Source organism: Channa argus, chromosome 17, assembly GCF_033026475.1.
Source record: "Channa argus isolate prfri chromosome 17, Channa argus male v1.0, whole genome shotgun sequence".
NCBI lineage: Eukaryota > Metazoa > Chordata > Actinopteri > Anabantiformes > Channidae > Channa > Channa argus.
Genome location: NC_090213.1, coordinates 15,880,030 through 15,949,753, shown reverse-complemented (window position 1 = coordinate 15,949,753; position 69,724 = coordinate 15,880,030). Strand labels below are relative to the sequence as shown.

General features: G+C 40.9%; 2 protein-coding genes and 1 long non-coding RNA gene across 3 annotated transcripts in view; 2 read left to right on the top strand and 1 right to left on the bottom strand.

Annotated features, from left to right (window-relative positions):
- Positions 1-9,494, bottom strand: part of LOC137102876 (hormonally up-regulated neu tumor-associated kinase homolog) — a 10,238-nt gene extending 744 nt beyond the window's left edge. Inside the window, exons 1-12 of the mRNA XM_067482810.1 lie at positions 9,252-9,494; positions 8,857-9,148; positions 7,645-7,767; positions 7,264-7,433; positions 5,143-5,198; positions 4,881-5,019; positions 4,650-4,777; positions 2,184-2,319; positions 1,518-1,695; positions 1,286-1,366; positions 603-894; positions 1-515 (exon numbers count right to left, since the gene is read on the bottom strand). The exon at positions 1-515 is cut by the window's left edge and continues 744 nt beyond it. Coding sequence (XP_067338911.1) covers positions 1-515; positions 603-894; positions 1,286-1,366; positions 1,518-1,695; positions 2,184-2,319; positions 4,650-4,777; positions 4,881-5,019; positions 5,143-5,198; positions 7,264-7,433; positions 7,645-7,767; positions 8,857-9,117 — 2,079 coding nt within the window. The 5' untranslated portion in view covers positions 9,118-9,148; positions 9,252-9,494. The remainder of the gene's footprint in view (positions 516-602; positions 895-1,285; positions 1,367-1,517; positions 1,696-2,183; positions 2,320-4,649; positions 4,778-4,880; positions 5,020-5,142; positions 5,199-7,263; positions 7,434-7,644; positions 7,768-8,856; positions 9,149-9,251) is intronic.
- LOC137102877 (uncharacterized) lies at positions 9,157-21,634 on the top strand. Its single transcript, XR_010911296.1, has 3 exons — positions 9,157-9,292; positions 9,527-9,594; positions 20,871-21,634. It is a non-coding gene; the product is annotated as an uncharacterized lncRNA (long non-coding RNA).
- Positions 21,635-36,823: 15,189 nt separating this feature from the next.
- On the top strand, positions 36,824-45,512 carry tbx18 (T-box transcription factor 18). Its single transcript, XM_067482772.1, has 8 exons — positions 36,824-37,322; positions 38,531-38,693; positions 39,004-39,105; positions 40,135-40,306; positions 40,680-40,847; positions 41,762-41,826; positions 43,133-43,227; positions 43,892-45,512. Exons 1-8 carry the CDS (start codon positions 37,088-37,090, stop codon positions 44,431-44,433), a joined length of 1,542 nt encoding a protein of 513 aa, XP_067338873.1. The 5' UTR covers positions 36,824-37,087; the 3' UTR covers positions 44,434-45,512.
- Positions 45,513-69,724: the final 24,212 nt, after the last annotated feature.

The window sequence follows — 69,724 nt, the reverse complement described above, 5'->3', positions numbered from 1 at the left end:
AGGTTTAGCCCCGTTCACCAGGAGTCCTGGGGGCCCAGGTCGGGTCAACCCTACCCATGTCATTTTCCTGCCTCGTGCATCTTTTAGCCCCACGTTGTGCAGGCGTGGTAGTAATGGAGAGGGTGATGTCTTTGTTGTCTCCACGGTGCCCACGTGGTCTCTGTCTGACAAGTGTTTATTGTGTGAGTCAGCCTCCAGGAGCATCCCAGGAGAGATGCTGTTCTTCTCAGAGGAGTAAAACATCTGCAGCTTCTCCAGTCGCTCATTGATGCTCAGACAATCAGAATGCTCATCTTGGTGGCGGTTGTTATGGAAGCAGTCTGACCCAGTGTCTGCCACCCCATCTGATTGTGTTGTCCTGAGTAGGTGTGTGTATCTTTTTGGTCTCAATGTGCTACTGTCTCGGACTGGCTCAATGGGTACAATGACTTGGCAGGGGGCGGAGTCACAGAGTTGAGACGCAGAGCTTTTAGGGGGAGAAAGATGGACGAGTTCCCTGTCCCCAAATACTGACACTGGAACACACAAACACACAAATCGATAAGTCACACTGTCCAGTAGGTGTGCACAGCTTTGTTTAAACTGGCGTAATAAATTCTTACCGTCAGGAAAGAGCGCCTCTCTCTCGAAGGTTATGGCAATCTTCTCATCAGTGCCTCCATCCTCGGGTGACGGAGGGGCAGGGGAGGGTGAAGGAAGGTGAGGTAGAGAAGGGGAGGCAGAGTGTAGAAGCTGGGGTAGTGATGGAGAGAGTGGTCGGTTTTCATCGTCCTGTTTGTGTCCCTTTCTGTACACGTACCCAGACCTCTTCCTACTGCCCTGACATTCAGGTGTCTGTGGAGTCCTCAAAGATGCACCGGTCTGCTTGGAGCTCTTTGCACTGGTCTGTTCGTTCTAAAAAAATGAGCAGTGATCAGTTGCTAGAAAGCCCCAACTGATTTTGTTATAGGCGTAACAAAAACTGTTTGCATCATATCACCTTAATCAATAGGCTGTAACATATAATTTCACTCAAAACCAAAAGGGTCAACCTCATGATGTGGCACTAGAGGATCACAAGTCACTATGATCTATCCTTTGGGGACCATGAATGTCAGTACCAAATTTCATGTTGACGCATTAAATACAATGCTGAGATATTTTCATCTGGGTTACAATAGTGGATCAACCACTCTCATGCTGCTACTGTAGCACGGCTATGGAAGCACCCAAACCTTTACTGTTATTATTGTATTTATTATATTTGTTATGATATTTGTGATGCTGCTGAAAGTGTCACCATTACCTGTTGCTGAGTCTTTGACTCCGTGTTATTGCTCTCTTTAGTATTTCTCCCAGGAAGACTCCAGTCAGTACTCTCCAGCTTCTGCCAAATTAAGTTTGAAAATTAAATGACTTTTAACATTCCAAAGAAGAAGCATACACACCTATTCTATACTGACCCACTAATATTTCAGTACATGTATGTATGTGTATGTATGTGTGTGAGTGTGTGCGCGCGTGAATGAGATGTGAACCTTGCTGGCCTTGGCTCCTTTCTGGCTTCTGTTAAGCTTGTTGTGCAGCAGGTGATAGTGGGCCATGATGGCAGAGGGTCGGTTAGTGGTGAGCGTGTGCAGGATTTCAGAAAGGGAGTAGTCCAGTGTGTCTGTGATGTGTGCCAGCACAGAAGAGTTCAGATCTTCTGGACCCAACCTGTAAAATAAACAACAAAAGAGAAGGGATGGAAAAACATTTACAAATGCAAAGTGGAGAAACTGAGGCTGAGAAAATCAAGTGCGCTTTTAAAGATCTCTCTCTAATAAGAAATGAATAGCAGCTGAAACATTTTGGTTGTGAGCAGACCGAGCTGGAATAGGATTTACCCAAGAGGAGCCATGCATAATTCATTTCCAAACCTCATTAAGTGATAAAATATACAAAACTGTTACTCTACTGACCATAAAACATCTCATTTTGTTTGAAAACTTGCAGTTATTTCCTTTTTGGTTGTTTTGTCTGCATTGTAATGTTTTCTGCAGAACTTTCCCTGAGAACAGTCTTTGTGTCTGTAAACTCTAAAGAATGCATTATTAAAAATGTGTCAATTTATTGCCTGTGCATAGAAAGAAACTGTATTTCTGTTGCTATTAGGTGTGTTTTCAGGCACCGTGGTAAAGTGGAGCAACCCAGTGGATCTGTACCTGTTTTTATGAGAGAGTGTGTGTAGTGGTTTCTTGGCATATCCCTCATTGATCCATCTCTCCTCCATTGCCGCTCTGACACTGGGCCTTTTAGCTGGGTCCGGCTCCAGGAGAGACAACACAAAAGACACTGCACCTACAACAGTAACGCAGACAAAGCAATGCAACATGTGTTTTATTAACTTTCAGAGTTTCTCGTCCCTCGGTTTTAATAAAAGTTGCACATGTTAACAAGCAGAAAATGTATTAGTGTGTTTCTGAGTAGTAAACTTGATTCATTCTCCGTGTACAACTGAGCATGATGCATGCTCCTCTAGCGTTCAGACTGTTGTCAGTCATTGTGCCTTGACTGATGGCAACACTGAAAGAGACAGGATTTCTCATTAGGAGGAACAAGTTAGTCTGTCAGCCTGTGACTGCCAAGTGGGGTTTAGAGTTTGACCCCAGATTGGGATTCCTGATAAGCTCCACAGAGTGGAGCAGCAGATAACCCTCAAACGGGAGGACATATAAGTCAGGACTGTCCCATTGCATTTGCTGCTAGCAGTTGCACTGCTTTCAGTGGCAAATCCAAACCAAATTGTCAATTTGCACATGAATGTCACGAATGCATGCAATACGAGATGCAGAGACAGACAGAGTAAAAGAGCTTAAACTGGTAAGATAGAGGAAACAGACTGTTGTGTCAGGTTGGTTAAATTCATGGGTCCCGATCTATTCTCACATCAAATCCAAGAAAAAATGAGTAATTCTAGATATATTACGCATGTGCCCCATGTTCTTAAATGTCACTTGAGAATTGTATTTCAAAAGATGGATTTTATTTGCATGCCCTCAAGGTCATTAATTAGACTACTACTCTCCTTTCGGCTTATCCCGTGAGTTCGGGGTCGCCACAGCGGATCATTGTCCGCATGTTGATTTGGCACAGTTTTTACGCCGGATGCCCTTCCTGACGCAACCCTCCCCAATTTCTACCGGGCTTGGACCAGCACTGCATCGCTGGGGAGGGGGAATGGGCTGTTAGGGGTTCAGGGTCTTGCCCAGGGACACTTCGACATATAGCCAGGGCCAGGGATTGAACCACTCACCCTGTGGTAAGGTCATTAATTAGACTATACTGTATATATTAACAAGCAAAGCTATTGTCAGTGGGTTTCACATTAACTGCCAATTTGCCTCAAGAAAAAAGTTGAAAAACTGCAGAAAGATGGAGGCATCATTTTTATAATTCTTTTACTATATTCAAAAAAGTAGACTACAAGCACTGAGGGCAAGTAAAAATTGAGAATACTCCTAAGTCTGGTGGCTGTCTATTACTTTAAGCCCTACTGCTATTCATATTAAAGGGAGATTAATCTTCCTGTTTGCTTTAAAGGTAAAGTGAAACACAAGGAAATCAGGGACGACCAGCAAGGGCAGACTTGATACTAAACTGGCACAGAAAGTTCATCCTCTGAGCATGAGGTGATGCTGCAGATTTTATTGCAAGTTAATAAATATCAAGTGTGAATTGTGTCTTCCCGTGTTTCTCTCTCTCTCTCATACACACACACACACACACACACACACACACACACACACACACACACACACATATACAATACATCCACACTTCAGTGCATAATTTCACACATACACTGTAATTACATATATTTTGTGGGGAATATTTGCTAGCGATGTTATCAGACTGCTGCTGCCGACAGAGGGACTGCTTCAGTTATTAAGGCCTAGGTATGTGTTGCATGATGCAATAAGCTGCTCTCTCACTCATATCTTACTATCATCACCTCAGTTTCAATAGATTGGTTGTGAAAGAGCAGTACGTTGATAGCTGGATGAATCTCCTGTTCTGACCTTGTATAAATAATATAAACAAATGTTATCTTGTTTATTTTGACTAAGAATACTTGATTGATTTTAATAATATTCCCAGGATAACTAACATAACTTTGTAACATAAGATTTTTAAAACTGGTGAAAAACATGTCAGTGTAAAAGCAGAATACAGTCTGAAAGTAAACGTGGATGAGCCCCGATGCCCGTCCTTGGCACAGATACAGCTTCTAATCTGATCTTGTCACAGTTTCAGTCCCGTATTAGTTTTTCTCACAGTAACAAGAGCTATGTTTGTTTGTGGTGACATGGTGCCATGACAGAGTGTGGTGGAGTGACATTTTGTGACAGGAAGACCAAAAATCAAGCAACGACAAACGAAGGCCACTGTGCACTGGGTGTTTTGTTGGTTAAGAACAAGAGAAAAAGAAGAGTAATTAAAACAAATTCAGCCGTCAGTCTGAGAATACTGTAGATCTATGGTCTTTACAAAAATTGACTTGATCACAGCTTGCAATGAGGTATTTCTAAAAATGTTTTCATTGTATTTCAAAGCCTTTTGTTCACTCTGAACTTTTCCTTAAAACCAACCAAGATTCCAACACTCAGTGAGGTGAAATGTGGAGCTACCTTTGCTGACATCACCGGGGATAGTATTGATTTCTCCGTTGACCATCTTCTGGTGAAGCTGTTTGATGTTAAAAGGCTCAACAGTGAAGGGCAAAGTCCCTGTCAGCATGGCAAACATGCTCACTCCTCTGCACACAAACACACACAAGGACAAATAGCAGCACAGAAAGTACTAAATAATGACAGAAGAGGCCAAACAGCTCAACAGATTTGATCAACTTTATCACTTACACAGACCAGACATCCACTTTGGGTCCGTACTTCCTGTGAGCGAGCAGCTCAGGGGCTGCGTAGGCAGGACTTCCACACTGGGTGTTGAGAAGCTCTAAGGACAAGGAGTCTGGCTTCAGGGTGTTACTCAGGCCAAAGTCTGTGTGAAACATTACAAGCATTATCTTTTTTTTTTTTTTTCAGTGTTTTACTGCACAACGCTAGATGCAATAATCTGATGTCCCTCAATACAACATCACTGGAGCTGGGAATGGCAACATACCCACAATCTTTATGTTGTTATGCTCGTCCAGGAGGAAATTTTCAATCTTTAAATCTCTACAAAAGAAAAGGGAAGGAGTTGTTAGGTCAGACAGGAAGAGTGTGGCTTACTACAGTGTGTTTATGAGCTTTGTCCTTAATCTTTCAGGGATTTCAAAATTTAGTTTCGCTACAAATGAGTGACTTGGAGCTATTTATTTGCTCAGTTTAAAAAGTTTTGCATTTGTAACTGACGACACAATGATTTTTTCTGATTACACGATGGCATCACTTCAATTCAGTTCAATTCAATTTGTGCTTATATAGCGCTTTAAATACAACCAGGAGTTGACCAAATTGCTTTACAACAGATAAACAGAATATCTAAGCAAGCAATTATAAAAACATAAATGCATGAAAGTAAAATAAAACCATTGATCAAATGATAAAAACAATATGATTAAAGGACAAAATATGTCGTCACTACTAAGAATCGAAAGCCAGCTTGAACAAATGCATCTTCAGCTTGGATTTAAAACACCCCAAATCTGTAATGCAGCGGATGTCAAGTGGTGAGGAGGTCCACAGTTTTGGTGCAACAGCAAGCGCACGATCTCCCCAACTTTTACACCTGGATCTGGGAGCTTCTAAAAGAAGTACTCTCCCATGTTTGCGAAGAACTATTCATTCACTTAAGTAAAACGGGGTTAGACCATTAAGAGCTTTAAAAACAATCAACAACAGTTTCAAATCAATTCTATAATGTACTGGAAGCCAGTGAAGTGAGTAAAGAACCGGAGTTATGTGTTCATGGGCTTGTTGGTTAAAAGTTGAGCATCAGCATTTTGAACCCGTTGGAGGCGAGATAGTGAGACTGGATCATCAGAGGTTTGGGTAGTACTCAAGTTTTAAAAGGATTATTTGGTAAAAATTTTGAGAATTTATTAACTTTGAATTTCTATAGATCAGCACCTAGTCAGATATTCAAGTCAATACAGTCACGCGGAAAAGCTGCTTCATTCAGCTGAAAGTACGCCAGCCTCACCACCAACCATATACCGCCTGCTCTAAAACTACCAAGCTAAATGAAAATCTGCGGTTAGGAAAGTGAGATCCCCTTTAAACCAGAGCCTGGGAATCAGCCATGTTGCTTTCATCTGCCTTCATCGAAACAACAGACACTCCAGGTTCCAAAAATCCAGAGAACAGTGCTCACATAAACCAAGAGAAGTTCAAAGACAGACAGAGGGAAAAAGTGCGAGACAAAGTGAGAGCAGACAATGTCATAAAGGAGAAAATGCATGTGGTGAACCTACTGAATGCGGGTGGCAGGAGCTGTGTTTAAAGTGTAAATTTTCCATTTATTTCCAGCTTAATCATCTCTGTGTGGGACTGTGGTGGAGAGTGTGTGAGTGTGTGCGAGTGTGTGAGCCTGTATCCGTGTGTGTCTGTATGATAGAAAGAGGTGCTGTTGAAGGCTTGAGAGTGACATCGTTGAGGGACTTCATTAGAGAGGAAGTCCATGATGTTGTGATGATGTGTGAATCATGGCACCGGCGTAGGATGATGAGGTCATTGCCTGGTAATCACATTCCCACCTTAATAGGAGCCAAGGTCTTAAAGCAAATCCCAGAGTTGTGTATGTTGTGCGTGCTTGCACCATAAGTGTGTGTGTTTGTGTATAAGTGAGTATTGGCTCTCTAACACCTCTAAAGAAACACTCACGCTGCACTGTGTCGTACAGTACATTGGCTTTTTTGCAGCGTTTCCTTCTCTGTAGGCTGTTAATGCCCTGCAAACTACCTTGTGTTGGTGTGTGTGCTCACAAGTGATTTTGTGTGTATTTAACATTCAACGAGCAACTAATACCTGCTGCTTGTGTGTAGGTACACATCTGAAGGCCTCAGGAAATTTTACAAAAGACTGGTACAGTATTTTTTTCAGACATAAAACAGGTATGAAAATGTATATATTGCTGTAGAGTATGTAGTTATTAATAAATACTCTCGATTGTATGTTTTGTGTTGCATTTTAACAAAAACAAACAAAACAACATGTAGCTTTTCATGTAATGTAAGTACTGCACATAACATTGCAATTACGCTTTTCTAGTGTGTGTGTGTGTGTTTGTGTGTAATCTCACCTGTGCACAATCCCGTGTTTGTGCAGGTGCTCCACTGCAGAGAGGATCTGTCGGGTATAGCGCCTCACCTCCCTCTCCTCCAGCCGGTTCCTCTCACAGATCCTGTCCATTAAGTCTCCTCCAGCACAGAGCTCCATGGCCATGTAGTAGCTGTTTTCTGTCTCCAGAGTCTGAAACACCCGATTATACGTTAACTGTACAAGCTTATTCAACAGCAGAGTGTCCTGACGTTTTAATTTCAGTCTAACATGAACGTACATCATTGGTAATGAGCTCAAATCTGGGCAGAGGTAATACTTCATCATTATGCTATTTCAACTGTACATTATGCGTATTTCTGACTGTTCCTATATGAGTGTGTGCTTTAATTTAATTTCTTACCTCCAACAGGACAACAATGTGAGGATGTCGAACCATCTGATGAATCCGAGGTTCTCTTTTCATGTTTTTCAGCACATATGAGTCCTGCCGTGCTTTCTTCTTGTCGATCACCTTAATGGCTACCTAAACACACATACACACATTTGTCATCATCGGTTGTGAGGACTTTACACTGACATTTCTTGCATTTATTGCACTGACTCTTATGATAACTTATATTATAAAAAGTGAGTTGAAGGAAGCCTGGTTGTTTTCACAGGTATTAGTCTACTTGAATGTGGTCCAGATCCAGACATTGACTTGTGTTTACTAAAGACCTATAAGTGTGGCTTTAGTGTCTTGATCAAAAGTACTAATACCCCCCATAAACAATGATTTCTTAATCACTTCCTTCACCAACATTTTCTCTACTCATTTGAAGATTTTAACCTTTGTCCTTCACTTACTATCAGTGCATACTAAACCCTAAATGTTCATTTAAAAAAAATAAGGAACTAAAACTGCAGCTAGAAAAGAGCAAAGAGCAAAATAAACCCATCCCATGGTTAATGAAAAAGAAAAAAGCATTTTCTCAGAAACTAAAGTCAACTTCTGTTACATATTGCTTTCAGTGCTGGAAGTTTTAAGTCAATGACAGATCACTTTGGCAACTACCCCATTTGGCCAACACAGGAAATATAATTGCTAAAGACTTTATTTATTGAAAATGATTTATCTTATTCAGAAGACTTTTTGTCACAGATCACTAATCAGGTAAACAGTTGGATGTGATGACAGCAAATATTTGGCAGACTGTAGTTTATTTCTATTTCGGTGTGTACTAGCACTGTTATTTCAATCGTATCCGAGAAATATGTAGTGTTCTGTCATTTAATTAAAAATGTTAAAGCAATATTTATAAGATACAAATATACAGTGTGTGTGTGTTTGATATACATTTTCCTTTTTTACAAGCCCAAACATACCTGCCTAAGGCTTCATTAAGGCTACTAAACATTGAAGGCCCTTTAAGAGTCTTGGCTAGAAACAGGGGAATTTGTAGATGACTAAGTGTTTGTATGCATAACAACAGTAATGACAGGCCACCGTCTTCGTCAAATTCAACTACGTGTTATTATCAGGTATAAGGAACAAGTTGTAACCATGTAATCATAATCTCTGTGTAATACTGTCTTCAAATTCTAATTTTCAGATGGTGGAGTAAGCACTGACCTTTTCCCCTGTGCCAATATGCAGCCCCTCCATCACTTTGGCAAATGAGCCCTTGTTGATCATTTTTCCCACCAGGTACGATCCCACACGTTTGGAGTGGGGGAAGCTCCGTAGCAGCTCCCGGGGGACCTTCAGAAAGGGAGGAGGCAGCCGCTCATGTCCCGGCACCGAGGCTTCCCACTGGGACACCCTGCATTCTCCTTCGCCCCCTCCCTCTGCCACCATGTCCTCTGGGGCAGCTTTCACTGCTGCGACTGGCATCCCTGACAGGGTTCAGACTCCATGTGTCCACCTTTCACACGTGGAATCAAGTCCAAGAACCGGTCAGTACACATAGAACACACAAAGTGTACTAACACACACACAGGTGTATAAACACACACACACACACACACCACGCAAACGAAGCAGGATCCAAATCCTTCTTCAGGAACAGGTGCGTTTTCTCAGCCTCAGATTTCTGTTAAGTGTATCCTTGTAAGTATATTCTTCAGTCCAGATGTTTGTTAGGTGACCCTGTCTCTTCTTTGATTTATCGTTTACCGTTTATGTACTTCAGAAGTTCCTCTCTTACAAAGTAACTGTGCTTCACTTAAAACTAGCTTCTCTCTCCTTCTCTCCCTCTGTCTCTCTCTGCTGGTTAGTGGATGATTAACTGTTGTGTTGTTAGGTCAGCTCCAGTGATGACGAGGACATTCTACACCGTAATTACCCCCCTGCTTCTTCTCACACACTAAGGTGCACACAGACACTCACAGTAACACAGTAACCTTTCAAAGTCTCTTTAGCTCCTTTGCTTCTCTTTGAAATTCTTTTTCATATTTCTTTCTTATTTTAATTGGTAACTGATCGAATCATGCAACTTTCTTTAGTTACAATATAATGTGTGTTCGCTAAATATGAAGCTACAGTCAAAAGGTGGTTAGTTTAAGGATTAAAAACAGGGAAAAGCTTAATCTGACTCTCATTAGCACCTCTGTTAGTGCATTCACTTATTAAAAGATAATGTATCTTGTTTGCCTCACAGCTAAAAGGTGTCCAGTCCAAAAACATGTCTGTTAGGTAAAATTGTGTCTCTAAATTGCCCATAGGTGTGATGTGTGTGAATTTAACCTTTGTCCTTCACTTACTATCACCCCTACTAAACCCTAAATGTTCATTTAAAAAAAAAAATAAGGAACTAAAACTGCAGCTAGAAAAGAGCAAAGAGCAAAATAAACCCATCCCATGGTTAATGAAAAAAAAAAGCATTTTCTCAGGAACTAAAGTCAACTTCTGTTACATATTGCTTTCAGTGCTGGAAGTTTTAAGTCAATGACAGATAAGTTTGGCAACTGCCCCATTTGGCCAACACAGGAAGTATAATTGCTAAAGACTTTATTTATTGAAAATGATTTATCTTATTCAGAAGACCTTTTGTCACAGATCACTAATCAGGTAAATATGAAGCCACAGTCAAAAGGTGTTTAGTTTAAGGATTAAAAACAGGGAAAAGCTTAATCTGACTCTCATTAGCACCTCCATTAGTGCATTCACTTATTAAAAGATAATGCATCTTGTTTTGCCTCACAGCTAAAAGGTGTCCAGTCCAAAAACATGTCCGTTCGGTTAAATTGTGTCTCTAAATTGCCCATAGGTGTGTTGTGTGTGAATGGTTGTGTGTCTGTGTTCGTGCTGAGATAGTCTGGTAACCTGTCGAGGGTGTACCCCATCTCTCGCCTAATGACAGCTGGGATAGGCTCCAGGCCCCTGCAAATCAGAATGAAATAACGGATGGATGAATAAATCTTGTATTTTTTAATTGTACGAAAGCCAAATCCTGTCTGCCAGCTAAACTGGTTCCTGGCTGGAGGCAGCGGATTTCCTCTTGAAACTAAAATTGTTATTTCTACATTCGGAATTTTTTAGGGAAAAAGTAAACCAGTTAATTTGTGAGGTTTAAAGGGGCTTATAGCTGTATTTTGTTAAACTTCGACAGAGCAATGCTTGCTGTTTCTCATGTCCAAACTTTATGATAATCCTAAATTGACCCTCTGGTAACTTCTTACCTTTGTGATATCTCAATATTATAACTCTCACAGTACAATGAATACATTTATTGTCCAAACCATTAATTCATTTAAATCTATTATTGCACAAGTGCTTTAAGAATTAAGCATAAATTTCCTGAAAAACGCCATCTTTCCCTCTTTGATGCACAAATGTTTGGTTGGTCTTTAAAGGTCAGAGTCAGCAGCATAGCAGCACTTCTACTGCTGGCTACATGAGTGGAATCTGTTTCGAAGCTGGTTATGGTTTTTATGTTTTTAGTTGAATGGCGAACTTACATGTAAACACTCATCATTTCAAGTAAAAACTAAACTTGAGTTTGAGATTTTCAAGTGATACTGACTGTGTGATACAATACTGGCAAGCAGCATCATAGCCACAGAGGCATGTGTTATGACAGTGGTGATCCATGAAAAGCTGCAGTGAGGTTTTGCGCTGATGAGTGATGGCCAGCAAGTATGTCTGCTTTTCTGCCACTGGGTGTATTAAAGTGCACATGTGTGTTTGTGTACACGCCAGGGTCAGATTGCAGTGTGCTGCTGCTGCTCGATTCTTCCTCACTCAGCTGATGAAAGGAGGGATGGAGGCTTATATCCGCCATGTAACCTAATGCACTCTCAAACACACACGCACACACACAAATTCTTACACAACCTTAACTGAGACACTGCCATTGCCAAGTGAAGCGTCTAGGGTTACTTTAATTTTTTATTAAACGTGTTGATACTGTATAATCTGATTTGGCCTTTGCAGCAAACACTCAAATGCAGCAGCCACGATGGTCTGCTTTCCTTTCCTACTCACTCAGGCGCCGTTAAACTTGGTGTAATCACAATGAAAACATCATCACTTTTCTCCTTTTGGGTCCAACATTTAAAAACTCTCAGAGACAAAATCAGTAAAACTGACCAACCCAGGTCCAAAAAGTCTTAGCCCCAAAGAAAAAAGCATATAAATATTAAACACACCCATTCTGTACAATTGTGTGAACAGGTTTTTCCAGAATATTCCTAAATAGGCTGCAGAACACAGGGGCAGTCTACCATTAGTGGTTTCACATCAGTCTAACTCTCTGTGTAAGCATCAAGCAAGTTTTTGTAAAATAAAAATAATGTATTCAAGTAAAATTTCACATCTTAAAAGTGTGTGTGTGCTCAAACACCAGGAGCGCTGCACTTCATTAACGGGTCTAATTGTGTGTGGGAGGAGGTGTTAACACACCTTCCCTAATGGTGAGGAAGGGTGTCAAACTGTATCTGGTTCTGTGTTGGACCGACGCTGAGAATGAAAGAAAGAGAGAGTGCCATGCCCATGGCCAAAAAACTTGATGGATGAGGGGACAGGAAGTGAGCGAAAAACTGACAAATACAGAGAGGAAGAGGATGAGTGGGGCGGAGAGAAACCATGCTTCACAACTGCAAAACAAATGTGAATTAATAAGACCTCAAGAGGCTTTTTATATAACCTCGGCACTGCCATGCTTAAATGTTTTGCAGAGGTTTTTTGGTGTGTGTGTGTGTGTGTGTGTTAATGTGTATGTTTCCATGGTTCAGGAAAGGTCATTCTCACTGCCAGAGACCGCAGTCTATTTGTGTATGTGTGTGTGTGTGCTTTTATGCACATATTTAAGCACTGTGATATGTACATGTTTTTAAGATTGTGTCTTTGCAGCTACACACGTGTGTACCTTTACTTATGAGACGTACAGTGTAATTATGCTTGTATACAAAGTCTTGTGTAAGTGTGTGTGTGTGTGTGTGTGTGTGTGTGTTGCATTGGTAAAGAGGAATGCTAGCTTGCCTGTAGGACTTGGCAAACTTCTCGGCGGTCACATTAAATGAGAAGAGAAACCCCCTTCTGCTTCCTGCCTGTAATAAATGGATCCCCAGCAACCATTAAGGCATATTTTAACACCAAATAACTCCCCCAAACCGCACTAGCACAGTCAAAGACGACCCCCACCCTCTCACCATCTCTCACTCTCCCTGTCTCCTGCTGTTTTTCTTTTATTTCCCCATCTTTTTGGTTGCTTTTAGACAAAAAAAGAGCGAGCAGCTAAATGTTAAACTGAGATGTGGTGCCACAGCATGATATGCTTTATAGTCATCATTTGTAGCCTGTTAGAGTGTTTAAAGAGAGTTATAACTCTCAACAGTCTCAGTGAAAGAGCAGCACTAATTATGTAAAAAAAAGTTCTTTCCCTTTTGTAACATTTTCAACACATGCATTCAAACAAACTGTGGTTCCATCTTTAGGTAACTGTGGGCCATTTCTGTACTGACAATTTTGTTGTAGAATCGGTTCCTTCTCTGCTTAATTGTCATGTAAAATGATTAATGTTCTGCATTTCTCCATTTCTAAATGATGCAGTTTCTTTAAGTGCATATCCTCTATGGTTCAATATCACTCCACGGCACAGGGAGGACGGGACCACTGCTCCAGTGAGACAGACTTAATATAGCACCTTTTAACATGTTGATCTCATCTCTGAATAAGTACTCAGCTCATTCTCCATAAAAGTCACAATGGTGGTTTTACTTGTCTGTGCCAACACAGCAGGGTGTGAGGACAACTCCTGTCTGTCCTCACTGTTTAAAAGAAGTCAGCTGAAAGCAGGGACTTTTTTTCCTGTCCTGCCCCTTTCTCTGGAATACTTCCCTTCTGACATCAGACAAACATCTGTCCATCCAGATGCTTTTAAGGCCAAACTTAAAACTCATACTCCTTCACTTTCAATTAGTGGCTTCACAACACATTATAACTGGGCTTGTACCTGTTACTAATTTATGGCCAGTGGGTCGTTTTCAGTCTCAATTTATTTATAATCTTGAAAGTCCAGTCCAGTCTAGGTAGTTGTATAATTGTAATTTATTTGAAAACCAATGCATCTTTCAGTCCATCTCTGTTTTCCAGCCTTTGTGCCTTTCTCTCTCTCTCTCTCTCTCTCTCTCTCTTTTCTGGTTGCTGATACTTTATTCCAGTTGTGTTGATCAGGATCTTTGTCCCCAGGAGTCTCAGCCTGTCCTTCTATCTCTATCTGTCTTTCTCGTCTATCTTGTTGCCCTGTGTTGCCCCATCTGTGTGCTTCTTCTCCCCCCAGATGGGTTTCTCTCCCTGTGTGTTTGTGTACTCTGTCCATTTTCCGTGTCAGAGAGGAGCTCATGTGGCAGCTGCCTGAAGTTGCCTGACATCCCCTCTGATCATATTCTTCTGTTTAGAATTTTCGTTAATGCTTTACATTACAGCCCACGACTGTACAGCCCAAAATACAGCGTACTTTCTGTGTACTTATTAGTAACAACGATGTTTCTCCATAGTACCTATGGATACATATGTGTGATTACTTGATAACAATAAGCAAACTTTGGGGAATAACAGAGTAACAAGAGGAAAATAAGAAAAAATACTTACAGTGTACGTATTTTGTAGTTAGGGCTAATTATTAAATAATTACCTAATAGGTGTGAACACTTACTTAACACAGAAGAGGGTAAGAGGCTCCACTTTAAATTCCAGCCCCCCTTTGTTTTACCTACTGTACAACAGGCAGCAAAGGGGTTTAGATATATTTTTTTTATTTTTGAGAAACAAAGCGATAGCACTAACCCACACCTTTCATGTGATATTTAATTATTTTATCAATAAGTTGTTTAGAATACTAAAGTTCAGCTGATTTAAATTGGTTTGCTCTGCTTTGAAGCAAAAATAAAAGCATGATTCCTATTTATTTTTCTGTTCTTTGAAGTGCATTGGTTTGTAAAATTCAAAGAAATTCTCCTTAGTATGTAATTCTGATTTCTTCACTGAATCTTTAGAATCTTTCACATCTTTCTCAAATCTCAGACATTTTTACCTCCTAAAAATGTATCACAGTTCTTACGGCTATTGTCCGATAAGGTTTAAATGTTTAAAACCTCAGACTGACATAAGCTATTTTTCAATCCACAACCTATGTGCATCCTAGAGTTATCAGGTGCCTATTACTGAAACATGCAGCTGCTTGTTGGCTATAATACACTATAACATTGGCCAACACAGACATTGAGTGTGCCCCTCTGGTGTTCACTGTAGTTAGGGTTTCCAGAGCCACTGTCCCTGTCTGCCCTCCAGTGGATGCAGCAGACTGATGCAAGGACAATGCTCTTCCATAACAGCTTAACTACAGGAAGGAATTTATCAGCAGATGGTTAGAAAAGACATCAGTGGCTGCAGATATCTCTTGTTGGGTCTAACACATAAACTGCTCTCTTTGAGAATTACACACCTTTAAAAAAATCACAAAAAAATCAACTCGTGCATCTACACTTGTCTTAACATTACAAAGCTTTGCCAATCTCGAGTCTTCCCGCCTTGCTTTACAAGGCATCACCTTCCCCGCCTGCATACACAACCCACACCTGTGTGGAACAAGTGTGTAACACGTTAACACTCATTTTGTAAAGGTTGTTGTTCTCAGAAGGAATCTGAGGAAACATCGGAAATAATTAACTGGAGTCAACAATGCAGCTTGAGGGAAATTGACTCACTCCATCGCAAAACTCCTGCAATGCAGTAAATAGCAGAGATAGATTACAACGTGAAGAAACTGATAATGACAAAACCGTCAAAACAGCTCATATGCTTTCAATTAACAGATTGGAGAAAAAAAGTGAGTGGTGCTTTTTTCAGAAGACATGCGATGATATAACTATCTGCTACTAAACTATCACTCTCCAAGTTTTGTCATTAGCAAGAGGGGCAGACTGGCTGTAAAATTATGATGACTTCATCTGTAGCTGCAGCCTCGTTGATTCATCATCATCTGTTAGTGACACCCGCCATCACTTCTGCATGCCATAATAGTCAGTATAGCATTCTTAGCGTGTCATCTGTCAGTTTCTGCATGTTGCTGTGGTTTAAACTTCTCATGTTTGTGGTCTCTGCATCAATAATGCTGATTAAAGATGGTTCTCGGTGGTTTCTAAACAGACAAACAAACGTGCTGCACTATAAGACTTCCACAACATATACTGTGAAAGCCGACTACACACCAAACCACTGCTGACCACAAACACATTTCAATGAGATCAGGTTGCTTAAGGGCTGAATGTAACCAGAAATGGTGCTGTATTACCTCTCTAACCAGTTAGGGGAAGTGTGTTTTGTGAAGGCTCGATGTGCCAAGAAAAACTGAAATGAAGAAAGGGCAAAAAAATTTAATAACACTAGCAGTGTGCTTTGATTTAGGTCCTGAATATTTAACTCAAGTGTACACAAAACAGTGTGTGGATATTTAAGTACAAAAGAATAGGCTAAAAGTGTCCACAGCATCACTTTTCTAACATTTCAAATATAAAAGAGTTGTGGTTGAAACCCAAAAGACATATATTTTCATATTTCTGTGTGCATATCTCTTAAATGTAAAGTTTAATTTGCATCAAGTTGCAGTTAAACTGAAAGCTGTAATGATAAATTGTCCTTCTTTTTTGACTACCAGTGTTGAGTTCTTTATAAGTATGCAATTTTTGCTCTGCCGACTGTAAAGTCCTGTTGCACGGTCTTAAAGACTCTCTACAGAATATTGTAGATCAAACACACACATGACACTTGATAAATATCGATAAAAGAAAAAAAAAAAAGTCCATCACATTCTGCTAATTCCACAGAATTCTGACCAACCTGAAATGGGAGTTTGTCTCACGGGTGGCTTAGAGGTTTTCTACTGTCAACAAAACAGTACCAGGAGAGAGAGAAGTAGAGAATGTAAGAGAGAGCAAGAGGTCTGAAAAAATACAGAAAAAAAGGGACGAAGGGAGCCCACCCCTTTGAGCTGAGAAGCTGAAAATGGAGCGTTGTAACAGCAAAAAGTGCACTCCCACTGTCGCTAACGTGGACCGTGTGTGTTTGTGCATGAGCGCAAATGTGCAGATGTGTGCCTTTGTGTGGTTGTGCATGCACGTGGATGTTTGTGCATGTGCATGCAGATGTGCCTGTGTGCTTGTGTGTGTGCTGAAGCTGCCTGCTGCGCCGCTCCCAAATTGAAATGTGAAAGAAACGTGTTGGAAGGTGATGACAAGAGTGAAGTGAACCAGTCGTTTCCTGAAGGCCCAGGCCAGATGTGTCGCACACAGAGCCTCAGAAATCTGCTGCACATTTCTGTTTAATAACCAGGATATTTAACCGGGGGAGGAGGGAAGACAGGGGGCAGGAACTGAGGGCGTGTGTACGGGTGCTTGCTTCTCCTGTGTGTGTGTGTGTGTGTATACCCGTGTGCACAGTTATGTGTGTGATATGTTTGTGTTTTATGAGGAAATGTGTTTGAGTGTGTATCTTGGGGCTAGAAGAGATGTATGGTTCATTACAGTATTGGAGGTTTTCAGACTACAAAACAAGGAGACCAAAAAGAGCAAGAAGCCTGACAGACTGACGACCACACCTCCGATCACCACTCGGGACACACAAACACACACACATTGGGCCTATTCCATACTGTACTCAGCTACTGACCACAATGCCCACCACTTCCTCCAGGAGCAAGCCCTGGCGCCTAGAATAACAAAGAAAATATTCAGCTCCATGCTGTCTGATGTCTTAATATTTCTAACCCTTCTGATCCCATATATTCCCATAAATGCATGATTCATGGATTATAACTTAAAATATAATCAGATCTATTTCCACCGATCCTTATGCCAAACAAATAAAGCTTTTTGAGAACTGACTGCAAGTAGTAATAATGCAGGGACTTCAGGGGCAAAGTAAATACACTGTAGGCCCAAGGACATGGAAAACATACAGCCACATCATTATTTGCTGATGATATGTTGTGATGTTGTTGTCAAGATCAAGGATTAATCAAGGAAAATATGTTGGACCAGCTTTGGCAGCAGATGTGTGAATAAGTACAGTATAAATGTTTTATTTCTTTCAAAATAACCTATTAAACAGCTGCCACTTATACGTGTATCTAACAGTTGTTTGGGATATGATATTAGTTAGGTGAGCTGTACAGAAGATGTAGATACAAGATGTACTGCTGCTGAACAGTGAAGCAGTTTGGCTATAATTTGGCTGTAAAAGAGTGAATACACAAGCCCAAGAATCAACATATAAAAGCATATCAAAATCTTGTTATTCTAAGATTTTGATATGCTGGGCCCAATGATGTTTGTCAATTCTAGAAGAGCCATAGGATTATGTTATTAAATTCCCATTCATGTTTGCAGGAGAGGAGGGGAGGAGGTAGCTAATGTGCATTGGCCCCAAAACAAAGTTATTAGCACATGGATCATCTGGTTAATTTTTGTGGCTGAAATAACAATGTTTTGTGTGTGTGTGTGTGTGTCCCATTGAGCAACTGGGGCACCATGTTTTAATCCATGATCCAACTCTCATAATAGATACATGGCAAGGTACAGATCAAAAAACACTAACTAATAGTAATTAGTGCTGTGTTGTTTGAAATTAATGGTAAGATAATGAACTTTGTACCCGGTCCAGTTTGAGTAATAGACATAATGTTTAAAGGCTTATCTGTTGGCAAAAATCTATTTTACCAATAGACAACATTTTACAAGCAACAATTTTGTCTTTTTTCAGGATGATTGTGGGCTTAACCATATAAATGTTGATGTTTAAAAAGTAATCGAAAATGAATGTAGACTTATATATTTAACCTCAACAGTGCCTTTAAACTCCTACTGCACTGTTTAACTTTCGTGTAAATCAAATGTGCTATTGAATTCCCAGGTTAACCTAGATCAGTAGTTAAGAGATAAAAGCTAACATTGTGATCTTTGACGTGTAAGTACACATTTAAGTCTAGTTCTTGTCGGTGACACTGAACCAAAGCTGGTCTGATTTCTGCTTGCTGAAGCCAATTCTCGATCCACAGCCCCCAAACACCTTTGAATCTGGCTGCCATTTTTGGTCTTTCATTCCCAGAGCACAGCCACGTGTACTAACCAGCACAACATGAGTTGGCTAGTATTATCAGCTGCTGACTGGGAATGTAATATTTTCTAACCTAAGAAATCAGTTCCACAATCAACTCCACTAGAAGAGTGTGAATGGCCTCATTGTGTGTGCTGGAGAAGAAGAGGTGCCGTTTATTTGGGCAGGAGGAAGCTGCTATTTACACAAAAGGTGTTGGACCAGCACACATGTAATTACTTTGGCTTATGCGTGTCTCTGTTAGGGTGTAATGAGAGCGCGTTTAGCTGTGTAAGCTTGTGTGTGTGAACATAATCGCCCATGATATACAACATTATGGCTGTTTCTTAATAGCTGTGTTTTAAGAACAGCCATTAATGCAGCTTGTAAAATATTCCCAAACACCACGCCAAACACCCACTTTCATTTCACCTCCTTTCTTTCTCTCTCACTCACTAGCTCTCTCCACTTCACTCGTCCCCCTCTTTCTTTCCCCTCACCTCATTTGTGGGAGAATTTATTTAACTCGTTAAAAACTATTCTCTGAATATTCCCAGCTGAGTGACACAGCTTCTGATTTTTTTTTCTCCATTTCTTCTAACTGGCTTTGTTTTTTTTCCCCTCTTCTCTTAAACTAACCTGTGTGATGTTGTCAGAACTGCTTGAGAATTAAGTGCTAAGTGTTGCTTTTTATAGCGAGAAAACAGACTAGGACAGCGGGTATGTATTTTCTGATGCCTCATACACACACACACACACAAACACACACTCACTGAAAACCTCAGAGTGATTATGTTATGAATTACAACCTGTTCATTGATGAGATAGCCCTGCAGCCAAGGCTTAGTAGATCATTAGGGTTTGTGAGTATGTTGTATTTTGCTGTGTGTGAGTAAGTGTTTGTGTGTGTTTTTAGGGTTGACAGTTTCATTAAGGCACCTCGGTGAAAATCTGTTCCCAATTGTTGTGGTGATTTCTGCTGTTTTAATTTGGACAGTAAAGGAGCTGCCAGCCCTACCCGCCGCGATGCCGTGACCACTTAGCAATGTTAACTCAATTCCCATGAACACACAAACCCGACGGCATACACGATACTGATACATCAATGATGCACATACTCACGGTTTTTGTTTTATAAACTGTGTCCATAAAAGCTCGGCTCATTATTTGTCTTTCAAAAATGTGAGCCTTTGTTTAAAGGGTGTGAATAATGTGCAGAAAATTACTGAAATGGGCTTTCAAAGCATTGTAAAGCAAAAGCTGATGGCCTGTGTGCTCACTGTTACTGCAGCCAGCCCCCTTTTTTTTTGCACTTAAACTAGAACCAACTAAACATAAAGAGACAACAGAAAGTAGAACTGTCCAAGAAATTGTGTAGCTGTCTAAAGAAAAACGTTTTAAACTATCTAATAATCTTAGTATTGTATCGAAAATAAAACCTTTAATTGTACAAATAATAGAAAATTATCATTATTGAAAAACTAGTTATAAGAGACAGGACACAGAAAGACAATTTATTGCTAAAATGCAACTGCAGAAAAATCCGTTTTTAGGTCAAATATAAATTAGAGATATAAATATTCAAAATTAATTTCAGCAGGAAAGCTGTTTAAAGTTTAGACCAGGCAACTGCTAGCAAGGATTTGTTGCAGGACCTGAAGTTGAGAGTCAGTATTTATGGATGTCTCACATAAGCCAGAGTCATACCAGTGACAGCTTTATATGTGGAGCAAAAACCTAAACTCAATTATAAACTCAACTGAAAGCTAAGAAAAATAGGCAAAAAGAAAACATATACATTTTAGTTTATTAACCTGTGCCCGGTTTTTAAATGTATTATTTATAATGTATCATTTTGATGTTTGTCCAATCTGTACATAAGTCAGGTGCGTTTATTTATTTATTTTTTTTCAAATGTAAATGCATGTAATTTTTTTGCACCCTTCTAGTTTGGCCATTTATTTCATGTTCAAATAAACTCTAAGGGGTGAGGGCTTACATTGAGTCAGTGCCGTTCTTGGATTCACTCTTCTTCCCTGCCTCCTTCCTTCCAGGTCCTCTGCTGTCCCACCTGACAGCTGGCTTTAAGCACCTCTGACTCTGCCTGAGGATGAGATCAGCTAAAATGGGATTGGATGGAACTAAAACAATTCCTGAAGGGAAACTGTGCGGTTGCATGAGAAAAAGAAATGCAATACCACAAAGCAAATATCTGAAAGTTTAGAATACAAGAAATGGCCGTTTCACTTCTGAAACGTATTTAAGCAAATGAAAATGTATTGTCATCAATAAACTGCAAACAGTGCAGTTGTGGTTCCAGCCAAGGATTAAGATGCAGGATGTTTCTTTTCCTTTTGCTTTACTTTTAATTTGATTTCCATGGTCTAAAAAGCTGCTCATACATCATGTTGGAACATTAGTGGAGTGTAACGGTAGTAATTGTAGTGCTGCTCATACTGGGGGAGTGGTGAGGGTTGGGGGATTGAAACGGAAACCAGATGGATGCCTGGATGGCACTGAGTTCTTTCACCTCAACCAACAGGAAATGGAATTATGGCTGATTACTTACACTGCTCCCAGCTTCAAATCTCTTCTTATATGTGTATAATATCTTTTTTTGGCTTGTGTATGTGTGTGTCTGTGTGAACATGATTAGGAATGTGAGCGTTAAAGGAAGCTAATATAATCTGTCCTCTTTCATTGGTGTCTGTTAAAATGACCTGGTATTTTGTTTGTGTGGTGTAGTTGAGTTTGACTGTGACTGTTTTACATAGGTAATATTTTGTGTGTTGAGACAACATAAACTCGATTACCTGTGTGTGTTTGTGTTTGTGTGCACGCATTCATTAAGCATGTGTTACGTTGTTAATAGCACACTTCATTGGTTTGGTAAAATTAGGTTGTTAAAGTGGTGCACAACTGTGCTTGTGTACTGTGAATTAACAAAGAAAGGCTTATATTTCTGAGCATTAGAGTTTAGTATTTATTGGTGTGTGAGCATTGCTTCACCTCCTCACAGCTGTGTTAGCATGTGAAGTAGCTAGAATGACTCTTTGCAAAACCAGGCAAGTAACGCTGGTTAGGATCCACATGTCAAGTTAACAAATCTATTTGATATGAATACTGATTCAGGCAAACGTGTCTCTGCAAAGAATTACACTTGGTGGCAGCACACAGGACAAACACTGACATACTCTCTCGGTACATGGTCACAAACAATCACCAGTTTACCAGTACTCTGTTATTAGTTCTGTTGTGGTTTCCACCAACTCCTGAGGCAAATATCTGACTCCTTAATGTCTGAATGCTGCCCTATGTTAACAAGTTAGTTGCTTATTTTTTCTTAACGTCTCTAACTATTTGCTGTAAAGTGGGTTAATAGAACTTTTCTTGGTGGGAACGTCTGGAAACGATGAGGGCGATGAACCAAAACATTAAAGTTGTGGTTTGTAAAATCAAAACAATTAGCTGGAAGACACTAAACCACAGGGGAGCATCATAGTTTGGTTATTATTCTTTGTAGGTTTGTCACTATCACCGTGCACTTTCACATTACAAATAGTTATCTTATCCATTAATGGCATGAATCAGTAGTAGCGTGTAGTAGCAGGTATTTGAAGGGTGGGACTAGTTTCTGTATCCTGCCTATCACCAGAAGCACAGATGATGATGTGTTCACACAGCTGCAATCTCAGATGTGGCTGTTTTAGCAGCTCTTAACTCCACACCTCGCAACGGGATGCAGTTTATTACAACATGCACACATGCCTGTGCACACACAGTTCCCCTCCCAGTCATGTCTGGCAACTTTGTAGTTTCTCACAGCTCAGTTCTGGAATCATAAAAACAGAGGCCAGAAAAAAAAAAATCTAACCTGGATACCTATCACACGCTTCAATCGTTGCTCTAAACAGAGGGGAGGTGTAAAAATGTCTAGATTACTTTGAGTTAACTAACTCTAATCTGTGTGCTCTTTAACACCTCATTACGTAGGACAATTAACAGACAGAAATAAAGTTAAAGAGAAGGAAAAAAAGCACATCTTAAAGTGTTTAATTAAAAGCTTTATTTAAAAAGAACCGTTTCAATGAGGTTGATGTAAACATTGTGAACATCCAAACACTCGCAGCGTGGGAGATGAAGAAATTGACATCATGAATAGAGACATGGACACACAGAAAGTATTAATTGGACCTTATTTGTTTTTTCAGTTATTTTTAAATAATGTGTGTTCACTGACCTGCCCGGTAGAGAACATTGGAGATTGAACGTATGACCTGGAAAATTCTCATACTCCTTAAAACACCATTGAGGGTCCCAACCAGCCAAGTGCAGGTTCAGAAAAAGTAGTTGACCATTCAGACTGGAGTTCACCATTGGGAAGTGGCCTCTCTACTCCTTTTCAACAAACACCATTTGTTGAAAAGCAAACACCACTGTGGGAAAGTTTTCTAGATGGTACAGATGGGACTGTCAAATGATAAAGAGATAATCTGTACAATATTGCCAGTATTGCCCAATCATACTTATTGAAAATCACTGCAGTGGCGAATGGGTAGCAGGCCACTGTTCACCTTGTTCTCCAGATTAAATGGGTGCAGAATTTGAAATACCTTGGGTCTGCGGTCAAGGAGAAGACAGCAGCATCCCCAGTGGAGATTCTCAGCAATATTAGGCAGATCTTTCTCCTTCAGAAAAAACAACCCAACCCGTGGAGAATACAAAAGACTGTGACCAAAAAAACACAGCCACAAAAAGAACTTGATGAACCTGTAACTTGATCAAAACTAGATTTCCTATTACCACAAGCCTTCCCTAAGCTTTACTGTGTTGTCCCTGTATTGCACAGAAACATGTTTTAATGTGTACCACAAACTCCATTACATCTTGACTGATAATAGTTGCTTTTTTTAAAGGATGTATGTCGAAATGTCACCAGAGGAGAATACATCTGGCTTATTTTGTTTTACAAAACAAAGACAATCTTTTATAGAGGTGGGCTGCATTAAGATATCTTGTGTTCCAAAAAAACCTACAATCACAAGTCTTACCGTCTGTTAACCACTACAGACACATTTTGCCATTAATTTAGTGCAACGTTTACGTCTGCCTTTAATGAGTCAGACACCATGTGCACCAGTGTCATAGTTTCTGCTTTTCCCGTGGTGCCTGCCTATCCCCTTCCAGTGCTAATGTGCTAATCTGCTGTTTAGTCCAACCAGATGGGTTCCTCACACTGCACTGGGGGATGATGGGGTAGAGGGGACATGGGGGAAGAAAGGAAGTTACCTGCAGAGATCTCCCCTCATTAAAACCGCCTTCGCCTAAATTACACAGCCCATACTCAGCCCCTCCCTTCCTTGTTTCTCTTTCCTCCAGCCCCCCCTTTCAAGGATGTCCGAGCCAACCTTTATTGCAAAGACAAGCTCAAAATCTCATGCAGCCTATCTTCCTTCCACACTCTATCTGCGTTTTTTTTTGTTGTTTTTTTTTTACTTCTTTTTAATTATTCATTTAAATCTGTCCAGGACTAGCGACTGACAATAGAGTCGTCATACTTTGGCATCCACATCACAGGGCTGTTGGCATGTGTGCTGATTTCACATAAAACTAACACATTCCTTTCCATAGATGAGAATAATATGAGACCTAGAGATGAAAGAAGGCGAGATCTAAGAGCTAGACTGATATATACTGTCTGTGTAGAAACGCAATATGTAAAAGAATCAGTTGAAAAGCACATGAGACCACACATAGTCATGTCCATCGCGTACATACACGGGCACATACTAATAGGTTTTTAGCCAATGCCCTCTGAACTTCTATCAAGTTCAGACCATCATGCATGAGCGCATTCAACAAGAAAAGGGAGGTGTGGGGCCAAGGGCAAGAAGAAAGAAGGATGGAGGAGAGGAGGTGGAAATATAGAGGGGGGAATAAAAACCTTCCTTGGAGGTCAAATAAGAAAGGGCTGTTTAAAAGCCTGATTGAAATTCTTGCTTGCAGGCTTTATGACTGTCCTGTTTAAGTGGGCTGTTGACAAAAAAGAGAGGAGGAAGGCAAGAAAAGTGCAATGTTGCAGGGCTGATACGGAAAATAGTATTTAACAACGGAAACTCTGCTTAAAGCAAACTTCACCAAGAAATCCACTGCTGAAAACCTTCATATCAAATTTGAACTCACACCATGACCAGGGTTAACAGTGGGAATCACACACACACACACACACACACACACACAAAGGCCTCATCTTTCATCACAATGATTTCTTTTCCTGGACTGTCTACACACTCAAAACCAAAACCGCGGGACTAAAAATGGGTCCTTGTCATAGTCTATTAGGAGTAAATTTGCTGTGTCCACAGAGTTGTTCTTTCTCTTTCCCTTTTTCAGCCCCCTTCACTGTGTTAAGATTGCTCACTGAATTTGTCCTTCTCACAGCCCAAAAAGTTTTTAGCCACATGGCAGACTGATCAACAGGTAACATTAGACAAGGACCTTCAGCTTCTACAAACCAGTATTCTCTTGTCTGTCAGCATATGTAAACTATATTTGTCACGTGGCTTTTTCTTCTTTGCATCCTGGTACCTCCCCTAAAAAAACTATGTTGCATGCATGAAAATAGGTCCAGACGCGATATACGATGTTTACATAAAGGTTCCAAAAAAGCTAAAAATGTAAATTAAATGCAGGTTATATAAAGAGGTTACACTCCTCTTTTGTTATCATTTTGGTTTATAACCAATTCCTGTTTTAGAGCAGGGAAGAAAGTCGCCAGACTGCACATCAGAATTGTGCAAACCTTGAAGACGTTGGACGTTGAACACAAGGTCCACCACTTTAAAGAAATAAATGCATATTATGGAAAATAAGTAAAAATGCATTACCTGTCTCCTCCCTCATCAACACCACTGTGGTTCACCCCAGCCGCTTTAGTGGAGCTGCTCCGTGCTCATGGATCAGACTGTGGTTGTACAGATCGGCTTCCAGAGTGTGTGTAACTGTGTGAATGTTATCAGAGTGACCCTGAAAAAAAAAGGGAAGGCCTCTTTATGTATCAGACACTGATGCATGGCACAATTTATATCCACTGATGTGACCATGCAGTGGATATAAATCGAGCACTGCTGAATAGTCCAACGGTCTGATATAAATTTTATTCCTATAACAAAGGTGGTAGAAGTTTTCCTTTGCCTGCATATCAACTTAATTAAAAATCTACATGGTCAAGCTCTTACATAACAGATTTCTTTCAACACATATGTGACTACAGTTACCTTAAATTCTCACGACATTTTATTCAATATGAGCTACTAATATCCCAACTAAATAAAAACCTCTTTCTTGCTCACTGCTTCATACTTTATGATGGCAGTTGTGTTACAGAGTGACCAACACATGAAAACACTCTTATTTGTACACAAGTAAAAAATATGATTCATTGTGCTTAATCAAGACTGATGAAAGCTTATTAAAACTCAACAGAAGAAAAGCACGACCCAATTCAGTTTGTAAAGCACAGTTAAGAACCTCAGCTGTGAAGTTTATTATCTATCTGTGCACTGGACAGCCACAGAAAACATGACGCCCTTGATTTATGAAATAATTACAGTATCTCTTTCCACACTCCCATTCTGTCCACACAGTTTACAATACAAGCAGCAAGTTGTTAAGAGGCAAAAGATAAATGAATAAAGCTGACGCTAGAGAAAAAGAAAGAGAGAGATGGAGGAAAGGACACAGATGGTGGAAGAAGTGGACATAAATGAAAAGAGAGAATAAAGATGAAGGAACATTTCACCAGCGGGGGGATAAGGATCATGTTTGTCACTAATAGCCCAGATAGTCTGAGGGTCTAACCGTCAAACTGTACTTTTTTCCAGGCTGTGAAACACACATACATCCCTGTGCAGGCCAGGAGCCTGCCTGTTGCAATTACCTGCTCTGCACAAAGCCCATTATGAACGAGAAACAAACTGTCACATACACCATTAACTGTTCCTGGGATCCTCAGTTATACAGAGGTGTTTTTAATAAAGCTACAAATGTTGTTTTCATAACCACAGAGTCAAGAGGCACGGACACATATACTCCCTGACAGTAATGCCAGCTGCTAATCTGTGTGTGTCTAACCAAAGGACTGTTTCTTGGCTCACTGGTGCTAGCAGTGTCTGTAAATGGGCTTTCATAGCACCCACAGTCAAGACAGATTTAGACAAAGAATATGTGATTCTCACTAAGCATTGATGCTGTGGCTTCATATGATGATTTCTTTGTAAAATGTGCCGTGTCTGCATTTGTGTGTGTGTGTGTGTGTGTGTGTCTGATACTCATGGACATGTTGCATAAAATAAATGTAATAACTATTTTAGTTTTTGACCTTTAACATCGACTATCGCATTAAATGATCAATGCACAGATGATGTTGTTTGGTTTGGCCTTTTATACAGGCAGCTCAAAAGTCAGTTTCAATTACAGACCAGTGCTCCTGGAGCTGAAAGGGAATAAGGATGCTGTCCTTTCAACTAGACACTATGTGGTAAAGATAATCTATCTCGGCTAAACTAGACAAAGAAACTAACGGACTTGGTGTGGTGGTGGGGTGATGTAAGCAGGTGTGGTCAATGCCGTCCAGCTGCAACCTCCTCTGTGGGGTGTGACAAACATCCTCACAGTCCTTGTTAAGGAATCATAAAATTCTCACATGGACACAGTTGTGTGTTTGTGTGTGAGTGAAACAATGCTCAGATGGTCAGTTCATGTGAAAGATAAAAGACTTGGCCAGCTGATAGTCAGTACAGTACACTCACACACACACACACACACACACACTAACAATTCAGCTGAGTCAAAACATGCCATTTTTGTGCAGTAATTAAAGGGTTTGAGTGAAGGACTGCCAGTGTCTCAGCTGGGGTGCGGTTAGAATAAAGTCAACGACTTTCACGTTTCTATAATATATATTAATAATGAATAGATGAATGATGGATGCACAGATGTGCTAATAAATAGTCGAATGGTGAAGGGGTGGACTGACAAATGAAGGGGAAGCTTAATCTCTGAGTTTATTCTATAAGGCTAGGATAGCATAGAATAGAGGAGGAATTTAATATTCAAGTCTATAAACATCAGTCCAAACCATATTCCTAGTAAATTCTTCAGCTTCAATATTATTTTTCTGTCTGGATATATGTGAGCCATTTATTTGCCGCCTTCTCCATTCACAATCTGTTAGAAGTATATAAGTCGAACTCTTTGGACTTTATTTGGAGCCTCAATGACACGTGGCAGTTTCTTAGAGATGAAAAATATCCCCCAACCCTTAATATATGGTGAAACCCTATCATTGCAAGTTCAGAAAGTGTATAAAACGCATATGCACACATTTACATGTGCGTGCGTGATGAGGCTATAATGTGTTTGGAGAGAACAGGATGCCGGGCAGTGCCCGTTAAAGGCTCTAATGTGGCAGTGGTTTCATGGTGGTTGGCACAGATCAGCAGGAAGAGGGTAAAGAGAGGGATATAAAAAAGGGAGTGATGGGGGAACAAGGAGACAGAGTGGAGTGAGGATGGAGGGAAACGCTAGCCAAAGACAGAGGGCTATAGTTACAGAAGCACACCACAGGCATCGAACATTGAAGGAGAATTTGAATTTTCTTTTTCTCTCTTCACGTCATCTCTCTCATTCTCCAACCCTCTGTCTAGGTGAACAGCCCATTCACAGTGTGGTCCTGGGGTGATCAGAACGGACCCTGCCCTCTCTCGCTCCACTTTTATTCTCTCCCTGCCTCTCTTCCCGTCTTTTCTTTTTGCCATTGAGTGAAGGAGGGGAATCCAAACAGTCAAACTTCCCCTAAACTCATCTTTTATTAATCAGACCTCAGCAGTGTGTCGGGGGAAGAGTGACGCACATGGGGTTGTGAATTTAAACTGTGCCGAGTGAATACACATATGCACACACACACACACACACACACACACACAAAGGGTAAGAACATGCAACTGACCGCTGACAAATGCCTTAGGGTGTTTCATATTTCCTCTGCTGCAAAACAGGCCATCGCAAACTACACCAAAGTGCTCGCTTTGTGTCTGAGTATGTGTCAAAGAGGGAGACAGAGAGAGAAAGAGAAAAAGAAATTAGTGAGACAGATGACTTGACTGCACCACATGACCTCTTTCTCTCTGTCATTCATAAAGCCTATCTTACTTTCCACTTTTTCCTATGTCCTTAACACACACACACACACACACACAAAGATACACACACATGCACCAGCTCACAGGCGGAGTGGAGCGGATATTCTGGGTGGTGTTATTCCAGGTGTGGAGTCGTTGAGGTCTCCATGCTGTGACCTTGTTATCCTGGGAAGAGGGAGCATATTAGAGGCATGCCGGGAGAGGAAGAGACTCTATATCAAAAACACATTTTGCCCCGAGGCTGTATCACTGCAGTTAAATGGCTGCAAACACACAAATGTGTGCACACTGTGTGTGCGTGTGTGCACGCGCAAAGCCTTCACTATCAACCTGCACTAAAATCAATAATTAAGAGGAATGATCTCCCAGTACATGAAGCAGTTTAGGGCCAAACTTGTACAATCTAATTCTTTTTGCTAAATCAGTGATGGAACTGCTATTCGAGGAATTCTATGTGAAATCTGTATATGCTATAAAATTCTTCTTTTTAATTTTTTTTATGACAGTCAGTAACCTATCATTTCATCCCTAAGTATTATTTAATTCATGTTGTACACAGATTACTGTTTGCTGGTCATTTCGAATGTTAACTGTTAGTGGAATGAGAAAAAAATCAACACCTAAAAAAAATGAGAAGAAGAATGCGATGCAAGATTAGGTTCCACTTAAAAGGTTACATCTACAGTTTAGTGGAAGTATGTCTAATTCTTGACACTTTCACTTTTACATTTTTGCTGACATGCTGGTCTGTTGTGCATTAAGAGTATTTCTTAGAAGTGTGATAAATATCAGCCGTGGTCAAATCCTGAAAACTTCATATGGTGTGGTGGTGTGGTGTGGTGGCTTCATGTGGTGGTGGGTGTGTTTGCATATGTGCACTGATGTGGACTTAATGTTTGTAACAGTGGTAAATGTACCTGTTTGACAAAAACAAAGAAAACAAAAATAGGCAGTTACTAACATGTCATTGACCATTATGGTGTATTATATTGTGCACACAGAGATGTCAGATATGTTTTTTTTTAACATATGCATGTGTTAAGCTAATTTAATGTCCTGAGCCTTATCCAGAGTTGCTCATTTTGTCAGCAGTTTAAAAAGCCTTAAAAATAGCAACTGGCACTGTTAAGTAATGCCTGCCTTCTATTATTACCTTTTTGTACGAAGGTAATAACATTTTCTATATGCATTCGCATGTTTTGTGCACACTAACGTAGACATTCCTTAAATACAGTAATAAAACAGCATTCCTGAAATCTGCGCTAGATGTTCGTTAGAGGCGGGCCTACCGGACGCCTTCACCGCCAACTCTCAAATTTAATGACTTAGTTCTTTGATTAAAAACGCCTAAATGGTTCCAGTGGAGCCCGAGAAAGAGAAAAGAAATAAAACTTCAACATCTAAGAGATGAAAATAACCGTTGTTCTCCAGTTTTAAGAGGCACGTGTGCTGGGGTAGGCCTAGGACGTCAGTTACGAGCTGCAGATGTTTGCATGGCTTTTTTTATGATTGTTGTTATTTTCAAATTGTGGCGTTTCTGTGATGAGCTTTGCACTCGTTAGGAAAGAGTGTGTGTTTGTGTGCATTAACATCCAAAGAAAAAGTGTGGAGTACTTTGAGCTTAATTAACCATAGTTCTAATCTGTGTGCTTTTTAGCAGCTCATTATGCAGTCTAATCACAGGAAACTGTAGAGGTTATTACACACAATGATAGATCCCTCGTACATGCTTAATCAGACACACACACACACACAAACACACGCATGAAGTCAAGAATTCCATAGCAGTGAACAACGGGAGGTAATCAAAACCTCTGCATATACAATTCTGCCTTCTAATGACCTCAAGTACGTACACACACACACACAAAACACACAAACTAACAAGATCCTTCATGCCTTCATGTGGTTTCACAGGTTATGAGAGGGGAAAATGTTTTCACCTATTCTCCACGACATGGAGAAAGCCATAAAAACAGCACCTGCTCGCTTGCTGAAGACAGAAAACAAACAGTGAGGTAATGAAATGTGTTGTTTTGTTGCTGTGTAACAATGGTCAAAAAAATATATTACACTTTCATTTTAGACAATACTCATCCAAAGCATCTTAAAGCGATTAAACAGATATGAGTTTGGCACCCTGCTCAAGGGCACATGTCAAAGTTAAACCTGCCAAGTTCGAGCAGCTTCAAGCAGTAGGCCACCTTTCCACCAATTACCCCTCGTGTGTAAATCATCCAGGTGCCTGACGATAAGATGATGAAATAAACAGGTTATTTTGGCACCATAGACCGAGAACACAATGTCTTCTGGACACCTCGGACCTGTTTTACAGTCTGTTCAATGCCAGCAAATGCACAGTTTACGTGCTCAAATTATGACTCAGCTTTATAATTAATAGAGCTTAGAGCAGCCGAGAAAATACGTAAAGATGTCTCCTGCTTGCTCGAGTAAATATAGGTGGAGCAGGTCCTGCAGAGCCTTTGACCTCTGTTGACCTAATTTGAGTTCAAAGGCAGTTAGTTACAGAACAGCTAAAATTATTTTACAACATCAATAAGGATTTCTTAAATTGAGTGCCCTTGTTCTCTTTCCTTTCAGAACAATGGCACCACAATTACTGAAACCATGGCATTCCATTCACAATTCTTGCACACAACTCTCTGCAATTCTTTCAGCAATCCTGCGAGACATTAGTTTGCCCAGAATCCAAAAATGTTGTTATTTGGCAAATCACCTGTGGTAGTTATTATTCAGACTTGTATTTTTCACATTTTGTTTTATTAATTCTACGGCAAATTTTACACAACAGATGGTTTTTTGAGGACCAAAAAATGTAAACTATAAAACTGAATGTACACAGAGTATAGGATGTATGAGTATTGAAATAAGCTTGCCTGTTGATTAGCCAGCACTCAGACACTCCACTACTGTAACCATTTTCTTCCAGCTGCACACAACTGCCTGTGAAAAGTAGCCTATAGAACTTCCAAGGATGTTCAGTGTTTTTCAGACATCTAGTCGGGATGTTTTGGCTAATAATATCAATGCTCAACATAATCTGGAAACACACTCTTGAGCTCCAGACCATGCCAGTGCAGCAGGCTGTTAAAAAGACAATCAGGACCTGCTTAGGTCTTTTTCTGAGGAGCAAAACATATTTGTCCCTCAACAATACTTAATTATTACACACTTTCTCCGTTTTTATTTAAGTCTTCTAATCACTCTCTACTATTTAGGAAACCTTTCACACACACACTCCACCACCAGCTGCTCCTTGTCTCACCTTTATTAACACCCAACTTACATCTCACTTGTAAAGATTTACCAGTTGGTAAGTGCTAATAATGATCATTATGTTTCCAAACAGTTAAGAGAAAATGAAAAGAGTGGAAATTTTCCTTTACACTTTACTGCTCAACAAATGGGTAAACAATGTTTAAAAACCCACATCCTTGATATTGATAAAACTTATGGACACTTAACTTATGGACAAAGTTTGATGTCATAAAAATAATGATGTGATAAGTTGTGTAGAGACAGACAACCTGGCCTTGTTCAACAATGCATTCTTGATCTGGGAATAAAAGAATGACTCTAATAGCAGCCAACTATTTCAAGGTCGAACTCAGTGTTGCAGAGAGCTTCAGTTAGCTGTGTCTCTTTTTCTGTGTGTGTGTGTGTGTGTGTGTGTGTGTCCCATTGTGCTTGAGTCTTGCAGCCAGAGCAGAAGTTCAACATGAAAAACATCCGAGGTGCACAGAGGCCTGAATAAACTGCGTCAAGACCAGAACCAGCTCGTAAAAAATTCAATAAATGTCATAGATCCATCAATTTCTATCAAGCAGATCAGTAAATAGCACGTTTTCAATGGAAGGCTAACTTTATGAAAGAGAGCAGGGGTCACTTCACTTGAATGAGGAGCGACTCTCGGCCAGCATAAGCAGGATATGCTCGCAGGGGCCCTGGCCATTTGCTCTGCAGTGTTGGCACAACTGGACCATGGAGTTCAAGTTATGACTTTCCCAGTGGAGCCATATAGGGGACCTGGCAGTTTTTGTCTGGGATACGGCCGCCCAGGACGGGCCACAGGGTTGACAAGGGATCCCTGAACCTGGAAGGTGGCAGATGGCCGGAGCTCAGTGCTACATTTCCCTCTGTACATGTCACTATATCTGTCTGCTGTTTGACCCCACTCGTACCCCGTGTCAGCTGCAGGCTGCTAACCCACCCTCTCCTCCAGGATCAAAATGGCACCTTACAAATAGCAGTAGGGAGGTATTTCACCCCTGAAACCCTTAAAAAAAGCTGCACATTACCAATGTATTGCATATTGAGCTTTTTCCCTTTTTTACTCTCTCGTTTAGCTCTCTCTCTCTCCCTCTCTCTCTCTTTCACACACACGCGCGTGCAAAGAGAAACGCACACATTCCCCCATGGCTCATGCCACTTCCGCCATAAAAGGCCTGGCAGTGGTCCACGTGCCCATTAGCACGCGCTAAATAACTGTTAACAATGTATTACCCAGACTCCCCTGCTCCTCTACCCGGCATCCCTTCAAAGCTCACAGGTAATTATGTCAAAGGTTTTTAATAAACAGTCTATTCAGCGCGCAGTGGGTTACGCCTTCAGAGTGGCAAAACGTATTATTTTAAAAGGGCTGAACTCTGATTGGACGCATCATGTCTCAACCCGTTAAAACCACCAGGTAAACGTGCACCTGCAAGTGACGAAATAATTAACGCCGATAACTCGAAGCCAACTGAATCTTAGTCGCCCTTTAAAATTGCGTTGTCACATGGCAACCTGTCGCTTGGCAAATAAATCAAAAATGTTGTCTTTAATTAGTACTGGCCTCGGTATTATTTATTTAAAAGGAAATCTATTATTTTAAATTTCAATTCGTTAAGGTCCCAACATGCTTACTATGGTTTAAAATATAGCAGGTTAATAAATCAAAAAATAAATAAATAAATAAAAATAAAATCAGCCCGAGCCCATTACAGTGCTGGACCAAAACACACTCAGGCTTATGAAAGGAAAAGGAGCCTAACGTGGGCAAGCTATGATTTAGTGTTGTTGAGGAAAAACTGCCTCCCTTAAATTATCCATATATAAATGCTGCAGGCTGATGCTTGGTTCCATTTCTTTTTCAGTGTTGTTCAAATAGTATGTCCGATCTAGATGCTGACAAATTGAGACACTCAACTGAATCGAGCAGCTCGCTCATAGTGTGAAAAAACTGCATACTCTATAAAAACGTAATAAATAAAACATATCCAAGGCCAAGGATGTTCATGTTTAGCGAAATGTAGCTGCAGAGCTGCTACTGTGACTGGACAGAGTTTCTCACTGTGTTAGAGCCATCCACAGAGGAAGACCAACCAAAGCCTGGGATCTAGCCGGGATAAAACTTATTTCACTGCAATCCAGCTTATAGTCTACAAGTGCATTGGTTTCTGAGTGTTTGCGGAGGCGAATACTGCAGGTCTAACGTGCCAAACAATAAATATGAGTTTTAACGAGTACACTTAATATTTTAGCACTAAATGACCGTGCACATGCTGTAGTGCTATGTTCTACACTTGAATTGTTGGAACTAAATCCAAAATGCGCTGATGGTAAATCATCGTGCACCAACGGCAGATGGCATAGTGATCCTTGAGATGCACGGGCCAGCGCACCTGTTACCGGAAAAAAATTCAGAATTTAAAACCAAAAATAGATATTGTAAAGGTATAAAAAGAAAATATCTTCCTTTATGAGGACTGACTGAAGCCACGTGTTCAGGGTCATATTAAGATGATTAAAGTCCGTTAATTAAGTTAAGTCTGTTAATTTACACTATTTACACTCAGTGTGCTGAGGGTTCTGTTGTGCAATAACTGTTATCCTGTTTATTTTGTTACTGTTTTTGAATTATGACACATTCTCATATGTATAACAGGCTAATAAATTGTATAATTTAAATAGACATTATTATAATTAATGTTATTATCATTATTGGTGTTGTTGTTTTATTTTATTCACGAATCGTCCTTCCTCCCACGCCACTGAAGAAGACAGGAATTTGGAAAAGTTTAAGTGTATTATTATTTTATTCGATCCCTTAATTGTTTTTTGGGGAAATTAGACCTAACGAAATACCAGTTCATTCGGCTTTACAACCCAGTTTTTGTTATATTTTATTGTATGTTAAAAGAAAGTTATTTAGATTAAATATTTGAGTTTTGGGGTTATGCACAAAAATTAGTTTGAATTAAAAAATAAGAAACGTAGGCCTTTCATTTGATTAAGAGCAATCACTGTAATTGTAAAATATTAGAGACAATTTGTTCCAATGCGAAAGTCATGCAGATATAAGTTAGAAACTAAATTCACTCAGCATGTAAAACTTGTAATTTTGATGTGATAACCCACACGTATGGACCTTCCCAGGGACTTTCCCATTGTCCCAAACATGACGGCACATTGTTTATTTACTCAGAAAACCACGAGAAGCCTTATGTTTTACGGAGATTTTAAGGCAGGAAACCTGAAAAAATAATAATTATATACTGCCGTGAATAATGACATTTCATATAATTAAATGTAATTATTCAAATAAGACCTCACAAGAAAGATGTCAACTTACAAATTAGCCCGTTGATTAAGCGACCCACTGGCCTAATGGTTTAAACCCGCACACACACACACAGACACACACACACACATTCCCACAGTGATAATATGTTCATTTACGCGGCCTTGAGAGCACAGAAGATGATATCCAAACGCACATATAGAACCTAAAATATATCTTTACTTCACTTGGTGTTCATTTAATTCGTCTATGATCCTTTGTGTCCTAATCTTCATCATGCCTTATTGTCAACATGTGTATTTGTGTTTATTTGTTCATTTATCAGAGGCTATAAGAATATGGTTAGTAGGCTGTATCTAATTAGGTTTTTTTGAATATTCACACCAAAATAACACACGACAAGCACAGTGGGCGGGGATACAGCACTCGTGGGTTAACGTAAATCTTTAAAGATAAATCGTTGGTCGCTTTGGTTTGCAGACTTAATTGAAGTGCAGGCAGTTAAACCTTAAACCTTTTGACATTTGTGTTATTGCAACGAAATAATGACTGGAATATGTTTGAAATTTTGTTTTCGAATATTGTCACATTTATTACTACTACTTTATTATTAGTAAAAAATGCACCGAACAATACTGGTTTTAATGTCATGAAGCAAAGCCTTTCTGAGGTGACACTGTCTGGACTATTTTAAAGAGTCGAGTTGCTGAAACATACAGTATGTGTGATGACGTTTGGAGACTATAATGCGCATTTCATTCTTTTGTTTTTTCCTTTTGATATATTTTGGGTGGACAAAAATAATACATACAGAAACGGAACTATATGTTTTCGCAGAACGTGTAGGTGGTTTAAACAAATGTATTTTGGATATTCCGTTTTATTGATGAGCACATGCCCAAACGCACACATCCACACTCTCTAATATGAAACACGCAGCCTACAGGCTGTTGGACACTACAGGCAGGTTCTGGACGAACTGATGGCCAGATATGCAAAGCATGTCGGGTCGGTGTGTGAAAATGACCCGGAGAGACGCTCCTCGCACTCGTCCGCCTGTAGACGTGCTTCATTCACCAGCTCTACGTTTACCACATAGGGATCTGACGGCTGCACAGAGCGCTCCCAAAGCGGGCGGGACCGGCGAAAGTTCCGGGGGGCTGTGATTACTCGTGATTGGTTGCATTGTATTGTGACTGACAGGTCCCTCTCTCCGGCTCTCATCTAAGCTCCGGTTGTTGATACTCACCAAAAGTCCACACGGCTCTCACGGATGACGGAGACAATATTAACCTATACTTCCTCTCGGCTCCCTCCGTGTCCCACGCTGTCCCTCTGGAGGACGGACGGACCGTCTCAACAAGGCACTGGACTGTCACCGTGGATTCGCTGACTTTCAGACTCGGTGTTCTGAACTTTTCTTGCTCCCTGCGAGCTCGTGACGTCGTCCCATTCCTCTCGCTCTTCTGCCGCAAGACCGCAAGAAATGGCAGAAAAGCGACGATCCCCGTGTGTACTGAGTGTCAAGGCTCATGCATTTTCTGTAGAAGCGCTGATCGGGGCGGAAAAACGACGCAGAACGGCCAGAGAAAATGCCGTGTCCACTGGGTACGAGGACGGAACTGATGTGTCTGATCTAACCGGGAGTCCGGGGCCGCGGGCCGACAGAGCGTGCACCAGCGACCGGGGCAGCGAAGCAGAGTGCGCAAGTGACGGATCCCGTGAGTAACAACAATACGCATAAACATAATAAAAATAATAATACACGGAAGACGGGAGTGGATACTGACTTATTTAAAATCATAGTCACATTAGAATAAACCCTACAGGCCTAATCACTATCCATTTATTTTATAATCATTTTACAGGTAAACTGCAAATTATCCAGAGTTTTTTTTTTTTTACTATTATCATATTTTAAGGGGGAAAAAAATTCTCCTTTGGCTAATAAATATGCGGCAGTACAGTTGTATGCACTACCATAATGTATGTTGTCCTCAGCTCATTGCTTTGGGAACTTCAGTAATTTGAAGTGAAATATGCAGGCTATGAACTAAAAAATATTATTATTTTTGGCTTTTCACTGTGAGCGCTGCACGGTGGAAGCGTGGTGTCATATCACGGCGCTGGTCTAGTAAATATGAGTGGTGTGAGTGTGACTAATGTGAGACGCTTTATGAGTTGTGCTGCAATCATAAACACACCAATTAGCAGCGCATAAAGGCAGAGGAACTGCCACGGAAAGGATGCTAAGAGGTCTACAGAAAGCATAGACCGACTGCCCCGAATACTGCTGCAAGTTTCTAATGCGTTGGGCTGAGGCTTGTCTTTGTGACTTGCTGGGCCCCTGTCTAAGGTCCATAAATGTCCAGCGGTTGAGCAAATAACTACAACGGTGAAACACAAAACACTAGGGGGTTCCCCAAACAGTTCCTCAAAATTAATAAAGGGTTTGAATACCTAGTCCATCATTACATTCCAATTAAAACTGTGTTCAGTGTAATAAAGTTAACATTTTCAAATCATACTAATCCGGTGTAAGAGCTATAAGTAATAAAATACAATAGGCCTTGTACTATAATCTCCTCAGATTCTAAATTCACTTTTACAAAGTGACTGTAATGTACAAAACATGGGGATTATTGTGATACTGCAGCCTTAACTAGCCATTATATAGGAAAGAACTAATATATTGATAAGTCATATTCATGCAGCTTATATGGCTTTTTTTATTATCATTCGTGTGGAAATTTGTGTTGTTGAAAAATGTCTTGTAGCCTATTCTGAATAAAGTAGTTATTGAGTTACACGAGAAAATGTCTAAAAAAAGTAACACCTCATAAGTGAATAATTACTGCCTTGGACGTGTGTGTGTGTGCTCGTTAGTGTTAGTATTAAAATGTGTCAATTTCGCCTCTTTCCGGTTCAGCGGAGAGCGAGGACGCGCTGCTGGAGAGCCCGCAGCCCGGGGCTGTGTGCACGACGCCGGTGAGATGCACCGGAGAGGAAACCCGCGTGGACCTGCAGGGATCAGACCTGTGGAAACGGTTCCACGAGATTGGCACAGAAATGATCATTACCAAGGCTGGACGGTACAGCAGAGTTGATATAGCAATGGAAATCCTAATGTTATGATCAAAAATAAAATGTCTAAAGTATTATGTTGCTAAAGAACAAATTATACAGCTTATATATTAGCCTATCCGGAAAAGAAAAATGTGTTTAATAAAAACACGCCCCCCCAGGTTATAAAATGTGACATAATGAGATAAATAACAAACGTAGCTTTGGAGAATTGATAATAAACTAATTTTAAAAAATCATCGTTAAACATTCTTCTGGGCGGGCTGTAGTTTAGCTAAAACCTCCATTGTAGATGATTTATTTAGTTTTTCCTGACAGGCGGATGTTTCCCGCTATGCGTGTGAAGATTACGGGCTTGGACCCACATCAGCAGTATTACATTGCTATGGATATAATCCCTGTGGACAACAAACGATATAGGTAAGGTGCACTGCAGTACTCTGCACAGCATACATGTATCCAAAACGTGGTCATAGAAATCGAATGATCATTTAATGAATTGAAAGATATTTGATATGAGCCAAAATAAAATCGAAATTCGTTATAAGAATATAAATATGTGAACATCTGACTGGCCTTTAGGCTCGCATACACGCATAGAAACAGGGATATTGCTGTAACTTTCGTTAGCATGTAGTCTGAATTTAGTCGTATAGGCCTGTTCCTGGGACAATCCAAGGTTTTTCAATTGTGCAACCTCAGTCCTCGCTCCACAAATGGCTCTTGGCACCGGTGTTTTGTCATGGCGGTTTGGTCGCCCCTTTTGGAAAAGGTCCTTTGGATGCTTAACCTCTCCCAACCCAGAAGGTCAAACCAACAAATGTCGTTACGATACAGACGAAAACAACGTTTCTGCATACCCTGCACCGCAGGTCTGTCATTTCCAAGCTCCAAGAGCCTGATATGCGTAAAGACAATTTTTAGCGGAGCGGTGATGAGTGATGTCTATAGAGAAGCTGTTATTCAGTCATGCTGACAAGATATCATACAGGGAGCAAACACCACAGGTTTGTGCTCAGCAGCAGCACGCACCCTTCAGAGAACGAGGAAGGAAACGCTTAACAGCAGGTGATGAACACTAAGTGTGTTACTAACTTTAGACCATTACCAGGCACATATGGTTTTAAGCTGGGACATATTAAATTGCATAGGCCTGTTTATATTAAAATGATCGAAATAATTAAGCTCCCCATTTAAAAGATGATGCGCAGCTACAACACTGAGGAACACGCTGTTACTAACATCAAAAATAGTTTGCATACACATTTCTTTAGGAAAAGACGCACAAACAGGCCATTGGTGCTCAGATGTAATTAAGACGCATCCAAAAGCGGATGGAGATCTAGTGACTAATCACGTCGGTTTTAGCGTATAATGCCCCTGGAGCTGAATAACACAATCCAAACGTCACTGTATTCATTTGCCACCCTGTGTGTGTGAATTGTGAAGGTATGTGTACCACAGCTCCAAGTGGATGGTAGCGGGGAACGCGGACTCCCCTGTGCCGCCCAGAGTCTACATCCACCCGGACTCCCCGGCCTCAGGAGAGACGTGGATGCGTCAGGTGGTCAGCTTCGACAAACTGAAACTGACCAACAACGAGCTGGATGACCAGGGTCATGTAAGTGCCACGAAGCAAACTAAAGTACATTTTTGTGAAAGGATAAGTACCTTTCTAGCTGGTGTTATAGTTTCTGTAATGAGGAGTTCCCCTAAAAATTAACCTGCCATTTTAAAAAGTCTTTATCACAACAAAAGAAAAAGCCTGCAGATGCATTATGTGGTGCATGTAATAATTTTTAAAAGGACACGAGTACAATATTTTTTTAAATAAAGTGCGATTAATTAATTAATGCTATTGCATGTATCTGTTGATTTGTGGTTCCCATGTTTTTTTCTCCAGCGACCACGTTTTACAGTTGTGAATAACTTGAAATGTTAAACGCTGATTAACTTTAAGACCCAAAGATTGATTTTTTTCCCTCTTTGTTCAGATCATTCTGCACTCCATGCACAAGTACCAGCCACGTGTGCACGTAATCCGTAAGGAGTGTGGAGAGGAGTTATCACCAGTGAGAACCATCCCTGTTGGAGAAGGCACCCGCACCTTCTCCTTCCCTGAAACTGTGTTTACCACCGTCACTGCATATCAGAACCAACAGGTAGCACAGCTGACCTCCACCAAGCCACATAACTTAAAAACAACACAAACCAGTCTCAAAAATTCCATGTTATTGTGGTTACATCTGTAGCTGGCAACAACTGATAAAGATTTAAAATACATTTCTGAAGGTCACCGTGTTTTTTTTTTTTTTTTCTGCAACGAGATTCAGACACAGCAGGTCTCTAAAATGTAAAAAAATAAAAGAAAGTATTTTGCTTTCTTCCATGATAAGGATTTTATGATTTTCCACTTCATCTGGTCCGCATTTTAAAGACAGATTCCTCTTTCAGTGAAAGTGCACATGTATGTGTGTGTTAAAGGGAGGGAGGGAACATTTCTGGAGATGAGAGTTTCACTAGTTCTACCAAGGAAAGGCTTATCAGACTGATTATGAAAGAGCCATTCATTTAAGTTTACTTACTTCCCCTTGAGTGTCTAATGTCTCAGATTTTCTGGATCTGAACTCCCCAAATTTGAAAATCAGCTTTACTAATGGAAAGCTGATGGATTTCTGGATTTTTGCACTGGACTCGTCACTATACACTCTCCAGCAGGATGTTAGCTGGGCTTGGCTGCCTTTCAGCACAAGATGACTGAAGTCAGAAGGTGGTGGAGATGCCTATAAAATCTCTTTGGATGTGGGTCACAGAGCGCGGCCTTAAACACCATCCACAGCCTGGACAGCTTCATGGCAGCCTCGCAGACATTACCAAGTGTCTGTTCCCATATTTAAAGGACACAATCTGCTGATAACCTTTCTAATAAGTGTATTTATTTGTAGATTGGATAGTTAGATTACAGAGAAAGAAAATCATAAATGTGTGTAAAATCATAAAACAATTTTCATAATTCAGATGTTATCAAAGATATCTGATTTTTAAATAATTAGATTTTTTTGTTTGTTTGTTTCAGATTACAAGGCTGAAAATTGACAGAAACCCATTTGCCAAAGGCTTCAGAGACTCTGGCAGAAACCGGTGAGTTTGATCCAACCACAGAGATTTTCACATTATCTCGTGCATTAGAGCTTATGTGCATTATTTTCTGGCTTGGTTATGGGTTTTGTCACGGCCATTTCAGTCCGATTTTATGGGGAGAAAAGCTATGTATTTATTTTTTCTCAGTGGAACATTTGCAACAGCTTCACTTTAAATTGACTAAACTAAACAGTTGGGGCACATATTATTATGGGTTCATTATATTAATTGCTGATGAATTTTCATTTAAATGTGCTAACTTTAAAGGGACATAAAATACCTACACTTGCATAGTTACAGGCACATGCTTTGAGAGGGAAAAATCTAACCTCGGCTGCAAACCTAAATGGAGCGTCAGATTCCAGTCTGCCTCTGGAACATAAACATCAACAGCAAAATAATAAAAGTCAAGAGTGTTCTGTAGAAAAATCTGTATAAACACATTTCTAAACATATATAAACACAGCATTAAAACAACATAGCAGTAAAACTCCAACGGTTTCAAGCAGCCACTCCCCTGAGGCCTCACAGAAATCATTAGGAGGGGAGGGGAAGGAGAAAGAGGAGGAGAGGGAACGTGCGAGACAGAATATTTGAGATAGAGTAAGGTAGAGAACGGCAAACTGGAGAACCAAAGGACCCTGACAGCTGACCCTATAAACCTTAAACTCAGGAAGGCCGAAACGAAAACTCCCTTTAAATATTACAGGAAGAGTTAAGCAGTTTGCTAAATAAACTTCAGCTCTGATAGGCTGCTTTGGAGTACACAGAACCTCTCCGGGCAGCTTGTCTAAATTATCACCGTGGCTACAACCCTGCGGGGGGGAGGACTTTTATCCTCACGCTAACGAGGGGTAACAGAGCACTCGCCTTACCCCGCCACAGAAACCCTTTGCCCCACCTAGAGGAGGAGGGAGACGCAGATTTGGGGAGGAAAGGGGAGTCCCACCTCATAAATCCTTGTTGCGGCTTCCTGCTCCTTCGTCCTGATTCGCCCGTAAAAGCCGTGTGAAAGCAATTACCTATGAGCACCCGGCTGGCAACAGCCAATGGCAGCATGGCGTTTATGCCCCTCATTACCTGTGGTCTCCATGGAGATGGCCAGGGAGGCCCCACGGGTAACTAAGATGGCCACCAGGTGGTTTGCGTAATGTATAACCCAGTGAGGAATACTTGGCGAGAATGGCTGCAGCTGCGTCACTGACTACACAAAGTGCAGGGCTGGGAAACTCGGCTCCAAATGATTTGGTGATGATTCGTCAGCAGTGCAAATGTTTGTGTGTTAACGTGCATCTGTGCTCTACAGGATGGGCCTGGAGGCTTTGGTTGAGTCTTACGCATTCTGGCGTCCATCTTTGCGAACACTCACATTTGAAGACATCCCAGGCATGGCCAAGCAAGGTAAAGTCAACTCATCAAACCCAATTGACAAAAACATTTGCCATTTCCTTATATGAATATATTACTTACAAGAGTTTACAAAGGTTGTCAGTGCTTTATAAAAAATAATGGTCATGACAACAATGTTTATACTGCTGTTTAACTACGGTTATGTTGGACCCAAAAGCAATTTGGTTACGGTCAGGAAAAGTCACAGTATTTGTACATCTAATCGACCACCCTGACCTCCTCATGGAGAGGTTTTGTTAAAACATTATGAAAGTGAGACAACAGCCATTTGCTGAGCCACAACATTTATTTGTCTGGTTAACCTAAATTAGGTTGTTAGGGGTGCATTTATCCAGCTTTTTCTCTCCTTCTGGGAATTGGTCAACTTTAATACTCATCTGATATCAGCGCATGCTTTTTCCAAATAAAAAAATCCACATACCACACTGTGCAGGGTTCATTGAAACAATTTCATGTAAGTAACGTTGCTTTAGCCAAAAAGTCAGGCCAATTGGTCTTGTCATGGCCAACAGTTGATTTAACTAATAAGGTCAGCACTGATCCAGTGTGTTAAGTTGCTACATTCCTATATCGTAGCTGTTTAAACAGATATCCACAGCATCTGGAAAAGTGGATGTGTGCTCAACTTTTCTGTTGTTTGGCTGTGTTTCTGTAGGAGTCCCAGGAGCACATGGAGCAGTCGGAGCATCATCTCACCTGCTCTCCACATCCCCGTGCTCCTCGCCTTTCCAAGTTTGCCCTCTCAGCCCGTCGGACTACGCCTGCAGCCGCCCTACACACCCACTCCATCGCTACAGCAACCCTCCAGAGCCGTTCCCCCCTCCCAGAGGTCCATCAGCATATGAAGGTGAAGGATTCTGTTCACTGCCTCTCCCTGGTTCTCAACTTGGCTATCTATCCAACCCCACCCCGCAGGGTTATGCCGGTCTTCGCCTCCACACACCACCCTACAGCCTGTATGGTTACACATTCCCACCTTCACCACGCCTCGCTGCCAGCCCTGATAAAATGGCTGCCGCTGCCACTGCCAATCATCAGAGCTCCTTCCTTGGCTCGTCTCCTAGTGGGACTCTAACGGACAGTCTGGGAGTGCTCAGTGGAGGACAGCAGGGCTTCTTGTTTGACTCTCGAACTTTAGGACTAGCAGTTACCCAGTCAGGAGGTGGGGCCTCACAGGTGACCGCCCACATGGGCTGAATTTTACTCTGGACATCAAGTGTTGTCAAGAAAACCAAATGACGCCCTGCAATGGGTGACTGTTGCTTTGGATTAGAAAATGTTCTATTAATTAATCATCCATTTGGACAGGAAGGACTGAAAGATCTAACCACTGCGACTGTGAACATAAAGAGCTTGGCAAAGCCTCTTTCTTATCATTCAACCATGTTTTCTACGACATACAGTTGCAGTGGTCACCAAAGAAGGAAATGTCCTGCAGCTTTGGATAAGGGGCCCGACCAATGTAGCCCAGTGACTGAATTCCAACTGAATATGGACTGGGCAAAAACTAGGCTGGGCCAGGAACTCAAAGCAAGCACTTGAACGCCCTTAAGCAGTAACTAATATACTCACACAGCATTCTACAATGTCTCCATGATCTTACTTTGGCCGCAGTTACTGATTACTAATTGCGAGCTTTCTTTCTAAGGACAAATATCTTTCATCAGTTAAGTTCTTTCTCATTACATGCCTGGAGGTCTCGATCAAGTCTTTGGATTAACAAATATGTAGCTAGTAATATGCACTATAGGTGGGACCTTTTCACCAATCAGACTTAAAAAGAAACCTTTTACATGCAACACCAGGAGCCTGTCACATAGTACCACGATACTCGATAAAAAAAGCATAGGAGCCATCCCAGTGACAGATTTGCCTCCTTAAGGATCGATGAGGTTAAAGTTGTGGCACAGTAATGGATGATGTACTGATCTTCGTAATCTGCATTAACTTTGACAGACATTGACTTGATGCAGCTGTTTGGATGTCAGGCTGATGTAGACATAAATTCAGAGGATGTACACTACAGTACAGTACATACAGTAGCAAGGGAATAGCAGGCTGGAGGAGAAATGTGTATATTAAGGGCTGTGAGACCCTTTGCACTTAAAAACCCCAATGCACCTGCTTCTGCTCTTCAAACTGAGTCAGGTACAGGCAACCCTGAAGTTGACCCAAAATCCTTTCTTTGCAAACACAGTATACCAGCACGCTTTGTGGACGAGGACATCACTATGTTCTTTGACTTTTATGAGCCAAATAAAATATATCTATCCGTGTCTTGTAACCATTATCTTACTAATTTAACTGAATTCAGGTGGTTTAGTAACAGAATTGTGGGTTTGTGTGTGAGGTGTTTTTACATTTTTACCAAACAATTCATATTACAGTATTTTTAAAACTAAAAAAAATGTATGTTTATGCATTTGCACTCATGCACACAAGCACACACACATAAACAGTGCAGACACACCCAAATAATGCATTCACGTCTTCTTTATTTAGTTATTTCCTTGCAAACTAAGTCTGCAGAACTCAGCATGTGTGTTTAACATGGATGCTTGTCTTGGTGTGAACATTTGTGTGCATGAGTGTGTGTGTGTGTGTGTGTGGCAACAGGTGTTGTCAGTAAGTGTGTGACCTCACAGTCTCAAAGTTCATGCAGACCCCTGAGTCATACTGCTCTGCTGAAAGCATAAGAGTGTACAGGAAGCCATTTGCTGTCACTGCAGCTTTGTAGTTATATATAGAGTCTGAAGTTTTTTTGTGTATGTAGTTATTTAGATTACTTAAAAAATGTTTTACCTTCTGTCCAAAATCCCTTTTAAAAATGACAAGAGATGCATTACACACTGCAGTTATTGTACTAAAAATGCTTTTCAGAACTACTCCAGGATTAGTGAGTTAAACAGGTCTCAAGTCTCAGGTAGGAAACTGCCAAGTGAAAAAATACTCTGGTCTATCTTTGAATCTCACATTCTACACTCTGAATGAGGAATTCTAGTTTTAAATGTCTGTGTGTGGGGGAGCAAAGCTTAATAATTGTTGACAAATTTTGCTAAGAGCAAAGCACAAACACAGTAGCTAGATTCCTTAATAAGTTTAGCTTCACCATTACAGAAATGATCTACATTCTAACAGCTAGCTGTCATAGTCCAATATATGAGGGCAGCTGGATGGAAATGTTTTTGTTTTTTCATATGAGCAATTTAAGATTAAAACTCTCACAACTGCATGACATGAATCTTAATACTGTGCATGTAGTACCACATGTAGCACCATTTGTTTTTAAATGTCCAATCAGCTGGAAATTCCGCATACTGATATAGTTTTGCAGCTACAAACTAATTTACCCACAGTCTGACTTTTCACCTTCACCAAATATTCATCTTAAAGTTTGCTGACCCTCCTGCTTTCATCCATTTCCTCCTCAGCTCCTCTGTACTCCCCAGTTGTCTCCTGTCGCTCAGAAGGTGAGAGGTGCTGACGAGAGGAGCACATGTGAGGGGGAACAGAATTTGGGGGGTGGTGGGGAGCTTATTTTAGAATCCAGGAATGATTGGCTTGTTGTTCTTGAATGACAGAGGATGGGACCCCTGCCTGGTGCATCTGTACCACACTCACACGAAGTCACACACAGCAAAAGCAGGCAGAAACATCCACATTTGTACAAAGTGTCGGATCAACTTCCCTCTCTCTGTCACTTCCTTTAAAGACTTAGCTAAAAGCTACAGAACATCTCAGGCACTCACAAACAGTCATTACTGAATGGTGTCAATTATCCAGAGATTCTCCACTGAGGTGGGGACATTAACACTTGTGTATGCCCAGGTGCCAATGCGACAGATGTGTCACGCTATTTGTGTGGTGTGTGTGTGTGTGGGGGGGCTGACATACAACAAGTTCATCTAACTGCATGTCTCTGGATTGTGGGAGGAAACCAGAGTACCCACGCAAGCAGAGAACCTGCAAACTCCACACCGAGAGGCTACAGTTGACTATGGAATCAAACCAGGTCTTTCTAGCTAGACCTTAACTAATGAAAGGACTTTTCTCTTTAAATGTTCTTATTTTGGAACATTTAGCAAAAAATTATATAATATACACCAATTAGCCACAACATTAAAACCACTAACTAGTGAAATAAATAACAGAGACCGCCTCTTTACAATGGTGCCTGTCAAGGGTTGGGATATATTTGGCAGTTGTTAAAGTGTTTGGAGCAGGTAAAATTAGCCACTGTAAGGATCTGAGTGGATTCCACAGGGACCAAATTGTGATGATAGACGATTATGCTTACTGAAAGTGGTCCAAGGAAATAGCTATTAATATTTGATATAAAATAAAAAGTACATACATGACTAACAGTTCGCTTACAGTCAAATTTTCAAGGATGAAAACACAATAATGTGTTTGTAGTGTGGTCCAAGAAGAAGGGGGAGAGATGGCAGGTGTTAAAGGGCAACTTCAGCAATTTTCAACTTGCTTTTCATGGCTTTAGTTCAGGGTGTAAATGTACAAGAAGGCCTTTAAACTCTCATCTGACTTCCCTATATTAAAAAATGCTTCTAGATGAAAAACTCCTCCAGATGACATCACCCAGAGGAGTTTTTTTTTTTTATCATAATGTTATCTGGGGGAACTCTGGAAAAGCTGGCTGATAACAAACTCCATAGTATAAGCAATAAGATGACATAATCTGAACCAAAGCTTCCCTTCAAGTGATGTCATCTGGAGGCATTTTCTGGGTAGAAGTAAAGAGATATTTTGAAATAGGGAAGTCAAATGGACGTTTAATGGCATTTATGTACATGTACTACCCAAACTAGAACCAAAAATCCGTGAAGGCATCCTTTAGGTCAACAGGTCACCAACACACTAAAAAACCCTCCATACTAACCAATAATCAGGATACAAGACAACATATAATGGATTGTTCAACAGTCAATAGCAGGACTTGTGCACCCAGGGTGTCCATGACCCTATCGCCAGTTTTTCATTTGTTCTTCTTGCACTCAGACAAATCTATCAAAAGAGTGTTTTTAACTATGTTGCTGTCTTTTGGTGCAAAGCTTATTTGATGGTGGAGTTGGTTTTAATGTTGTGGCTGGTATAGAAAAGAAACTAATACTTGAATCTTCTACCCCCAACTATCTGTTAGAGGTGTTTCCTGGCAGTATTGTAGTATTTGGTTTGTAACCCTAAAAGCTTTTTTTATTTTTGCTGGTATTTTATTGTGTAATCACAGCATGTTTTCACAGTACCACAAATCGATGTTTAATGTATCATCTTTACTTGTATTTTCTATTATTAGCAGACTACACTGATCGTAACATAGCCACATATAAATACACACTTAGCAGCACTGCCAAACCATCTCATCATGATACTGAATATTCCCAAAGCTCAAAGGCATCAAATCAAAGCTGAGAGATATCAGTCATCATTCTAGAGAGCATTTTGCATGTGTGGGTAAGCACTGATGCCAACTCGGTGTAATATAGATATGCACACACACACCCACACACATACACAGTCACAGATTGTAGGCTTGCATTGTTAAAACATGAAGTCTTCAAATTTCCACTTGTTGCTTGGTGCTGAATATAATAAGCACAAGCACTTCTGACCTTTCCAAATACAGCATTTACACACTTAGTGCAGCAAAGTGATCTTACTGTACACTTGGCAAGAGCTCGGTGTGTTTATCTGGAACTTCGTCTAACAAACTGGATAAAATAAGTGTGAATTACTTTTCACATAAACTGTAAAGGGTGCCATGTAGAATATGATCGTTAGTATGATGGTCTGCAGTGAGTCTCGAATAGTGAGTGGCAAAAGAGGAATAAACCTGTTTACCATATCTTACTTCCCTCAGGGAATTGGCTACTTTGAGCATTCAACACAGAAGTTAGCATTTGCATAGAGGCCAGTTGTGTGGTTTTAGCATTAGCATACACAGCGACGACATGACCACGTGGTTCAGTGTGCTTACAGAGGAACTGTGGCCTATAGTACGTGACTAAGCATAAAAACCGTGTGTCCACAGGTGATGTAGAATAGATGTCTTTTTTGTGTGTGTGTTTTTTTTTTGTGTGTGTTTGTGTCTGATGAGCAGCATGTTTGAAATGCACGTGGGAGTTTAGACAAACCTCTCCTGATTTAAGGGGAAAAGCCTTTTGTAATTCCTGAAGTAAAAATACTTCAAAAGGTTTCCTAAACAATATTTCCCCTGAACTGAAATAATGAAATAGAGAAGCTGAGAACATGCATGGATGCAATTATCTTTTTACAGCCCTTATTGTTCCATAACTGGACACTTGGATCTCTTTATCTCAGATAATGATCTTGTTTCTTGTGATAACAGGATAGTTTTTCACAGTTCATCAGGAAGAAAATTATGTTTGTTTATGAGAGAATTATCCTGTTATCACATAACACCACAACACTTCTGTAATGAAATATAAAGTAAACATCTACTCTCGGAGTCTATTTCAGTGAGATATTTGTGAGGAGAATGCAGGGTTGTGTTTTATTTTAAGGAGACAAATATTTTTTGGGAAGTAAAAGAAGGCTTAGTGTAACACTGGTGCAAAGGGGCTCTCCTGCACCTGTGCTCCCGCAGGCTTCGGTCTGTGACAAGAGGAGGGTGGGTTTGCTGATGGTGTTGCAGGCTCAGCTGAGCTTGCGTGACCCATTAATGGCCTAGTGGGTATTTGATGACAGTTGCAAGTATCTGAGGCTCAGGGTGTCCTTTAGGGCTGTTTAATCTTTGTCATCAAATCTACCACCCCTAAGCTGATTTATGGTCTACTCCACCGGGCATATTGCTCAGTACCCTCCCTATTAGATACCCCGTGAACTCTGATCTATGAGAGAGGTGTTGAGAAATAATTATGACACAATATTTTCCTGTAATCTTTCCATGTTAACAAAGAAGACATGAGTCCAATGACTCTCTTAGGTTCTGTAGTGATATACAGATGCATAAACAGACACACACACACACTTGTGTATACACATGTAGAACTCTTAGTCAGCATGTAACACTCTGTGCTTATGTGAGACACTCAAAAAGTCTGTAACACTGAGTGTCAAGCCAAAAGGAAAGAACATGCTCTGGGATGTCTTGTTGAAGTCTGTCACTTCTTTAACCATGTGATATGTGGCTCAGTTCCTCTGGCCAGCACATAACCATGTGTAGGACACTTATTTACAGCTGCCTTAGCAGACACTTTTAGGGGCTTTTAGGGCTAGAAACAGACAAATCCTGAAGCTGCTATAGACCATGAGTGACTAAATAGGTACAACACCCATGATGGGCAGCAGACATTCAAGTTTACCCACCGTCTATAATGACACATTGTGCACAGGCTAACTCCCACTTTGACGTCTAACCAGATTCTGAATGCTGACAGATAAATTATTCTTTGTTGAATTCGCAAAGGGGTTCACTGAAAAAAGTAACTTTAGACATATTCAAGCCCTTTGTTCATATAAAATCACAAACAACAATCTATGACCATTTACACCTTTGGAGTCTCACATCATGATGATCTATGGAAGGTCTGAATTTATAAATCATTTTTACAAATTTTCCCGCTCAAGCCTGGCAAACCAAATAGAATAATACCTCTAGCAGCCATTTTATCAGCATCTCAGCATTTTAAAAAGCAGATACTCTCTCCATGAAACCGCTGGGATCTAATCCATTTGAACAACTGGTCAGCAATGTGCTGGTTACTGATCCACAGCAGATACTGCTAGAGGTGACTGACAGGGTCATGCCTGCATGTGTGGGGGTGTTTGTATGTGTATATCTTCAGTGTATGTATCCTTCAATGTAACAAAAATAGTGCCTCTTCCTGGGCCCCAGCTCCCGCATTCTGCTGCTAATAGCCAAGATGCATGTGTGTGTGTGTGTGTGTGTGTGTCCATGTGTAAATGTGTGTTTGCGTGGATGCAGCCCTTGTCTGACCGTGGCCCTTTCAAAGTCTTAGCATGCTCATTTATAGCCAAGCAGCCCATCAATCTTAATAGAGGAGAGAAGTGCAAAGAGCCGATGAAACGCCAGACATGATCACTATTCACCCAAAGGTGGCGAGGAGAGAGGGAGGAGCAAAAGGAACTACAGAGGAAAGACAAGAGGATAGGAGATGGAGGAGGCAGGGTGAGGGATCACAGAGGGAGTGAAAGTGAGGAGGGGGGGAGTGGGGAAGAAGGATGGGGTGAGAAAGACAGAAGTTGCAAGCTGTTTATCTTTGTGGGTCATAATAATGAGCTGATCCACTTTCTTCTATGCTGTTTGAGTGATCGCAGGAAAAGTCACTTCACAATTGCTGAACAGGCAAAGATGAGGAGCACTAGGAACATGCTGTCACTTTGTGTGCATCTCACACACGTTTTAAAACACACACTTGACCTTTAGCTATTCTCTGCTTAGTCCTACAGGTGTGGAACTGTTTGATGGAAAGGTTTATTTGATCACCTCATGCTTTATCAGCGGCCATGTTCAATGGGTCATAAGCCAGATGTTAGATCTTATTGTGCTCTGTGGATGTGGTGTGGCCTTACTGGGACCTGGTCTGGATAAGGCTGGTGTGTGTGTGTGCATGTGTCAATGGGGATGGAAGGTCTGCTAAGAGGTGGGGAATGGGAAGAGGATATTTAGCAATGCGCTGTGAGACTGTGCTGACTGAGAACACTGCTTCTTCATACAACAACAGAGCTGTCACACTGCAAGGCACGAGGTGTTGCAGAAGTTCAAGTAACGTAAGTCACTATTCACAGACTGAGACCAGCCATAAAACAAATGATCAAGAGCTTTCAGTAAATAGCTGGATTGACTAATAACAATATGCTCTGTGTTATAAAAATAAAAAGTTTATTAAAAAATGTTTAATCTAAAGACTTGTTTATCCAAATTTTAAATCTTGTGCCAATTAGACAAAATAAAATGTATATAAGATTTTAGTTTGTGAGCTTTAAATTGGTTAGTGAACAGATGCTGTTGCTTTTGGACAGAGGCTAGGTGTTTCCTGCTATTTCAGGTCTGTCTGCTAAGCTAAACACTATACCTAAATAAATAACTGCACTCTTATCTCAATGTCCTGGCCAATACACACGTACACAATACTGTGATGCTTTATTTTACTTAAAAAAGCAGCTGAATTATCGTATGGTTCACTTGATAGGCTGTTCGGCAAACGCACATCAAAGAAGTTCAAATGTTTAAAACCCTATATGTGCTTTGTATATTTTGCCTGAGAGTCTGAAAGCCAAGACCAGCGAGGACAGTGTAGAGGTGAACCTGCATGGGAAAGCCTGTAACAGCTGTAAGAAACCGTCAGATCTGCCATTCCTCACACTTCAACAGCCAACAAGCAAGCGATTTATGGTGGCCAGAGAGAGAGAGAGAGAGAGACAGAGAGAGAGAGAAATGAAGAGTACGAAGGATGCAGAAAAACGGACAAGCTGGGGACAAGGAGACATAAACAGAGAGAAAGAAGGAGCAAGAATAAAATAAACAGTGGAGCTGAAATAAGATGTGATAACGCAAGCAAAATGAAAGAGGAAAGAAAGATAAATAGAGAAAAACAGGGACAAGTGACAGAACTGCAGGCAGGGTGAAAGCATGATGGGTAATCAAGACGAGAAAAGTAAATGAGAAAAGTGGTAGGGGCATTTACACACACGCTGACACTCTAAAAACACACATCAGCTCCAAGTTCATGCCTTTTAAAGAGAGTGTTCAGACAAGCAGGACAGCTGAGTGGATAGCAGCTCTGTACAGCAGCCAAAAGTCATGGCAGGAAGCCTAATGACCGGCGCAGATCTTCTAATATATCAGTTATCTTTCTATATGGATACAATATCCTCTGACTGAAAGAATTTAAGTGAGCGAACATGCGGAGTCAAAGGCCAGACAAACTACAGAATGATGCTCATGGACCCCTTTAGCAGTGCAGGTGTAGTTGTTCTTCCATGAGATTCTGAGTTGAGAAACAGTCTCACGCACACTGATCCACCCTGCTGCCGTGCAAAATGAAAGATATTTCCTTCTGAAATTTCCAAAACCCCCCACCTCCACACATATACACATTTCCCTTTCTGTCTGCTCCTTGTTTTCTGTCTGCTTGTCTTGTCTGCGGTGGGCTAGCGGTGTGGAAAGCTTCGTTTATTTGGACTTTTAGTTCAAGCCGACCCCTGTCCCCTGGTGTGCGTGTGTCCGTGTGAATGTGTGTATGTGCATATGTGTGTGTGTGTGTGTGTGCATGTGTAAGTCCAGAGAGCACTCTCCCATGAAAACTACGTCAGCGACAGTGTCGAAAGAAGACCACACCACACGGAGAGAACAGACACATTAACACAACACAGATTTACACACATGTCTGCGCACATGCACACAAATAAACTTTTGACACATATTCACTTATATATCCAAGAAAACAGTATAGCACATATATACAGTATGTGTGTGTGGAATGTGTGTTTATGTGTGTTGTAGACTTGAGGAAATCTTCAGCATGTGTTAGATGAGTCCCTGGGGCTCTCACTCAATTCTGATTGGCTTGTAAGCTTGCTCCATTTGTTTCCACAGCGACAGAGCTGTCACTGCCTCCTACCACCCAGGAAGAGCTGTCAATCACACTGGCTGCCTCCCAAATACAAGCAGACTTTACTGAAACCATCCTCTATTTAACAAATTACATATGAACCAGAAGTGATGCTAATGGTAAAGTATTACACAGTTAAACACTGTGTAATACTGTAATACTTCCACATACAGAGTAAGTATACTTTGAAATATTTTTTTTTCAGTACTGAAACTCATAACAAATTGTTTATTGACATATCCAATTATCCAATTAATAACACCCCTACATTTATTCTGTCAAAGCTTAAATCACATCATCTCATCCTTTTCATTCCTCATAATTATGACATAAAAAATCCTGAGGGTGTACTTCCAACACTTTTAACACATGTTTAAAGGCTGGCTTAACTCCAGCTTCTACTGTGTCACCCCTCTAGACTAAGAGCGATCACCCTGTTGGCCAGTGTGTCTGAGGTGTCGTAATGCTGTAACACAGTTTTGCAGTGTACTTACTGCATTACCTCTATTTTCACAAAAGACAATCCTGCCAATCCTGTAGCCACAAAAATTAAAAACAGAGCCTTTTCAGTTTTATAGTTAAGGCGTATCAGAAAGTGATGTAAAGCACAAGTAGCAAAATATAGTCTGCAGCAATGTCACAGAAGCAGGACTGTGCCATGCTAACAAAAATAGACGAGCATAAGATTTTCAGAGAGGAAAGCAGAGCAACGGACAGGCAACCAAATGTGTGATGAAGTAGCTTGAATGATCAAAAGGTGATGCCCAAGCTTATGGCCTAACAGCCAGTCCACAGCATGAAGAGCTCAAAGGGAGACTCACAGAGACAGGGATCTGGCAGGGAGCAGGTGTAATAGGCTATTATGAGTATTGGGAGGAATAAGAGTAGGTGGGGAGGGTCAGGTGACTGGGAATTGAGGGAAAGTCCAGGGGCATCTGGTGGCTGGATAGAGAATAGCATGAGAGAGGCAGTAATAAACTGGACTCTTGTACACCGTTGGTAAAGCACAGTATGAGTAGCATCAAATTATCTGCAAATACAAACTCCAGGGGGTACAAAGCCCCAAGTACTTGCAGAAAGACAGCCAACCCAGCTGTTCCGTTCTTATGAGAAACACAAGTTGCATTGGATTCCTCCTTTACTTTTATGCTTTTCCTTGCACCTCTTCCTCCCATATCACTCGTCACAGTAAGGACTGAGATACAGAGAGAAACAAGAGACATTCTAAAGTAACAAAGATCCACTGATATGTGGATAGAAAAAGCTGGAAATTGTGCAGTTAGCTTTACTTAGTGAGGCACAGTAATCCCAAAATGTCACCTCCTTTGAGATGGATTCAAACCAGTGACCTAAGAATGTCCATTTAGAGGACTGTACAGCTCTCTCTCTACTCACTAAGGTGTGATATAACAAAGGTGTGATATTCATAGCATATAACTAACAGTGACACAATGTGAAGTGGGCTCCATGAAAACAAAGCAACGATGATTTAGGAGAACCACAGGGAGAAGATTGGAGGTTTAACCAGCTCAGACTTGGCAGAGTAACTGGGCAGTCAGGCTTATTCCTGACCTAATGTTGGCTGTATTTACCGTTGATGCTGTTGTTGTGAATGTTCAGGCTTTTTAGTCTGGTTGAAGAGCTGAAAATACTACTGTGGACACACGTGTCTTTCACATACAAACGGCATTGTCAGTCTTAGAAGATCTTTGCTCTGGACACGTGAAGCTTTCATCGTTGATGTGTCTGGTTTCTAATCAGCAAACAACCATGTGTGCTTCTAAATGTCTGTGTGTTGTTAATCCCTGTCCTTGCTGAGCGGTCACACACACTGTTGTACACACACAGAGCAGTTTGTCCCTGGGGGGCTACAGTAGTTCCTTCAGTGTGTTCGTGCCACCTCTCAGTTGAATACAGTAAAAGCCCCTTCACTGTAAAGACTGATCAATAATACTGATCACAAGCCAATCATCAATACTGTTGCAGCTGCTACCATTTAACCTGTGTAAATACACACATGTAGGCTGGGGGTAGACCGCATGCCTCTGAAAGCGCTTAAATAACCATTTCCAACATATAATAATTAAATTATAATTGAACATCATCTAAATACCACTGCATATACTAACACATTCAGATACAACCCCCTCCCTCAGCAAACACTCACACACACACCCAGACACACACACAGATCTTTAGTATGAACCCATCATTAATGCATTGAGACGGATGTTGCTGTGACCTTTCTCTTTTTAGGCCTGATCCCAGCAGATGACCCTGGAGAGGGATTAGACCCTGATATGCCTAATTAACCTCACAGCACACTGAGGCTGGAACAGCAGCTACTCACCCAACCCATGCTATATTTATGCTTTTTTTCCCTCCATCTTTTATTTGGCTGGCATTCAGAGCAAGACTCCACTTTACTTTTCCTCCTCAAATAAAAATGAATATGAAAAACTTCACTTCAAAAAAAGATTCTGACCTAAACCTGCAAAATCTTCATAGCCAGAAACCTAATCCTTCAGATCTACGCAAACTTACTTCCTAAACCCCATTCCAAAAGTCTTTCCGGACACCCCTCCACCTTGACCCTTCCACTGATGTTCCTCTGGATCTAGCTAACCTCTGTGTAATCCATGTGAAGCCTAAACAAGTGTATTTTGACTGTGGGCTTTGCAGCGAGGAAGCAGAGATTAAATTTCCACAGAAGTTTGAAACTGACAAAAACATCCACACAGAAATCTGCGGAAATGAGCCTGTTAACATAACATACATGAAAATACAGACACACACTGAGGTTAAATAAAAGGGATGAAATGTTATGCCCATGGGTAGAACATATCTGTATATTACTATACTTTAGAAAAATGAATCGCCTATAATAAATCACAGAGTTGAGGGCACACCTGTGAAATGTTGATCAAACTTTGACACAGACACAACCAACCTGTCAATTCTGTCATCAAATTTGGTTCAGAAAGATCCTCTAAGCCTGCGAACACCCTGAGTAAAGTTTCACATGTCCACATTTAAAATAGCTCATGTTGATACTTTGCTTCAGACAAACACGTGTATGTAAAGACACACAAAGTGTTCAGAGCAGCACACACACACACACACACACACACAGAGCATGTAAAGCATCCTGGGATGGGGTCAGATGGCACAACTTGACACCCAAGCACTAAACAGTTGCACAGACGCAGACACTCTGTTTAGAAGGTTACCAGGAAACACAGTGTTGATTCTTAATGGGCTGTAGTAAATAGCACTAATACTCTCACTTTTTTTTAGATGAACTGCAGATTTAGGTGACATATGCTAACTCTGAACCTGTTCACACCTCCTTTGCAACAACATGAGCGTGTACACATGTTTATAGAGCTGGTGCTGTTGTAGAGGTGATACTGTACTGCACTTTTAGGCCCAATATGCAACACTTTTCTATTAAAATAAACACCACAAAATCATTCTGATGACACACTGACTTGTAATAAGGCAAATGGCATCTGTGCTCTCATATCAGCAGCAGGCCCGGATCACCAGCTACTTCACTATGTCACTTTGGAGTCCCGTGCCTTAAATTGGTTAGTGGATAACTGTGTTGGTTAACTTAGTACCTAACAGTCACTTTTTGTCAAGTTTTGCAACATTGCAACACTAGTGAACGTGGCACTAACAATCCCACAATGCTCCCAATTTTAGAGATGAGAAAATTACCGACTCAAACAGTTGTCAGTGATGACACAATGTGACAATGGTTAGTAAGTGATCAATTGACCGGTCACTATTGAATGAAATACTATTATATAGGGAGTAGGGAATGAGGGAATTTTGGACACAGCCATGGACGGTCTTTACGCCATGGACGGTCTTTACGCCATGGACGGTCTTTACGCCATGGACGGTCTTTACGTGCACTTAAGAAACTAGGTTGCTAAAAATCTGGCTGATACACAGCTGATACACAGCGCAAATTATCTATTTGTCAACAAAATGCAGTGATAAACAACTTGTTTTGACTCCTACAAGGTACGTTGGGTTAGTTTTATTTTCAGCTAAACTCCATAATGATCTCTCCTTCATCTCTTTTCACTCAGCTGCTTCTTCCCATCTGTAACTTTTTGTAATCCGCATGCACTGTTGGAGGAAGCTGATTAAAAACTTGATCACGCGTATAAATGGCAGAGAAATCTGCATTAGCTGAAGAAATTTACGTCGGGGAATTGGGTTTCCCTAATCCCTATCCTGATTTCAGACACCTGCTTTCCCGTTTACATGACAGTTTAAAGAAATCGGCTAACTGTAATCTGGTTACTTAAGACCGTGTTAACACACTTTTTGTTCAGAAACAGCTTCAGCTTATAAACAAATGCCCGCACCAGTGTTCGTGGAAAAGGGTCAAACGGCCACCCGTATTTACGACAGTTGTGTAAAAGTGAAGTACACTCAGCAACGATAGGGGGAGACAAATCGCACCAAAGTACCAAATCTTACTTAATGATGGTTTAACCTTAATCGAACAGACACGCATACAGGAACTCGCACCATTTCAAGTTCACAGGAGCAATCCTTCACAGCAACAGATAGGCACATACGTCTTGTCTTTCAAACAGCTTTAGTGTGTGTGCATCTGTATATATGTCCTTTATCAGTGCACAGAAACTTAGGAGTAACTCCCTAGAGCTGCTACTTTTCCTGGCCGTGACATCTTGATAACTGTGTGGTTGTGAATGCATGTCTTTGTGTCCATTACTGTAAAGGACGCATATGCAGTGTGTATCTGCACCAAGTGTGAGGGTAAAACATAAACCACCTCCAAATGCTTAAGTGTGTGTGAGCTCGTGTACCTGGGAAAGTGGGAGTGTGTGACAAATAGTGCATGAATGATTGTATGATCTTGAACGTCTCACACTATCAATTTACATATCATTTTAGCAACACATCCTGACAGTTCAATGGTGCAGTGCGTCACATTTTCAGATCATCACTCTCATCAATTAAAAATCTGTTCTGTGTGTGAGCTACTTATCACTAGGGTCACTCGTGTGAGGACAGAAGAGAGGGTCTGAGGCGAGGGAGTGTAGCGAGGACAGAGGGGGGAGACAGGTTATTACAGGCATCAAGAGAGCTGGACAGATGGTTAGAAACTGGTCAGGGTTACACAGCAAAAGGCTGTAAAACAGATATGGGAAAACCATCTGTGTGTCACCAAGGAACACACATACACACAGTTGCACACATACATGTTCACATGCACATGTGTGAATGTGTGGTAACAGGCAGTAACACTAGAGGAGAAAAAAGACTAACAAAAGAAGGGCAGTTTGTCAGCGAGCCACTTTTCTTAATCATTTTTTTAAATCAAGCCTTTAAACCTCACATTTTAAAGCCCTTATTTATCAGAGGAGATTCCGCTCTTTCTCGTCTGAATATCAGAATCATCCTGTTGATGCAAACAGTCCACTGAGCTAATCTTACTCATCTGAAGTAAAATAAGGGAGGCAGCTGTGAACATCTCTTTACATACTGGTGATGGCTCAGTACTTTTATGCATTCATGGTGTTTCTGTGAGGGGCGACTTTACAGAAGAGCACTCTTTCAGTTTTACCTCGAAATAAATTGGGAGCTAATCATATCTGTGATCTTATTTCTAGCCTGCAGCATTGTTTTACCCTGTTTGTGTAAAAAATGCAGTGTTTCCAACTATTTTCTATGGATAGCAGCCAAAACCCACTTGAAAAGTTTCTAGATGTGGTAAAACGCTCATTTACGTCATAAAATTACATTTAAAGAAACTCAGACTCTAAAAAGCCACAGTGCTTCATTAGGCACACATTGTTTTTAGCTAATATCATCCCTTCCATGCATCTAAATATTAAAAGGCATTTGTATATACTAGACTGCACAGACTGAGATATTGTTAATATAGTGAATTCAAATGTTGGGGGGAATTCACATTACTAAACCCTGTGTGTGTTTTAAGAAAATAAAAGTAAAACCCAATTGGTCAAATTAAATTCAAATTGAATTTATTTTTCACAAAAACAAAGAAGAAGTAGCTTAGAGGGCGAAGCAATGAGGATCAGTGATTGACCCATTCACAGCCCATTCGTGCTTCTTTCTGACGTCCGCTCAACTGAAACAACCCACTCATCAAAGATGGAGGAAAAAACAGCCAAAACAGGAGCAGACAAGTGTGAATAGAGAACAGACAGGTGGCTGGTGAGCAGACAGAGAGCAACCAATAAGGAGGGGCAGGATGTAATAAATCTTACCTCTATTAAATTCTCCATTTTACTCTAAGTTCTGCATTTAAATTGTGTGAGATAGTATCTAGAGAGAGATACTCACATTTAAGATGCCATTTAATTTAAGATGAACATTGTGCACTGTTTTATAAACTGTTATAATTCAGCATGATATGGATAGCTATAACTATAGCTGGCTTCTATAAAATATGAAAATATAAAATAAATAACGCTAGAACCAAATGCTGTATGGTGCAGAGGAAGAAAAGAAAACAATCTTTGAAAGGACTAGAGTTGTAACAACACCAATAGCATGTTGCCATGATAAAATGGCCACAGAATGATAATAATTTATAATAATATTTTTTTTAAATAAGGAAAAAAGGGAAGCTGGCTGCAGACTTTCTGTGTGGACTTTGCATGTTGTCCCCGTGCATGTGTGGGTTTCCTCCCAAAGTTCAAACACATGCATGTTAGCTTAATTGGTGACTCCAAATTGCCCATAGGTGTGAATGGTTGTCTGCCTGTATATATTTCTCTGAGTTGGCCCTGAGATAGACAGTTATAGAGGGTTGGTATTGTGAAAAACATGATTTGGAATAAAAGTCCTTTATAAAATAATGAATTTTTTTTTGGGGCGGCTATAGCTCAGTTGGTAAAGGCAGTTGCTTACGGACCACGGGGTGAGTGGTTCGATCCCTGGCCCTGGCTATATGTTGAAGTGTCCCTGGGCAAGACCCTGAACCCCTAACAGCCCATTCCCCCTCCCCAGCGATGCAGTGCCGGTCCAAGCCCGGTAGAAATTGGGGAGGGTTGCGTCAGGAAGGGCATTCGGCGTAAAAACTGTGCCAAATCAACATGCGGACAATGATCCGCTGTGGCGACCCCGAACTCACGGGATAAGCCGAAAGGAGAGTAGATAAAATAATGAATTTGCTTTCGTGTTTGTGTTGGCTACAATAAGTTTGCTTTTGAAATAAATGCCTGGTTCTGCATCTGCTATGTGCTATGAATTGTAACTTGCTGAACATCTTCGCTCTGCCTCTTATTTAACCGGTGCAAGGACCCAAACAGGGGAGGCCAATGCAGTACTTTCTACTCGAAAATAGTTTAGCTCCCCTTGGTATCAATCTGTCAAGTCCTGTGTCTTTCTGCATTTGAGTGATAGCGGTGGATTCTTGCACTGTGCCAGTGTTTTTTTTTTTGTCAGTGGTAAGAATGTTGTTGCTCCAAGTGTGCTGAGAGAGCTGTTCCACTGTGTGACCACATCCATGATGAGTTTATGTACTGGCAGATTTAATATTCAGTTTGGTTACCAGCACATTAGATGAACTGTGATAAAAGACAAACATTGCTGACATAACATACATCACTCAACCAAGCAGACAATTGCTTATGTTAATTTTTTTTTTAGGGGGGGGGGTCATCAACATGTAATGATTACAGCCCTAATTCCTTATACCCTATAAGGCCAGTGTTGATTAGATTAGCCAGCAAGTTGCTCTATGGCTCTAGATACATAATCATTATGGCTCTTTCAGGGGCTACTTTCACTGTTTTGGAATTGTTTCCCTGAATCTCTGCAACAGAGTTAAGTCAAAAATTATCGCAAACAAAAATACCACAATAGCTACATCTATGGGCAATCGGCCATGTTACTTTTTTTTTCTTGAACCACTTCCCAAACTAAGATGTTGGCCACACTCTTCTTCTTCATCATCTATCTACTGTTTTCCTGTGAGACACAGGGAAGACACAGACAAGGGAAGACACAGACAAAGCTTCCCAGATCGTAAAAAGAGCAAAATAACTCTAAGTAGCATCAACAACCTCTTTTTCCCCAGGTCTGCTGTCAGCACCCCCAGGATCCGGGTAACACATCAGTTCACTGGAAGCACAGACAGGCGCCAAGAATGCATGTAATCTGTTCACACATCGCTCTCTTTCTCTGCTTTAGTCTCTCAGCCTCTTTTCTGACTCTCTGCAGTCACACCAGAGCTTACACTTATACCTGCAGCGAAGCGAAACTATCCCAGTTGGGATCTCCTGAGAGGGGCAAAGAAGGGACCGGCTGTGAAATGAAGCGTCATCTGTTTGATCTGTAACCAGCTGCCGTGTGATGGCCACTGTTGGTTTCTGGTTGTGATCCGTTTAGACATGTATGTGGCCTGTGTTTGATTACAGTTGTGGATGTGTGTGCAGTGCATCAGGGCATATTAACCTGCTGCTGACAACATCTTACCTCTCTGATATTATACGGGTTGTATCTGTAATCAGGGTGGTGGAGGTAACTGTCAGGTCAGAAAAATTACAACTTTCATATAAAAGAGTTTGTGCTCTGTCACAAACCTGGAATGAGTGTTTGCTTTTTATTTAAAAACCATTAACAAAATCAAAGTGTTTCAGTTGCCTAACCTTGACCGTAATCACCTACTTTCCCAAGTCTTTGCTCAACATAGTCATCATGCACAGACATTGTACACAGATATATTTTTTTAAAAGATGGCTTTGACAAAATTCCTGCGATGTAATAGAGGTTTTGCTGACAAGCATCACTGGATTAAATCTTTTATGACTGCCTGCCTGTCAGCTGCCTTGTGTGAGCGCACTCCGTTCCCACGACCAACCCACTGCAGGAGACGCTGCTGGGAAGGACACAGCATACGGATGCCAATGTAGCATGAAATTCTCTCCCAGTACGACCACAATACCGATGGTTGCACATGCATGTGCGTGTGTGTATATTCATAATATCGTCTCCCACTGCTGCTATTACCCACACCTTTACATCCGGTTTAGACCCATGACCAAATAAACATTATTCACACACACACACACACACACACACACAAATATGAGGTCTGGTGTCTGTAATTGAAATAAAAGAGTGTCAGCAGAGGTTTTAACTTGATGATTTTGGTTATGTGATATAAACCTACGTCCACCAAAACACTCTCGTTCTCTCACACATTGCCTCTATCTTTTTTCTACAGACTACAATGCTACAATGTGCAATTTTATGCTACGAATAGTTTAAGACTCAAAGTCGATTCAGTGTCTATTCATAATTATTCATAATAATAAATAAAATGACAGTTCAGTACACGTAGAAATTATGTGATTCTAATTTTGCCAGGCTGCCTACTGTAGATATATTCAATAATCCTTTCAAATAACCCAATATTAAATAATAATTTCTAGGTCTTTGCACAGTTTGTCGGCTTTACATATAGACTGTTTCAGTCACTACCCATGGGAAAATAAAGCTATAAACACATAGAGACAGGTTACCACAAACTAATACTCTCTTATTATCTCATGTATGATACATCTAAATCTTCAAATGTACTTGTTCCACCATTGCGTGCGTAATTAGAACATGCTCATCAGCTTAGTACAAGCAGCCGAAACATCAATCTCTAGTACAGAATTGATATTTCCCAGGTCGCATAACATTCACCCCTCCCTCTTTCTCCTTCTCCTCAGATTTGTTTTCTCTCAGTGCTAATCTAAATTCCTTGTGAACACCTTCCATCATGCACTTGATGATCCGTGCAGAGAGCCCTCCCTTAAGAGACCGTTACATCACTCCTCCAACACACATCTACTCACACCAAAGACGCACAATGTTGTGCTCCTGGCCTTGACCATTTGACCTCATCTCCCACACACACTGTTCTCTGAGCACTAACCAATGGATCCAGTCTACTTTTTACCAACACAAACAGGAGAGGCACACGCATAAACAGTTGGTGTGTGTTGTGTGTGTGTGTGTAAACGATCTTTGTGTTTCAGCCATCTCTGCATGCCATGTATGTGTATTTACCTACATTGTATCCTATATACATATATACAGTAATATGTCTTATGTGATGATAGAAGCAACGTTAGCACACTGCCAGTGCGTGTGGCCATGAGCACGAGCTGTATTTAATTTAGTGCCGTGGCTACAACTCCCTTGACAGCTGCAGGCGTCATGCTCTGTAACACCACAGGGGCCCATAGTGGGAGACAAGACGAGAGGAGAGTGAGAAGAAGTTTATACTACAACAAGCAGTGACAAGTTCTGCTACTAAAAATCTAAGGTGACTTTTTATCTTTTTATCTTTTAAAGACAATCAGTGCCACAGGCAGCGGTCTTCTCATTTATTAATGTGACTACTACAAGTTAGTGTTTATATTCGGCCAAAGAAATCATTGGTTAGAGAAAGAAACCCGTCACACACACATCGAGTGAAATGTAGTTGTTTTGTTTTCTCAGCGAAGAAAGATGCATTAATAGACCTGAGATGAGATTTGAGTTCTGATTAATTTATTAGTTCAGACTCACATAGAGCTCACAATAGTACTACATCCATAGACTCTGGGCCTAAATTTGAACGATGGGTTGAAGGAGAGGAATGACTGATTCAGATTCAGTTAAAAGCAAAAATGTCAATAATTACGAACGTACTCTTCCCATTTAAGGATATTTGTCATATTTGTCCCTTAAATGAACCGAGGAGGGGCACAAAGAGATATAATTACTTTTCAAAGTGATGCTCCAACAACTTGTAAAGATCCAGTTATGCCCTTTGTACTTTGGCACAAATCTAAAATAATGCATAATGTTATACTGAAATATGGGAGCCCAGCCACAGATATGCTCATGCCTTTGTTAACATTCCTATATTGCAATCTGAGGACAAACCCCATCTTACCTCAAATCCAATTACAACAACAAAGAGGGGCAATTAGTGTGTATGTGTAAATGCATGCAAGAATACATATACTAACAATTGTGTGTGTGTGTGTGTGTGTATGTGTGTGTGTGTGTGTGCCGTGTCTATGCCTATATGAGTACACCATGCCTAAAGAGGGACATGTTTAAGCCTTGTAAACACTAAACATAGTGGGCTGTGACCAGCATGCTGCCATGCTGCTTGTGATTAGCAGGTTACAGGAGAGTGATCAGAGAGAGCCAGGCGAGCGGAAACCAGAGAATGTGTTTTATGTCGACCTTATTTTAGCATATACTTCCCAGAATTAGCTCCATCGTGGCGGGGTTAATTTCAGACGTACGTTTGTTAACACTAAATATAGCAATAACATAGCACACATCCAACAGATGCAAAGACAGAAACTAATAAACTGCACAGACTTCTTTGCCAAGTTAGCACAAAAACATGCAATATACATATCCACCCAAAGGGCACACGCATAGAACAGATGCTGGGTGGGTAACTATAACTGTGCTATAAGTGTCGCCTGTAAACTTTTCCTTGAAAAGATTAACATCATAAACACAAACAAGATGCTGGAATGCCAGCATGTGTCAAATATGGACATTTCTATTTGTATCAGTGAAGTTTAAAAATCTATTCTGACCAAAAGTCTAAGGTGTCTCATTATCAAGTTGAGAGGGCAGATGTCTTTGTGCTAACACGTCCTAGCCTACAGAGGTGCTAAATGAGGTGCTGCAGAGGGATCAAACGAGATCTAGTCCGAGCAGCCCATTAACACCCCGAACAATCACACAAACACATACACACACACTCCCTACACACAAGTCCTCTCTTGGCCCCCGGTCAGCCCTTTTTGTACTTTTCTTGCCCTGTTGTCTATGTCTGTCAGCAACCTCCCCTACACACACACACACACACACACACACACACACACACACACACCAGGACCACTGGCACAGGGGCACATGAGCAGTCAAAATAAAGTTATCTAGAGGTAAACATCCACACACACGGCATTATCGTAGAGACAGAGAATGAGGGAGGAGGTGGATGAAAGAAAGGGGAAAAAGACGAAACGAGCCGGTGAGAAATGTTATCTGTGGTCATCAGCCTGAGAGAGAAGGTGTCGAAAGGAGAAAGCCCCAAATCTGTATCTGAAAGAGCAGGAAACACTCATTGAAACAAGTGAAAACTAACACGCCATAACACACATGCCACCATGTAGCCTTCTGGGGTTAAAAAAAAACTTCAGATAATCACAAGTTGGGACGAATGCAGTGTTATGTGTTGTAGCAGCAGTCAGTGAGGCGCAGAGGTGACGCCGTACAATCTGGATCACTGATCTAAACACACTAATGCATAAGAACAGTGTTTTACGATCCCAGATATTACAACGACTTCTTATGTGTGTGTGCGTGTGTGTGTGTGTGTATGCGTGTGTGCCTGCATTTGCGTGTCAACCCAGACTGCAACTGTTTTGTATAAAGCCATCAGAGGTTGTGGCGGGGGAGGCCAAATCAGGTACACATTTTAAAGACAGCAAGGGAAAGAAAAAAAAAAAAGAGGAAATGAGTGGAAGACTAACAAAAGCTGTGTGTCGGGCTGTGAGTGTGTCGGGAGGGTGACAGCATGTTGGCAACACCTCTAGAATTAACACCTTATTATTCACACATACATCATTGTATGTGCACGTGTGTAGATGTGTGTAAGAGTGTGTCGGGTTTAGGGGCAGGACAGGAGAGAGTATGATGTTTGTGAGGCCACCTTTGTAAAATGTGTGCTCAGTCTAAACAAAATAGATAATTAATGGATAATTTAATGCATCACAGTTATAAAAATATCCACAATAGCTGATTTGAGGTTTAAAGGTTATGACTGTGCTAAGAAGAGGCCTGTTTTTTTGAAACATCACGAATAACCTTCACAGAGACGCATATGCGGTTGGGTTTGTGTACATGTGTGCAGGCCTGCGGCTGCTTTAGGACAGTTTCATAAAAACTAATCTTAGGAGCTATGGGTGTTGAGTACCAGCTGTTATTTGTTCCTTAAAAATATAAAACGGGCTTGAATTTTGATATTATTCAAACAACACGTGAGAAAGGTTCAGCTGTATGCAACGCTTTGTTTACCACATGCCATCCATTTCAAACATGCATACCATCCGTCAGGATAGGTGACCGTTTGCAGTCAGCTTTATGATGCATGATGAAGAAAAACACAGGAATCGTACATAATTTGATAAAACCCTTCCTTCGTGTCATGTGGGGGCTAATGCATTCTTTATGGGGCAAAGCGGCTGCATGGTTACTGACTAGAACAGGAAACTGGAGATGAACCGTGAGCTACGTTCACACCAATACTTCCTCTGTGAGTAGACCACGTTACACACCTAGTGCTGTGTGTTGTGTGTGCTGGCTGGCAATACAAGCAGACTAAATAGAAAAGTCTCTGCTGGTAAACGATAAGAATGTGTGTAAAACAGGCTTCATGTCAAACAGGCTTATTTATTCATCATTTCATTATTAATCACACATATAGACATAGTTGGACTCTAAAAAGCACTAAAAGTTGGGACTGAAGGATATGGTTCTGACCTCCTGCCACTTCCTCTCACCCTGAAAGTTGTTTATAACGGCAACTCAACAGCTCCCTCATTCTAAATCCTTTCCTCCACCTTATCATCCAGACTCCATTCCTCCCTACCTCCCCCCTCCTACATGGTCTATCTCTTCCACTCCACCTCCCTATCACCTCTCTCTGCTCCTTCCAGCTCTACTAAGGCTTCATACACAGAGAAAATAAGTGATAAGTGTGCACTGCGTATGGGTGTAATTAATGAGCTTGCGCGGGGGTGAGGACATTCCGTCAGACGGTCGTCTCCATGTGCAATCAGCCGCTACCTTGGAAACACGCAGAAACGAAACAGATTTTCATTACAACAACACACACACAAACTTGGAAAGAGGCAGACCCGCTGCCACCCTCCTTGTTTCAACATTCATCCTATCTCTGACCTTTTAATTACACACAATTACAGAGACAAATACACACATTTATCTGCTTCATGGCTTTGCTCTCTCTGATATCCTAAAGTGAATCCTAAGGCCTTGCTGTCGACGGTTACAACGTCCAACTTCCAGGATTGCTCTTTCTCTTTGTAGTCACTTAGCTCTGCCCAGTCAATGTCCGGTCAGTGAGGCCGCAGTTATTTATCAACCGACAGTAAAATGGAGGGAGCTTGCCAGGCGCCCGGGGCTTATTAGTGAGATTTACAGTGTGCAGGAAAGACTCTCAAAAGGGAAACTCTGCCATAAGCACCATCAGCTGTTCATCAGACAACACCCACATGGCTGGACCAATACACGGTCCATGCATGAGAACTCAAACACAAAAAAGGTAGAGAAGAAATCTCTTTCCCATTGGCTTCCACTGTGTTTAGTGATATTTGTGGAGAAAAATAGACGTTTAAACATATTTCCTATGTAAACCTACGTTACCAGTCAAATCGGTTTATCTACTATCACATGTTCTATTGCCTCCTGATTAAATTAAATCCATGGACACTGAGAAGCCGATTCAGGCAGCCACAAAAAAACCCACTTGCCCTGGTACTCAGCATTATTCACGAGGAACAACCCAAAGAATAGGTGGTGGGAAGCCTGTGAGTGATCAGGCACATTCTTGTTGCTGCATCAGTCACTCAACCAGATAAAGATACACACTGGCAAATGTAAGAAGGGGCATGAGTATTTTTGGCATTTAATCGGAAGAGCGCTTTTTAGTTTAACAAATGAGCTCAGTTTCAATTTTCAGCTTTGTCAGACAGATGGGCAAAAAGAATCCTAGTATTACAATGTCAGAGAGACAAGGAACAATTAAAAAAACACATACACAGTAAAAGTTAAAACACTCAACAATGCCTTATGTAAAAGTGTCCGTATTTTAATCCTACTCCGGCCGCTCTTTACCCTCAATTCCACACACACAAATAGCCTTACAGGCTCACACAAAATGGCCGACTGTTGGCTATGTTGCCGCTGCCCCTGAGCCACTTCGGCAAGGGTGATTGTTAAAATTAAATGGTAAAGCTGAACGTGTGCTTGTCCTGCACTAAGCGGCAGATCTGCAGGCTCTTATCAAGCTGTAAGTGCTGGAGAGGGTGACAAAAGACAAACAGGGTCTCTGTCATTTGTCTCTGTCACGGCCTTGGGGTTCAGGATCTGGTCTGATAGCAACCAAAAGCATCATTAGTCACTTACTGCATGCATAAGTGTGGTTTGACACATGCTGTAGATACTAGTGACACATTTAGACACTGTTATTTTCAGTTTACCCATAAACTAAATATGATAGGCTCTGTCATTTCCTCCAACACCGATCACAACAGTAAATTTGTAAATGTCAGGAACAAACTAAAGAAGGAAATTCTTCAGTATTTTCTTGCGATCTCTCCGGCCACATGTAATGGCTGGTAACATGAGTTTGACTGAAATGCTGCTGCAACAACACTGCATCAGTCTTAGGAGTTTGACTGACAGCGGCCCATCAGACCAAGGAGGCACAAAGCCCTTCACCAGTCAAGTGTTTAGCTGTAATGTTATATGTATGAGCCCACTAAACAAATCTTGTGGCCCTCTTTCACTATCATCCATATGCAGAAGCTACTTCCTTCCTCTCAGGCGGCTGCGGTTGTGGGCTGGACACTCCTGCCGAACAATCTTCCTCAGAAGCCAAAAAGATTGGAGTGATTTCGTAAGTTGCCTTCTTGGCCTCTGCTGCAGCTACAATAAAATTATTTTTCTGTGAGTAAGTGTGTCTTTGCATTTGTGTGTTAGTGTGTTTATGCCTATGTGTGAATATGATAACTGTGACGGGGTCATCTTTGATTCAGTTCCTC

Bases quoted from the DNA above. Each gene is read 5' to 3' on its own strand.
- tbx18 (XM_067482772.1), top strand. From the start codon at position 37,088: ATGGCAGAAAAGCGACGATCCCCGTGTGTACTGAGTGTCAAGGCTCAT. The intron at 38,694-39,003 runs GTACAGCAGAGT...TTTTCCTGACAG, and splicing joins ATCATTACCAAGGCTGGACG to GCGGATGTTTCCCGCTATGC. The intron at 41,827-43,132 runs GTGAGTTTGATC...TGTGCTCTACAG, and splicing joins AGAGACTCTGGCAGAAACCG to GATGGGCCTGGAGGCTTTGG.